General features: G+C 39.4%; 1 gene segment (V, D, J or C); it reads right to left on the reverse strand.

Moving 5' to 3' along the window:
* Positions 1-23,192: 23,192 nt before the first annotated feature.
* Positions 23,193-23,901, reverse strand: LOC117715017 (immunoglobulin kappa variable 5-48-like). The segment is given in 2 exon segments: positions 23,193-23,554; positions 23,762-23,901. Coding segments are annotated over 2 exon segments (396 nt in total).
* Positions 23,902-72,089: the final 48,188 nt, after the last annotated feature.

Consider the following 72,089-nt stretch of genomic DNA (forward strand, 5'->3'; position numbering starts at 1 on the left):
GAACTGGGAATTAGGTTAGAGAGTACAACTTACAGTACAACTTGGAGTAGTTATTAGGCATTAGGTAGAAGACACTTATACTAGAGAACTTGGAAGAACTAGGTTATAAGCATTAGGCACTTAGCACTTGGAACTTGGAGGCACTAGGGACTAGGAACTAGGTACTTAGAGAGAAGAAAAGAGACTGAAGAATAAATGAGATTGAATCACACTCTGTCTGGTCTCCATTCTTTGAGTCATCCTCACTTTCTCTCTTGCTGAACCCCGACCTGCATACTGAAGCTGCTTAGGGTAGTGTGGGCTCTAACAACTTAGCCCCCAAAACTTTGGGCAGTGCAGGTCCAACACTGACAGAACGGTCTGAGCATTTTGGCCCCCAAATGTGGGGTAGTGCAGTTCTCAACATTTCTGGCCCCCAAGTGTGTGGCAGCTAGGGCTTCAACATGGGGAAATCACCATCCCTGATTTCAAGCTATACTACAAAGCAATAGTGTTAAAAACTGCATGGTATTGGAAAAGAGACAGGCAGGAGGATCAATGGAATAGAATTGAAGACCAAGAAATAAACCATCATACCTATGGTCACTTGATTTTTGACAAAGGAACTAAAATCTTCCAGTGGAAAGAAGACAATATTTTCAACAAATGGTGCTAGTCCAACTGGAGGTCAGCATGTAGAAAAATGCAAATTTATCCATACTTATCTCCTGAACAAATGTCAATTCCAAGTGGATCAAGAACCTCCACATATAACCAGCTACACTGAAACTAATAGAAGAGAAAATGGGAAAAAGCCTCGAACACTTGGGCATGGGGAAAATATTCCTGAATAGAACACCAATGGGTTAAGATCTAAGATCCTGAATTGACAAATGGGACCTCATAAAACTGCACAGCTTCTGTAAAGCAAAGGACACCGCCAATAGGACAAAGTGGCAGCCAACAGACTGGGAAAAGATCTTTACCAATCCTACATCTGATAGTGGACTAATATCTAAGTTATAAAAAAGAACTGAAGAAATTAAAGTCTAGGCTATCAAATAACCCTATTAAAATGGGATGCAGAGCTGAACAAAGAATTCTCAACTGAGAAAACTTGAATGAGTGAGAAGCACCTAAAGAAGTGTTCAACATCCCTAGTCATCATGGAAATGCAAATGAAAGCAACACTGAGATTCCATCTCACACCAGTCAGAAGGGCTAAGATTGAAAACTCAGGTGAGAACAGATGCTGGTGAGGATGTGGAGAAAAAGGAAAACTCCTCCATTGTTGGTGAGATTGTAAGCTGGTACAACCAGTCTGGAAATCAGTCTGGCAGTTCCTCAGATAACTGGACACAGCATTACCTGAGGATCCAGCTATATCACTCTTGGGCATATGACCAAAAGATGTTTCAACATACAACAGGGACACATGCTCTACTATGTTCATAGCAGCCTTATTTATAATAGCCAGAAGTTGGAAAGAACCCAGATGTTCTTCAACAGAGAAATAGATACAGAATGTGTGGTATATTTATAAGCTGATGTTCTTACATAGACATCTCACACACACACACACACACACACACACACACACACACACACACAGAGACACACACACACAATTATTTTTAGATTTTACATTAGGGAAGAAAATAAAATATATCTAACACAATTATTTTTAAGGCTCTTTGTCTTGTTTTTGCTATGTACCCTTGGTTGGCATGGGTCTTGCTGTATAAACCAGAATAGATTTAAACTAATGGAGATATGCCTGACTATAAATCCCCAATGCTGTTTTTAGAGACATGAACTATCACACTTCACCAAATTTTAAATTCTTACTCACTTTTACAGAATTACATTTTTACTGCTAAGCCCTACCTTATTACACACAATCCTTGATGAAGGTCCTCTTATTTAAAGCTTGAAGATTCTTTTCTGCAATGGTCTTCTACTTGTTAAATCATTAAAATGTATCAGATTTCTTTTCATATTTAGCAAAAATTATCATCATGCTTACTTTCCTGTTCAAAACCTCTGTCCAGTTGTGTACAAACATTTCACTATTGTTGTTCAGATAAAATGCTAAACTTAAAGCTTCATCTATTTACATACAATCTCTGGAGGCAAAATGTTAAGACATCTTCCTGGATTTTCATTGTTTGTAAAAGTAACTTCATTTTGCCACTTATTTGAATGTACAATATAAGTCTAGAAATTTATGCAAACTTCAGTTGCTAAACATAGTTTTATTGTTTCAAACTATTTACTTTTTTGTCGAAGTAGTGACTATAAAACTCTCATCAAGAAATTTGAAAATGACTTTGGGCTAGGAGAGAGAAGTAGGCTCAGGTATTTTGGTCATCCTGATAAGCCCTTAGAAATAGTGATCATGGGACTCTGTTTATTGTCATGTGTGTTCTTTGACTATCTGGGTTTATCGTTGCACATGTTTCTTGACTATTTGCATCTCTTGTATTGCTAGTTCCTTAACCTAGAACTCACCTTAATACTTGCATGTAATTTAAACAGTATAACAGCAAAAATGAAGGAGGAGGGGATTAATGAATGATAGGTTATTAATGTGGGGATAGGGGATGGCATCAGAAATGTAAATACATAAAATATCAAATAAAAAATTCAATTTTTGCCAAATTTGATTGAACAATTTATATAAATCTATAAACAGAAAAATTACTTTATATTCAAGTGTTGTTCATTTACTATAAAATATGTATAAGGAACTTTGCAACAGAGCCATGAATCTCTGGAGGCTGAGCTCTCTAGTCTTTGTAGAGACAGAAGTAAACTATATGCTATATATATACATATATATGTTCAGACAACACTTCATTTAAATTTTCAACAATTATAAGGATACAGAATAATCAATCATTCATTCTGTTCAGCCAGGATGAAATTTTTTCTTGGTAGCAGTACACTGGAAGAAGATTGATTATACAAGAAAAATAATAGGCTATGCACTCTAGAGCTGAAATAAAGTGAATAGAATTTAGAGGTAATGGGACTTTGAGCCTTCTTCATTTCACATATTTCTATAAGCCTCATACCTGGCTGCATCTGCTAAAATATTTTGAAGAAGGTTGAGGCACCATCACAAAGAGATAGAGCAGCCTAGCCTCACACTTCTGCTTTCCTGGTACTTTTTTATATGGTCTATATTATTGTGGTTGGCAAGCTGTTACTCTGTTGACAGTAATAACTTGAGATAATTTCAGGCTCCACACTGTTGATACTAAGAGTGAATTCTGTAGGAAGCCGTGGTCAGCGGTTATACATTCGCCATTCCAAGATGGCGCGGACATCGTGTCCTCTCCATTAGTAAACAAGTAACTGCGCAGATGCAAAGAGGCAAAAGCGTGCCAAAAGTCACTGCCCATCCCGGGGTGTATTATGGGTAATGAGTGAACAGCCAATCAGAAGTGAAACCATCACTCTAGGGTGTATTTAAGCTGTGCCTCTTCCTGTCTTTGGCCCTTCTGCATCTTTCTGCTTTTGTTGTTACAAGGAGTAAAGCCTTGTTTGTAGTAACTACCCAATCACTGCCTCCGTGTCCTTTTTCGCGGGCGAAGGGGACACGAGAGGCACGCGGAACAGAATTCTGTCCCTGATCCACTGCCACTGAATCTGGAGGGGATCCTAGAGATGGACTGGGAAGAATACTTGAAGATTCATTTGTTTTTTCTGATACCAATGTATGCTTATGCCAACACTCTGGCTGGTTCTGCAGGAAAGACTGACTCTATCTCCTGGAGTCACAAACAGGGTGACGGGAGACTGAGTCAACACTATGTCTCCTCTGGAGACTAGAAATATAGAAAATATATTAGTAGAACACAACATTGACAATGAAAATCACTTTTAAACTTCTTAGAAAAATAAAAGACTTTTATTATATTAATTTCTTTAAACAGAAAGTCAAAATCCATGTGATGTTTTTCAAATAAAGCAAGATACTTTTGTATTTATCTAATACCTTCACTTTTTTGCCATGTTCAAGCAGTCGTAACTGAAATCCAAAAAAGTAAAAGGCCAAGGATTTGAGATGTGGACCCTACCTTTGAATTTTCCCTGAGTTTGTGTGGATCAAGACACAACCTTGAGAAACACCATCTTATAATATTCTAAGGGGCAGGAACACTGCAAGGAAGTGTAGAGTGAAAAATTACAAAGACCATTTTATGAAATATATACTGGCTTTTTCTTTACCCTAGACCTGAGTAAAAGAATGCAAGTTCCAGAAGGCAGAACTGAATGTAAGATTCCAGGCCTTCACTGCCCCGGGATCCATTTTGGGTGGAGGACATTATCCCTGAATCAGAGGACACTTGCTGGATTAACATTCCTCAAGCCTCAGGGTGGCGAAAGCCCAAAGCAAGAAGACACATTCCTGACCACAGAGAAATATGCAAGTCATCTAGGTGGGGCTATGGCTGGAGCAAGTGAGAAATAGTTAACCTGAAATAGTTGGTAATGACAGGGTAGGGCACAGTGACATGGTGAAACTACATTCTTGAGAAGAATGAGTGTGCAGAGTGATTTTCACATGACTCTAAATCATTTGGGGTGGGTTCCTCTGAAATGTTTCACTATTTTTATGTTATGAATCCTTGTCAACCCCTCACCCCCCTTCACACTCCCCTGGTTTGTAGTTTACCCCTTTAAAAATCCTCCTCAGACTGACTGGCTTTGTCAAACTCTACTCCTATGTAAGTGTGCAGTTTGACCACTGGCTACCAGCTCTCTTCCCTAATAAACCTCTGCTGATTGCATCCAGGTACAGTGTCTTGGAGTTTGTGGGTGACTGCGACTTCCTGAGACTTGAGTAAGGGTCTCCCGAGTTTGGGGGTCTTCAGAAGAATTACTAATAAAAATCAAACTGACTTCCTATGTTTTATAATAAGACCTGGTCAGAAGAGCAGGCTCCTAGTCCCTTCTTAGAATATCTATCCTCTTGCTGGTTACCTAAAGAGATGTTGAGATTTAAAGGAGACTTGGCTTCTATTTACATAGTTACATAATTAGCATAGTCTAAGGAAGTCTCTGGGATACATTTAGTAGTTTAAAATGAAGATCATCTCATATCCATAGTCTTATTCCAGGCTTATGTTGTTTCTCTTGATGTTTTTTACAATATGGGATGAAGTTCTCTAAGCATCTGAATATTCCAAGAAGCATAATTGTGTTGGATGGCTTTGTGCTGCCTGCATTTTGATGTTTATTTCTGCTGTCCTGGAAGGGGTTGCACACAAGGAGTGAGTAACATACTCAGGTGATTTCTTGTGAATCAATCCCCTATGAATAAAGAAGCTAATTACTGAGCGAGTAGGAAGAATGTCCAGGCTGGATAGGAAAAGAGAGGAGGAGGAGAAGGGGGAGGAGGAGATGGAGCAGGAGGAGCAGGAGGAGCAGGAGGAGGAGAAAGAGGAGGAGGGAGGGCCCTTTTGGACAGGGGTGAACACATAGATAAGATGTAGTGATACAGTTTCCTGGTATCATGGTAGATCCACAAGGATGCACCACCACAGGATTAGATTTAAGAAGGCTTACAAGATTAGCTTTTAGTTATTGTGCCCAGAGATCAAGTTGACATTGTTCTTAAATCTGTGTGGTGTTTTTCTTCTCACAGCCTGACTTGACTGTGTTCAAGTAAGAAAGGTATTTCTCCAAAGCCTGGGTTTTTGTGATGTGCCCCACAAAGGCCTTTTGAGTTTGAAGCATGGAAATCGCATGGTAGTGACTCTTCAGTGGGAACTTAGAAAACTGGTTGGTGAGATTCTGGAGCTCTGGAGCTCTGGAGCTCTGGAGCTCTAAAGCTCCAGTCAGTGTTTGGCATTGGAGAAGAAACATGTATGGAGGCTAAGCTGGGAGTTAGCTGGTCTTCTCATTTCTAATACCTCCCACAACACAAAGCAACATATAAACCTAAAGTGATATCATGCTAATGGTATTTTATTAACAAGAATAACAAATTCTAGATGTCTTATGAAGACATATTTGAAGACATATTTTTCCAGAGGGGGAAATGAAATCCTTATAAACATTTAGAATCTCCAGAATAGACAAGAATTTCAGAAATTGAGATATCAAAATATTTTAGCACTTTCCAAATAAAAGGCAAAAAATGAAGCTGTATTTTCTTTCCAACAAGAGTGATGAAGAGTGCCACAGATGTATTTCTATAATTTTCAAACAAATTTCTTACATAGTACATGTTTTTTATGCTACTTAAAAGGCCACAATTGTGGGACAGTCTAAATCAGGACAGAAATTTCTATCAGTTCCATTTAAAAAAAAAAACTGTTCTGGTCACTTTGGCCATATAACCAAGCTAAAGTACATGTATTATATAAAAACTATGTCTGAGCTTTTGAAAAGCCTCAATAACTGCAACATAGACTACCAAGACTCTTGAGAAATGAGTATATGAGTAAAAAAGAGCACCAGTTCACTTCATGTGGGAATGCAATAACTATGGAATCACTGTGCAGTTTTCTAAAACAGCTACAGATATCAATATTTCATTACCCAGGTATACCATTCCTGTGGATATACCTAAAGAATTCTACAGCCTACAACAGGCATAAAAGCAAAATCTCATATTTTATAACTCAATTCACAATAGCTAGGAAATGGAATCAATTTTGATGTAGACCACAAGATAAATGCATAATTGAAATGCAGTACATTGGTTCAGTGGAATTTATCTAGGTATGAAGAATCATAAAATTAGGAAAATTTTTGCATTTTCCTGTTTGACATGGATTATACATTGATGTCAGAAGCTAGAATGGGACTCCCACATTAGGAGCTCTTTGGAAGGATTACAGTAGAACACATGTGATAGGGAAGTAAATAGCCAGATACCTTTGGAAGAAAAGTTTGTACATGATCCTGATGAGAAGTTGAAAAGAGGATGGTTAAATATATGAAGATTATTCTAAAATCCTAAAAGGAAAAAAACACCAAACTAGCAAATCATACTTCATGAGCAAATTTAGGAAGAGTCATTGGTGATAATGGAGTATCTGGAGACTGGCTTTATGTAGGCATTTATTACAAGGAGCAAATGTGTGCAATTATAATACATTAATAATTAGTAAAAGAAGACTATAAGGTGAAACACCATGCATAAGGTGTATGCTGCATCAGCAATCATTAAAATACAAACATATATTTAAATTAATGTATCATGAACAATATTTTCCCTGCCTTCCTTAATTTCCTTCATTTCATCTGTCTTTTATTCTTTTTTTTTGTATTTTGTTGTTTATACTTCTTTCCTTTTTTACTTTCTATAGTTTTTTCTTTTATTCTTTTATTGAAAATTGATTTTTTTTCTCACAAAATATATTCTGATTATGGCTTCTCATCTTTCTATTTCTTCCAGGTTTACCTTGTTATTCTTCCATCAGATTCTACCCCTTGTCTCTCTATAATTAGAAAATAAATATGGTTCTATGCAATAATATTTAATAATAACAATGTCAAATCATATAATAATAATTAATAATAATAACAAAGTAAAATAAACGTATATAATAACATAAAACAAAGACCAACAAATTATATTTGGCCAAAACAAACACTTAGAAAAGAACAAAAGAGAAAGCAGAAGAAATAGAAACACTTTCTCATATACTCAACAATGCCGTACAAACACTAATTGAAATCGTGTAGTTTATGTATGTATGCAAATTTACATACAAAGGTTCTGCAGAGTAAAAACAGGAAAGAATTAATATGTGTAAATAAAATTAAATTCAAATTTAGATATAATGGATACAATTATTAAAAAGAGAGAGCCCTGTCATGACATAAGACAAAGACTTTCCAACATGCCTTTGTGTTCATTTTCTATTGCCCATTTGATGCTATGCATCCATCCTACCCAAATTCAGTTTGTTTCCCATAAAACTGAATTTTCATTTTTGACATATTTATCAATGGGAGACAGCCTCTGGTTAGGAATGTGGCATGTGTTCATGTCTTTTAGCTCTAAGAAGCCAAGCGGACAGACTTTTGCATGACGTATCAGTTCTTGGGAGGTCATTTACTATCATGGTAGTTTAATTTTTTTCTTGGTATCCTCCATGATCTCTAGTTCTTAGACTCTTTCTAATTCCTTTTCCACAGGGTACTCTTACTTTACCAGGAAGGATTTGAAAGAGACAGCCCATTTAGACCTGAGTTTTCCAAGGTCTCTTACTATGTAAAATATGTGGCAGTGGGTTTCTTTATTTGATATCATTCACTGCAGAAAAAAAGCTTCCCACATGAGAGCTGGGCAAGATATTAATCAGAGAGTATAGAAAACGTCATTAGTCCTTCCGGTCTGGGGCCAGAGCACTGAGCAGATCTTGGGTGGCAGCTCTGCCCCCAACCTCCAAGAACCCAGAGGAAGTGGGAATCCCAGGCGCTCTAACTCAGGGAGTATCTTAGGTAAGCAGACAGCAGGGCCCACCCTAAACAGAGAGTAATTGAGACCCACAAGGACCCAGGAAGTCACTCCAGGCCTGGAACACTGGTTCCTTCTGGTCTGGGCCAGAGCACTGAGAAGTTCTTGGGTGGCAGCTCTATCCCCAACCTCCAAGAACCCAGAGGAAGCAGGGATCCCAGGCTCTCTAACTTGGACAGTGTCTTAGAAACTAGTTCTGGGATCTGAGGCCTGGACCAGACCTCTGCCAGGTCTGCTGTTGTGTGGACCCCGGATTCCACCTGAGACATACTGGAAGGTCCACTCAACCCAGAGCCACAGAGGAACAACGGAACTCAGAGAGTCAGACTACATATCCTGAGATATTCTAGAGGAGACACTGCACCCAGAACAGCAGACACCTAGCTGGACTGCTACCTTGGAGGCCCCATATCCTGAGGCATCCTAGAGGTACCACTGTAATCAGTGCAACTGGAAAAGATCACAGAGACATCTTGACTCCTAGGAGATCAGACACAAGCTAGATAACTGGAAAGGCAGGCTTCAGTCAGAGACAGCAAGTACAGGCAGCACTAGAGTTAACCAGATGGCAAAAGGCAAGCACAAGAACATAAGCAACAGAAACCAAAGTTACATGGCATCATCAGAACCCAGGACCCGCATCAGAGCAAGCCCTGAACACCCCATCACACCAGAAAAGCAGGATTCAGAATTAAAATCACTTCTGATGATGATGATAGAGGGCTTTAAGAAAGACATAAATAACACTCTCAAAGAACTTAAGGAGAGCACTGGTAGACAGATAGAAACTCTTAAAGAGGAAACAAAAAATCCCTTAAGGAATTGCAAGAAAATGCAACCAAACAGGAGAAGGAATTAAACAGAACCATGCAGGATCTAAAAATGGAAGTAGAAACAATAAAGAAATCACAAAGGGACAATACCCTGGAGATAGAAAACCTTAAAAAAAGATCAGGAGTCATAGACACAAGTATCACCAACAGAATACAAGAGATGGAAGAGAGAATCTCATGTGCAGAAGATACCATGGAAAACATTGACACAACTGTCAAAGAAAATGCAAAATACAAAAAACTACTAATTCAAAATATACAAAAAATCCAAGACACAATGAGAAGGCCAAATCTAAGGACAATAGGTATAGATGAAGGGGAAGACTCCCAATTTAAAGGACCAGTAAATATCCTCAACAAAATTATAGAGGAAAACTTCACTAACCTAAAGAAAAAGATGTCCATAAATATACAAGAAGCCTACAGAACTCCAAATAGACTAGACCAGAAAAGAAATTCCTCTCGTCACATAATAATCAAAACATCAAAGGCACAAAACAAAGAAAAAATACTAAAAGCAGTAAGGGAAAAAGGCAAAGTAACATATAAAGGCAGACCTATAGGAATTACACCAGACTTCTCACCAGAGACCATAAAAGCCAGAAGATCCTGGACCGATATCATACAGACCCTAAGAGAACACAAATGCCAACCCAGACTACTATACCCAGCAAAGCTCTCAATCATTATTGATGGAGAAGCTAAAATATTCCATGACAAATCCAAATTTACACAGTATCGCAACACAAATCCAGCACTTCAAAGAATAATTGGTGGAAAACTCCAACACAAGGAGGGAAACTACAACCTAGAAAAAGCAAGAAAGTAATCTTCCAAAAGCCGTAAAAGAAGGTAGCTAAACAAACATATCTCCACAGATGTTAGCCCAAAAGCTTGGATTATCGAAGACTCAACCCACAGACCACATGAAGCTCATGAAGAAGGAAGACCAAGAGGGGATGCCTCAGTTCTACTTAGATTGAGAAACAAAAATGCTCAAGGGAGCAAATAGGGAAACAAAACATGGAACAGAAGCTGAAAGAGGGGCCATCAGGAGATCATTCCACCTGGGTACTCATCCCATGTACAGCCACCTAAGTGAAACACTGTTGTGGATGGCTGGAAGTGCATAATGTGAGGAACATGATATATCTGTCTCCTTAGAGGTCTGCCAAAGACTAACACACTCAGAGGACGATGCTCACAGTTAACCACTGATATGATCAGGGGTTTCCCAATGGAGAACTTAGCGAGAGGACTGAAGGAGCAGAAAGGGTTAGTGATCCCAAGTGGAAAGCATCAATACCAAACTGCGACACACTACCTCGCCGATAAGGACCACGTCACATTCAAGATTCTTCTGACATCGTCTTTTATTGTTACAGCTCTTTTAGTTAGAAGAATGCAAGATGGAGAACAAAGGAAGGACCCCAAGCCCCAGAATGTACTGACTTATATACTATTAAAGAGACATGATCTGTCCTCATTGGCTTACAGACTGAGGTCTCATTTACATATCCACTGATAGTACTATCAGTGGGAGAATGCGCACAGCTGCAGACACCAAGGCCAAGAAGAACCGGGAACAGGAAGCCAGCGCCATCTTCTAATGGCGAGCATATAGCTACTTCAGCAAACGCAGCATGGCTCCTAACACCAAACAACCAGAGCCCCCCAGGGTCTAAACCACCAGCCTGGGAACACATAGGGAGGGACCCAAGACTCCAGAGGTATATGTAGGGGAAGACGGCCTTGTCGGACATAGGTGGGAGAGGAGTTTCTTGGTCCCATAAAAAAAAAAAAAATGAACACAGGGGGGGGGGGAATGTGAGGGCAGGGAGGGGATAGTGGAGGGGGTAGATGTGGTCACTGTCTCATAGAAGCATGAGGAGGGAGATGGGATAGGAGGTTTCTGGGTGGTGGGAGGAAGTAGGGTAAGGGGATAAAATCTGAAACGTAAATACTTCAACCAATTTTAACAAGCGAAAAAAAAAGTTGTCAGAACCAACATCTTAAAAAAATATATCAGCCCCCTGGGGGGAGAATTTTTTTTCTTGATACTAAAACTTGTTCTGAGAATTGTATATTGCAGAATACACAGCCTTGGTGTATCTACTCATCAAGCATACTGAATAGACCTGCCCAAAGCTCCGATGTCCTGGAATTCCTTCTAGATTCAGTGAAGACACAGCATCAGAGGCTTATCAACTTGCTCTTCCCCCTACCCCTCTTCTAAAATCTCAACACCCTTAATCAGCTTGAAGAAGTTAAAGAAGAGTCAGCGCCCCTATTCCCTGAGCTTGGGAACTAATGTGGTTAATAATGGTCTGTCTTTCTAGTGAAAAGTAGTGGTTTTGTTGGAACAGGGGGGATTAGCTAGGACTTATTGCATAGCCATAACCTATTGGTAGAAATCTGTATAATTATTATCAAGATGAAGTTATAATTTCTTAAATGGTACAAAATTTACTTTGATTTCAAATTTAAGGTTTTCATTGGTACGAGCCTCTTAATATAAAAATGAGATGAATATTGATACTCTCATGGGCATTGTGCCTGTATAACACATTTAGGAATACAATGCCTAGACCCAGCCCTTTTTTAACTTTTTTTAACTGATTTGGGACAGTTAACCTATGAGTTAAGGGACTATAGCAAATTCATGGTTTTGAGTTTACTGTTAGGGTGTTTTCCATATTTTATTTAGAAATAGCTGAGAGGAGTGAACAGACAACAGTCCAGGTTACCTTACATGGATAGTTGGTTTTCAAAACATCAGAAGTCCATAGAACTGACGCTACAAATATTTATATATTAATGATCATTTTGACAGAGACCTGTCTGCTCCTGACAGCTTCCTGTCGTGGATTCTAAGAAGAAATTGAGCATCCTCAGAGTTACTCCAGTTGTGTGGTGACAGCCACTAGGCAAGAATTGCCTCTCTCCATCTAGTGACAAATTACTGTCCAGAAAAGGACACACATGCAGAATAGTCGACTGATTATATCTGCCTAGACAGAGTAATCAGCCCTTAATAATCCTGCATCACTAAGGTCTGTCAGATGATTCTGGGCCAGAAGGCTGAAAATTTGATGCTCCAACGTTTGGTAGTATAGGGGCTTTTCAGGTGTTCAGCTGTCTCTATAAATTGGCTAAGTTTTAGAAGTTATGTTTAGTGCTTCCCATAACTTCAGTTAACTCAGTCATTCAGGATTTCTGATGGGGTTGAAGACCTATAGTCTCATAGCCAATCCTGGCTATTTACTTTGAGAGAAAAAAACTGAGTAGATGGTTTTCAGCTGACATTCATTCTAAGCCAAAAAAGCCAGGATCAAAAGTAAGTGTTTTAGTTAGAAGAGATGACAGAGGTTCTGGTTAGTCAACAAAATGATGGACTGGGTATTAGGACTATCTTGTACCTCACTGGTACAATTAGGAATAAGTATGCTCTAATTGTATTTTGAGAGAAAAGTTTTACTTTAACAGAGTGATATGTATGAGGAGCTAAGTGGGAAGGAGTACTGAGAGGAAGAGATGGAGCATGGAGAGAAGATGAAGAAGAGGAGAAGCTAGGTGATGAGAGAGAGAAAGAGAGAGGGGGCATGGAGGCAGAAGTTCACATGTCTCCACCAGTCAAAGTTAGTTTTTATATCTAGGTTGGGTATTGGGTTACGCTTCTGATTGAGCATTACCAAACTTATAAATCCTTTGATTAACATTTTAAAAAATTGTATAAAAACAAAAAGGAAAGGGGGGTATGGGACAGGGGTTTTCTAGGGAGGGGAAATGTGGAAAGGAGATGACATCCTAAATGTAAATAAAATATAAAAAAATTATAAATAACAGAAATATGTTTCTAACTCATATTTGGAAAATCAAAAGTTCAATGTGATGAAAGTAACTTATGAACTATTATTTATAACAGTGAGAGACAAAGAACTATATGACCATACAGCAAAATAAATATGCTTTCTAAAAAAAAAAAAAAAGAAAACGTCATTAGGATTAATTTTGTTGGTAGTTTGTTTTTTTTATGTTTAGTTGGGTTTTTATTGGTTATTTCATTCATTTACATTTCAAATTGTGGCCCCTTTTCCAGTTTCCTCTCCTCAAAGCCACAGTCCATTCCTCCTCTTTTCATCTATGAGGTTGCTCCCACCTCACTGATCTAGCATCCACTTAAATTGTGGCATCAAGCCTCCACAGGACCAAGGGCCTCGCCTCCCATTGATGGCAAATAAGGCAATCCTCTGCTACATATGTAGCTGAATCCACGGGTTCCTCCATGTATACTATGTGATTGGTGATTTAGTCCCTGGAAACTCTGGTGTTTCCAGTTAATTGATATTGTTGTTCTACTTATGGTGTTGCAATCCTCTTCAGCTTCTTTACTTTTTCCTGCAACTCTTCTATTGGGGTCTCAGGGCTCAGTCAGATGGTTGTCTGTAAGTATATGCATCTGTACTTGACAGGCTCTGGCAGATGTCAGAAGCCAGGACCCTCACTTCTCACCCTCACCCCCTACCTCTCCCCACCTGCACAACGTCCCCTGCAGCTTCATCCTGCCTGGCAACCATAAGATCCAGGTTGGCAGCTGCAGATAGGCTCATAGATTCAAAGCATCGTACCGTGTCTTATGGGAAAAGCAGTGTACCATATCTTCTGAGAGAAGCAGGTAGACCATAAAATGTTTCAGGGCACAGGCCAAGAAGATTCTGTATTTTCCCACCACCTGGACCCCTTTACCCCTCCCTTTAAGAACTGTAGTATAGCCGGGCAGTGGTGGTGCACGCCTTTAATCCCAGCACTTGGGAGGCAGAGGCAGGTGGATTTCTGAGTTCGAGGCCAGCCTGGTCTACAAAGTGAGTTCCAGGAAAGCCAGGGCTACACAGAGAAACCCTGTCTCGAAAAAAAAAAAAAAAAAAAAAACAAAAAAAAACAAACAAAAAAAAAAAAAAAAAAGAATTGTAGTAGAGCTGTAGTTAAATGACAGCTTGTGATGCCAATATTGAAATTGAGATGTGAATCTTAGAGATTTGTTATATAGATTTGTTCCTTTTGCAATTTCTCTTTATTATATATGTGATTATATGTGTATGTAGACAACTATGTGCCACAAAATATGTAAAAGTCAGAGGACAACTTTGAAAGTGTGTTTGAAAGAAATAAAAATGTTTTGAGACCCCCCAGCCAATAAAATAGAGCCCAAGGACCCCTGCTAACAGATACTTAGTGCCTAAGATTGATAAATGGTGAACTTGCAGTTCAAGATTAACACTTTATATATCTACTTCTGTCTTAGATGAGGCCAAAGATTATTATATACTTGTCCAGCTAGTACCCCGGGTTTCCTACCACCCTACAGGTACTCTTGAACTGAGTTTGAGATACACCCTAGACGCTTCCCCAGAGAGCCTATTTTCCTTGATTCTAGCTGTTACATTGAGACTAGGAGTGGCTGCAGATATGGAGACAGGTACTGCTAAGAGGACTAGACTTGCTGTTTCTTAAAGAAGGAAGTCTGTGTGCTGCTAAGGTTAGACCAGAGCCAGAAAGATAGAGAGGCGCAGCAAAGTTGATTCGAGAGTTGGTTCAATAAGTCCCCTTGGATGACGACCCTATTATCCTCCCTTGCTGGACCACTTGTGAACCATAGGTCCTTGCATTTTAAATAGATTAGTAACTTTTGTTAGAGAAAGGATAAGTGCTGTTCAGCTCTTTGTGTTGTGCCATCAATATAGAGCTTTAGGTCAAAAAAATGTTAATTATGATGACACTGGAGTTTAAACTTTTCTAAAGATTCACATCAGAAAAAGTGGGGTGAAAATAGACTTATTAATAATTGAGTTTTTATGATTAAAAACATAACCTAATCAGAAAAAGTAGAGATGTAGAGTGAAAAATTATAATGACCATTTTGTGAAAAATATGCAGGCTTTTTCTTTCCCCTTAGACCTGAGCAGAAAGAGTATAAGTTCCAGAACGTGGAACTGAAAATAAGATTTCAGGCCTTTGCTGTCCAGGGACACATTCCAGGTGGAAGACATTATCCCTGAATTAGAGGACACTTGCTAGATTAACATTCCTCAAGCCTCAGGGAAGAAAAATAGTTAATCTGAAATAGTTGGTAAATGATAGGGTGGGGCACAATGACGTGGTAAATTTACATTCTTGAGAGGAATGAGTGTGCAGAGTGATTTTCACATGACTCTGGATCATTTGGGCTGGATTCCTCTGGAATGTTCCACTGTTCTTGGTTACCCCTCCCTCCCTTGGTCTTCCCAGTGTTATGTTCAAAATTTGTAAAACAACCAATCATGTGTAACCATGTGAAAATGCAGTCATGTGTAACAGCACAAAAATGCCTTCCTTTCCCCACCCCATGCAAACAAACAAACAAACAAACAAAGAAACTCAGCTTTTGGGCCTTTTGTCAAAATTCTGTTCCTGCGTGGATGAGCAGTTTTGACTGTTGACTAGCCAACTCTCAATAATAAACCTCTGCTGATTCCAAAAAAAAGAAGATGCAGACATGATTTACAGCATCTTTTCCTCTCCTTCCAATCTACCTTACAATGTTACCTGTTTGTGACTCTTATTCTCCTAACTAGGGTGACTTGTCTCACATCAGTCCAAGAAGATATGCCTACTCATGGAGTGACTCGCCATCTGATTTTAACAAAGAAATATGGTTTCTTGTGGGACTAGTTCTGCAGTTGATGATTCAGTCCTCAGTATAGAAAACTGTCATAACTTGAAACTTAATCAGAATCAATTATTAATTTAGAATCAATACATGTGCAAAAGCCTATAGAAATACAAGATTTGTTCAACTTTTTTGAATATTTGCACCCTAACATTTTTAGAGTAAATGGTTGTATTTTAAAGATCTATTTTTTCAAAGACAGATCTCTCAGTCTCATGATTATTAGGAGGGAAAGCCCGGAGCTCCTTCTGGCATCTTCCTGAAAAAGGAAAGTTGGGGAATTATTTTGCCTATTCCTATTTTTCCCAGAGGTGAAGAACAGTAGAAAGTACAGAGCTCAGACTGAGACCCCCAGTCATTATGAGAGACCTAAGCCATGCTAATTAATGAATTTCTACTCTGAGAAAGCTGATAATTATCACAGTCTTTAAAAATTAAATTATCTTTTAAAACATTCAAATAAGGTTTCTACAGATAACAAAGCTTGAGTGCTGTAAGAGCCACAGGTGAGGAAGAAACAGAACAAAACAGTGTCTGGACAAGACCACACCCTTGATTTCATGAAGTAACAGCAGCTGTGGTTCTCTGTACAAGACATCCAAGAGATTAAGTCCATCAGTACTGAAGCATGAAGTGGGAGGAACTCATGATTCTGTACCACTAGCTGATGATTTGTTGGTAGTTGATGGCTTCTAAGGGAGGGTTAGACAATATTCTCTAAGAGTGTTGTCTCTGATAAATTTACCATGCTTGAACCAGTGGGTGTTCATATGTATATGTGCATGTGCATATGCATATTTAATCAACCCACTTTGGAATCAGTCTGGAGGGTATATTGGACTCAGTGTTTAGGTGTATTTATATATGGAAAAGAAGGGAAAGAGTGAGGAATGGGTATTCGATCTTTGAGTTTATGAAAAATAGGAGGATGCAAATATAAAATACATAGTATACATATATGAAATTCTCATTTATAAAAAATATTACATTTTGAAAATTTATTCAATTTAATCAGAGTAAACAGAATCAATTTTCCTTATTCATAAAACCTATTAAAAATTTAAATTATTTCACAAAACAGGCATGTCAGAATGATAAAGTTTGTTGTTAAGTAAATAACCCACAAAGTCTTTATTTATTCTCTCACTGCAGAGCTGCAGAAATGTGTCATCAATTAAGATCAGAAACTGTTCTCACAGAGAAAATAAATTACCTTCTAGGCACACATGCTTAGAGGATTACAAATAAACATAGCTCCAGCTCCCTTTGATCCTGCTTAAGGACTTCATTTACAGGCACACATTCTAATCATCCCATATACACTTCCACTTAAAAATAAAATATTGAAAAAGAACTTATACTGTTTTACAGGAATGCAGAATTATATTTCTAGCAGATACGTATACTTAAATAAAATCAATACAAATTAAAATGTAATAATCACTTTAAAAACAAAATATTATGTTGGTACATAAAGGTGAAACAATTTCATTCATAATTATCCACATAATGAAATGAATGGGAGACATAATCAATAAGGGGCCATGTCACTGAAGATCAGGATAGGGCCATGAAAAAAGGAGACCATGGAAAAAGAATGAGAAGGCATCTTAGAGTTGGGAAGACAGAAATCACATTGTCACTGCTAGGTCTCTGAAACAGCATAGAACTTTAGAGACTTGAATTTTTTAAGAATCTATTTATTTTTATTTAATATTGTAAGTATGTATATATGTGTAGTGTGGGCATTCTTGGTACCAGGTAAAGTTAAAAGATTTGGTCAGAGTTTCTGATTCTAGTTTTACAGATGGTTGTGAACTTGTAATATGGGAAATGAACCCAGGGTCTCTGGAAGAATAGCCAGTGATCTTAACTAATTAACCACCTCTCCAACACTCTCGACTCCTTGACTTTAGATCAGTGTATATTCACACCTGCATAATACTGCCATGATCAAGTTGTATTGTTTGAAAATACTGAGACAATGGGGAGAATTTAGTATAGTAAAGTAAGTTCAAAGAAAAAAGTTGGGTCTCCCCTGTTTCCTCAAATGATTGCTCCTCATTAGTATTGTGTGTTTGACAAGCAACACAGAATGACTCTTAAATGAATGAATGAATTAATGAATGAATGAATAATTAAATGAACAAATAAATAAATATTAGGAAGTATGGTCTTTGTGGATGGGCTGTGACCTTGTTAGAGTTAGTATGTCACTGTGGAGGCAGGGCTTTGAGGTCTTAAATATTCAAGCTACTTCCAAGGTGAAATATATCTCTACACTCTTAGGTGCCTTTGGATCAAGATGTAGAACTCACAGCTCCTTGAGCACTATGTCTTCCTGCCTGTTGCCAGGCTTCCCGTCATGATGATAATGGAGTAAACCTCTGAAACTGTAAGCCAAGGTGAATTAATTTTTTACCTTTAGAAGAATTGCCTTGATCATAGTGTCTCTTCATAGCAATGGAAATCCTAAGACAGAAGTTGGAGATATTCAATGGAGATAATATAAGCAGTTGAGACATTTATTTAAACATATCCCAGTATTTTCAGTACTGCGAAGATATGTTGGGTTTTCTTTCATTAATAATGCAATTTATAAGTATGAAGTATCCTTCCTTATCTTTTAAAATAATTTTTGGTTGAAAGTAGATTTCATTCAACATTAAATGGCTACTCCAGTTTGTTTGTTGGAACCATTTGCTTGGAAATTGGACACATTTATTCAGAATATTCACCACTGAAAATTAAAAATGATATTTTATTATATGCTACATACTTATTCATGTTTATGAAAACATTTCCAAGATTTTAAAGTCACTAGATTGTTGGTGGATAGATAATTCAATGGTCATAAAGTACTTGCCACACAAATAGGAAGACGAGAGTTTGTATTTTTAGAAGTCATATCAATGAGTTTTGGCTTGCACAACTGTAGTTCCAACATAAATAATGCTAAGAAATAACATTCAGCCAAAACTGGTTACAAAGCAAGGCATAATGCCTAGTTTTACCTTTGATTGAGATACTGTGCTGCAATAAATAAGGGATAAGAATGACGAGGAACAACACTTAATATCAACTTTGGGCTTTCAAATGCACAAACACACCCATGCAAAACAACCATGCTGATGGACATGAATAATACCAAATACACATGTATTCCTGTAAACAATTAATTTTTCCAGTTTAATATGCAATTTCTTTGGCACAGATCAGAGTTACAATCATTAGTTATACTTTCTTAGGGCCACTCTTCCCTTGCCTCATTCAACTAACTGCATTTTAATGAGAATTTCCTTTTCAAGTTAAGTCTTCCCTTAGTTGCCTTTACTTTTAAATTCTTTACTAAGTCTTTGAAAATCTTATAAACTTATATAATTAATTCTGATTATTCTTTACCAATCTCAATACCCCTGCCCTCTTCCATCCAAATTCCTTCTCTAGAATTGGGATATTGGTTTTGGTTTTATAACCTAATGATTTATCTAATGTCATGTGTTGAAGGAATGATTCTTAACCTCCTTAATGCTGTAACACTTTAATATATATCCTCATGTTCTGGTGACTCCCAAGTACAAAATTATTTAAAATTACTACTTCATAATTGTAATTTTGCTATTCTTATGAATAATTATATACATATCTTATATTTTTGATGATCTTTAATTATCTCTGTGAGTCATTTGACACTCAAAGTGTTCTCAACTCACAGCTTGAGAGTCTCTGTGATGGGCCATTGGATTTTGACTACCATTTGGAACCTCTTAGGGTTACCAGTAGGCACATAGTTGAAAGGATTAGTTCCCTACTCTCCATTTCAATCAGTAGCAAGTATTTCAGCAGGGTGTAGTTATATATAGTTTGGGGAACTGGTTTATAATGTCTATAAATGAAAATTTTTATATGCACATAAATGTAAAACAATTTAAAGGATTATATGAACAATGTTACTTAGACTCATGGTTCCATCTATAGAAATATAATAAAAGAATTCTAAACAAGGGAAAGATGATGGCAAACTCTGATTGTATATTAGAATAAAAGCTCTGACTTAGTGTTGTAAGGCTCACTTTATTCAGCTTATATATGCCATTATTCTTTCTATAGCCAAGAAGACTTCCCTTGAATTGAATTCAGGGACATGGTAAGTTCAGACTATTTTTCATTTAGGCCACCTGCAGATAATTTTCTACAAGTGGCCTGAGGACAAAGATCTGTCTATATTGTATAGTATCTTTCATTTTGTGAGACCAGGAGGAACTCAAGGCAGACCAGTTATCCTAATACTTAACAAAGTCATGGTATCTGCACACTATTGTAAATTCTTCAAATGCAGGCCATAGTTCAACACAGTGTTAACATTGGTCTCTGAACAATATCCTATGTTGGGCCTTGGATGAGGTAACTCCATTTAACTTGTGCCCATCAATCACATAGGACACAGGTAGAGGGCGTGATTAACAAGTCTCCACCTCCAGAGATTTAAATATTAATGAGTTTTCTAAAGGCCAGGGGCGTAGATAATTAAGTTATTCCCTCCCCTTTTCTGCTCCCTATAAAAGTCAGGCTCCCCTGGCTTTTGGGGGTGGGGGGGAAAGCACATACCATCTATACCCACTCAACATGCCATGAACAATAAAGCTTTGGAAAACCGAACTCCACAGGTCGCCTGGTCTTGCCACCAGACTCCCAGCCTTTGGAACCTTGAACGGCAGCCGCCAGCTCATAGCAGCTGTGTGAATGTGGGACCTCTGGCCGGCGGTGTGGGAAGCACACTGCTGGACCTCCGAGACCCCACCGCCTTATTCCCTCCCATCCCCCCACAAGATTTCTTCCCCACAATCCTAAGCCATTTGTGTCAATTATGACTCACAGTCATTTTATAGTCTCATATCTCAGACATTCAGATACTTAGATGGAGCACAAATAGACAGATCAGGAGACTGATAACCTCTGGCCATTAACAATCTTACGGTTCTGAAGCCAGAGTGATGTGTAGCCATCTGAGGTCATATATAATTGTGTTCACCTGAAAGATAGTCTGGGAATGGAAGAAGGGATAGAAGCCAAGACAAGGTTTTCTGATCAAGGCTCAAAGTTTAATGTTTAGGTTTCAAATAAAAAGGGGAAGCCCCACCTCCACCACCAGAACCCCATCTTGCTTAAGCAGGTGTGGGTGAGGGGAATACATCATTAATCACAGCCAGAGGTATCTCAAGGCAAGCTCATCAGGCAGTCTAGTCTTCTCAGCTCCTGTAGCAGACTGTAAGCCAAGAAGGTGGGTAGAGCCCCCTGGGTCCTATTGTTTGGTCTACTGTGGTAAACAACTCCTTCAGGCCTGCTCAAGGCTAGGTGAAGGGTACAGTTCTTCCCCTTTCATTTTTAAGATGGCAGTGCCAACAGCTGAACCGGGCACAAGATTTCATCATGTCTAGGGTATCCAGTTTCAGAGAAAATGTACTATTGAGGCAACTATTCTCTCCAAATGTAGACATATAGAAAAAGTTTGTGAAAGTTATATTAAAAGACTCTATAGTGCCAGGACTAGAAAGTATTCACAATGCCTACAATGTAAGAAATACTTCATTGATTGATGCATGAACAGGAAACTGGACATTTAATAAATAAAATTCATTATTCTTGGTATTACAATTAATGTCATATGACTCATACTGAGGGAGAAGATGGTCTTTTCTATTTTTAATATATTAGTTTCAAGGAGAGAGAGATGTATCTGTAAAGTATTTGCTTGAAAAAATGGAAAACTTAAGTTAATTTTCAACATTCATATAAAATCATGGTTCAGCCACACTTGTCTATAACTCCAGCACTTTTGCATAAAAAAGGCAAATCAAGGTGTATCTCTAATGAGCTATTCTAGACAATGTGAAATTCTGCAGTTAACAGAAGACCCAGTCTAAAAACTAAAAATGAAGAATGATAGAGAAAGAGTTACCATCAATTTCCTGGGGTCTTTAAACCTCTCTCTCTCTCTCTCTCTCTCTCTCTCTCTCTCTCGCTCTCTCTCTCTCTCTCTCTCTGTGACACCCATACCCACCCACCCACATACACACACTAAGTTATTTATAGATTTTTAATTTGGGAAAAATAAAGGTGTTCAAACAAATTTTTTAAAAATTATCTTTGTCTTTGTTTTTGAGACAGGTTCTTATGATATTGCCTTAGCTGGCCTGAATCTTATTATGCAAACAAGAGTGGACTTTAATTTCAAATTCTGAATGACTTTTACAGAGTTGACTTTTTATAATAAGCCCTACCCTATTATACCCAATCTTTGATGAAGGCCCTATTATTCAAGGCTTGAAGATTCTTTTTTTGCAATGTTCTTTCAACTTGTGAAATCATCAAGATATATGCTAGATTTATTTTCATACTTAGTAAAAATTATCAACAAGGTTTTCATTTTTGAAACCTCTGTCCAAGCACCTACAAATATTTCACTGATTTTTTAAAATGAAACGTTAAACTTACAGCTTCATCTATTTCCATAAAATTCTGTGGAGGCAAAAGTGAATTGAAATACTAGGATATCATATGTTATTCTATTGTTTGTAAAAACAACTTTATTTTGTTACTCTTTTGAATTTACAATGATTTAAATAAGTCCAAAGATTTTCAGAAAATTCAGTTTTCAGTTTTTTTTAACCTTGTTTTTTTGTCTATGAAGTAGTAACTCTAAATATTTCATCAAGAAATTTGCAAATTTTAACAAATTTTATTGGAAAATTTATATAAATCCAAAAAGATTATAATACTTTATATTCAAGTGTTGTTCACTTACTATAAAATATGCATAGGTAACTTTGCAACAAATCCACGAATCTCTAAGAGTGAACACTCTAGTCCTGGTGTATATGGGAGTAAAGTGTATGTTATTGTTTCAGACAATGCTTCATCTGAATTTCCAATGATTATAAAGATATGAAATAATCAACCATTCCTTCTGTCCATCTAGAATGAGACTTTCTCTGGTTGCAGTACACTAGAAGAAGATTGTCTGATTATACAAGAACAATTTTAGGTTATGTACCCTAATGCTGAAATAGAGTGAAGAGAAATTTTGGGACAAGGGCGACTTTCAGTCTTCTTCTATACTTCTCTATACTAGCAGCTGGCTATATACAGGAAACACTCTGAAGAATGTTGAGGCACCACCAGAAAAAGCTGAATCATCTCAATCTCACACTTCTTCTTTCATGTTGGTTTTTGCTATGGTCTGTGTCACTGTGGGAGGCCCACTGTAACCTTGTTGACAGTAATACATTCCAAAATCATCTGGGTCCACACTGTTGATATGAAGAGTGAAATCTGTCCCCGATCCACTGCCACTAAACCTGGAGGGGATCCCGGACTCAGTCTGTGAAGCACGCTTGATGAGAAGCCTTGGAGACCCATGTGATTTTTGCTGATACCAGTTTAGGTAGTTGCTAATACTCTGGCTGGCCTTACAGGAGAGACTGACACTATCTCCTGGAGTCACAGATAGGGTGGCTGGAGACTGAGTCATTGCAATGTCACCTCTAGAAGCTGGAAAAATAGAAAAAATATATTAGTAGGATACAACATTGAATATGAAAGTGACTCCTAAACTACTTAGAAAAATAAAAGACTTCTATTGTATCAGTTTTATTTAAACAGAAATCCAAATACCATACGCTGCTGGCTTCTGAATAAAGGAAAAAATTCATACATAAATAATAGTTCTAATTTATTGCCATGTCCACGCAGTCATACCTGAAATCCAGAAAAGCAAAAGTCCAAGAAACTTAGGTGTGGACACCATCTTTGAACTTTCCCAGTGTTTGTGTGGATCACAACACAGTCCTGATAGAGGCCTTCTTATAATACTCTAAGAGGCAGGAGCACTGAAAGAAAGATGTACTTATGCAAATCATATTACTTCATAAGGTTTGTAATAAGACCTGGTCAGAAGAGCAGAATCCTAGTGCCTGCTTTGAATATTTATCCCTTTGCTTATTAGCTGAAGAGATGTTGAGATTTAAAAGAGACTGGGCTTCTACTTATATAGTTACATAATTAGCATAGTCTATATAAGTCTCTGAGGATACATTTAGTAGTTTAAAATGAAGATCATCACATATCCATGGTCTTATTTCAGGCTTATGTTTTTTTTCATTGATGTTTATTATAGTATGGGCTGAAGCATCTAAATGCATCTGAACATTCAAATAAGCATAACAACATGTAAAACTAAAATGATATCACACTATTGAAATTTCATTAAAAGAAGTAAGAAATTCTGGATGTCTTATGAAAACATATTTCTCAAGAGGGTGATATGAAATCCTTATAAACATTTACAATCTGCCATAATAAAAAGTATTTCAGAGGTTATCAAAATTTTTTTATTACTTTTCGGGAAATGCCATACATTTCATCTTGCATGTCTTTCCAACGACACTGATTAAGAGTGTCACAGAATTACTTCTAGAATGTTCAAACAAATTCTCTCCATAGTGCATGGTTTGCATGCTACTTAAAAGACCACAATTTTGAGATAGTCTAGATCAGGAGAGAAATTTCCATCAGTTCAATTTAAAGAATTAACTGTTCCTGTCACTTGAGGTATATAACCAAGCTAAATCATACTATGTCTGGGCTTTTGAAAAGCCACAATAACTGCAACATAGACTACCAAGAATCTTGAGAAATGAGGATAGGAGTAAAGAAAAGCCCCTGTTCCCTACAGGTAGAAATGCAGTATCGATGAAATCCTTTTGCAGTTTTCTAAAAACAGCTACAGATATCATTACATTGCCCAGCTATGCCATTCCTATAGATATACCTAAAGGATTCTATATCCTACAACAGACATAAATTTTGTACTTTGCAGCTTAAGTCACAATAGATAGGAAATGGAATTCATTTCAATGTACACCACAAGATAAATGGATAATTAAAATGCAGTACCCTGGATCAATGAAATTTATCTAGGTATGAAGACTCATGAAATTATGAAAATTTTGGAAAATATATGGTTCTAGAAAAAAATATAATGATTAATCATTGTAATCCCTCATATATATTTTTCACATTATTCCTGCAAGTGTGAATTGTGACTTCAAATTTCCATTTTTCTGATTGAGGTGGATTATACATTGATATAAGAAGCTGAAATGAGACACCCACATTCAGATATTATTGGATTAATCACAGTAGAACACATGTGACAGGGCAGTAAATAGCCAGATACCTTGGAAAGAATGGTTTGTGTTTGACTGGGATGAGAGTTTGAGAAAGTGGATGATTAAATATCTTAATTTCTTCTACTAATCCCAAAAGAAAAAAAATATCAAACTAGTAAATCACACTTGATGAACAAATTTAGGAAGAGTCATTGGAGATAATAAAGTATCTGGAGACTGGCTTCATGCAGGCATTAAACACAAAGAGCAAATGTATGCAATACTATATATTAATTATTGGTAAATGAAGCTATAATATGAAGCAGCTTGCATAGAATATTAAGTTGTGTACAACACATGCAATCATTAAAACACAAACACATTTGTATAGATTAATGTAACATGGGCAATATTTCCTCCTTTCTGTCTTCTTTCCTTCATTCTTTTCTTTCTTTCTTCTTTTTTTGCTTCCTTTTTCTCTTTCATTTTATTGTCTGTCTTTTGGTCTTTGTTTTTTCTTTATTTTGCTCTTGGCTTTATTTCATTCCTTTCTTCATTTTATCTTTTACTGAAAATTCATTTTTTTTCACATATTATATTCTGATTATGGTTTCCCTTCTTTCTGTTTCTCACAGCCCTCCTCATGAACACTTCCATCAGAATTCACCTGCTTTCTCTATATAATTGAAAAAATAAACATGCTCCTATGCAATAATACTTAATAATAATGAAATCAGAAGTACAATTAAAATATTAAAGTAAAATAAAATAAATAAAATGAGATAAAACAAAGACTAACACATAGCTTTTTTACCTAGAGTTATATCAGGACAGTTGGAGATTGGGTCATCACAATGTCACACACTGAAACAAAAGGCACAAAAGAAATATTAGTAAAGAAAAGAAAACATACATTATCTTTTTAAATTTTCCAATCTAAAAACCAAAAATTATTCATTAATCACTATTTCCAAATCTTGAATGAAAAGTGAGTATTTATGTACCATCATCTGCTTTTTTGCTTTGTCCAATTACATTACCTGAAACCCAGATGAATACCCCATTAATAAGGACAGCATATTCCTATTCTATTTCCCTTTGTATATGCTGAGCATGCCACAGTACAGGGAAGGACATTCTAAGAGGCAGGGGCAAATTCTGAGAGGCAGGGACACCAGATAAAAGAAATATCTGTGAAAATGATGCTGGTTTCATATTGTTAAGCACTGAGACTGTCAGAACAGATCACATTGCCCTTCTCTGCCTATATTACGGCTCCCTCTCCTGGCCTCTTGATGCAGTGTTTGTAGTTGAGAGATATCTGTGCATGTTTCTTCACATATAGGATGTAACAGTAAGTACAATTTATTGAGTTCTTTGTATATATTGGATATTAGCCCTCCATCAGATGTGGGATAATATCCAATATATACAAAGAACTCTAGAAATTAGACTCCAGACAACCAAAAAACTCTATTAAAAATGGGGTACAGAGCTAAACAGAATTCTCAACTGAGGAATCTCAAATGGTCAAAAAACACCTAAAGAAATGTTCAACTTCCTTAGTCATCAGGTAAATGCAAATTAAAACAACCCCGAGATTCCACTTCACACCAGTCAGAATGGCCAAGATAAAAGAAACACACAGGTGATAGCAGATGCTGGCAAGGATGTGGAGAAAGAAGAACACTACTCCATTGTTGGTGAGATTGCAAGCTGGTTCAACCACTCTGGAAATCAGTCTTGCAGTTCCTCAGAAAATTGGAAATAGCACTGCCTGAAGAACTAACTATACCACTTCTGGACATATACCAAGAAAATGCTCCAACATACAACAGATACACATGCTCTACTATGTTCATAGCAGCCTTATTTATAATAGCTAGAAGCTGGAAAGAACCCAGATGTCCTTCAACAGAGGAATGGATACAGAAAATGTGGTACATTTACAGAGTGGAGTATTACTCAGCAATTAAAAACAATGAATACAAGAAATTCTTAGGCAAATGAGTGGAACTAGAAAATATCCTGAGTCAGGTAATCCAATCACAAAATAACACACATGCTATTCACTCTCTGATAATTGGATATTAGTTCTGAAGCTCACAATACTCAAGACGCAAGTCAAAGACAACATGAGTCTCATGAAGAAGAAAAACCAAAGTGTGGGTGCTTCAGTCCTTCTTAGAAGGAGTAACAAAATATTCAAGGGAGCAAATATGGAGACAAATTGTGGGGCAGAAACTGAAGGAGGGGCCATCTGTAGACTGTTCTACCTGGGTATACATCCCATGTGCAGTCACCAAAGGTAAACACTGATATGGATGTCAGAAAGTGCATGCTGACAGGAGGCTGATATAGCTATTTCCTTAGAAGTCTGCCAGAGTCTGATATACTCAGAGGTGGATGCTTACAGCTAACCATTGAACTGATCATAGAGTTCTCAATAGAGGAGTTAGAGAGAAGACTGAAGGAGCTGAAAGTGTTTATGGCCCCATAAAGAGAGCAACAATGCCAACCAACTGGAGCTTCCAGGGTCTAAACCACCAGCCTGTGAGGCAATAGTAAGGGACCCATGACTCCAGCTATATATGTATTGGAGGATGTCCTTGGTGGGCATAAGTAGGAGAGGTGATCCTTGGTCCCATAAAGACTGCATGGCCAGTGTGGGGAAATTTGAGGGTAGGGAGGTAGGAGTGGGGGGGAGCATATTCTCATATAAGCAGGAGAAGGGGGGATAGTATAGGGGGTTCCTGGGCAGGGGGAAAATAGAGTAAGAGGATAACATCTCAATGTAAAAAGATATTAAATAAAAAAGAGTTTAAAAAACCCTGAGTATAATATAATTCAAGCTTCTGCATAGCTAAAGTTATAAGAAAAGTACAGCAACTCAGATACCTCATCTTGGTTCATGGTTGTGTTGCTTGCATCAGCATTTCTCTCTCTATGGCCTGAATTGATTGATATTTTATCATCTGAATGTTTTATAAACACTCACACCATATGACATTATAAGTGTCATTAAAATTAATGAATAAGCGATGCTAAGATTTGAGGTCATTGTAAAATATTTTTCTTTCAGAGATTTTGAACACAAACTTTAAGAAGATCATAGGTCTGAATATTTAGAAGTCTAAATATCAAAACGTTGCTTTACACCATTACAAATAAAAAAGCATTGCATACCATGTGTTTTCTTTTGTGATTGATTTACCTCACTTAGGATGATATTTTCTCATTCTGTCCATTTTCCTAAGAGTTTCATGAATTTGTTGTTTTCAATACCTGAGTAGTGCTCCATTATGTAAATGTACCATATTTTCTGTATTCATTCCTCTGTTGAAGGACATCTGTTCTACCTTCTGGGTATTATAAATAAGGCTGTTATGAACATAGTAGAACATTTGTCTTTGTTATATTTTGAACCATCTTTTGAGTATATATCCAGGAGTGGAATAGCTGAGTTCTCAGGTAATATTATGTACAATTTTCTGAGGAACCACCAGACTGACTTATAGATTGGTTGTTTCAGCTTGCAATCTTACCAACAATGGAGGAGTATTCCTCTTTCTCCACATCATCACCAGCTTCTGCTGTCACCTGACTTTTTGATCTTAGCCAATCTGTCTGATGTGAGGTGAAATCTCAAGGTTGTTTTGATTTACATTTCCCTGATGACTGAGTATGTTGAACATTTCTTTAGGTGTTTTACAATCGTTCAAGTTCCTCAGTTGATAATTCTTTGTTTAGCTCTGTATTCCATTTGTTAATAGGGTTATTTGATTGCCTGGACTTTTGGAATAATTTCTTGAGTTCTTTGAATATATTGGACATTATCCTTCAATTAGATGTAGAATTTTTAAAGATTTTTTTCAATCTGTTGGTTGCCCTTTTGTCCCATTGACAGTGTCCGTTGCCTTACAGAAGCTTTGCAATTTTATGAAGTCCCATTTGTCAATTCTTGATCTTAGTACATAAGCCATTGGTGTTCTGTTCAGGAAATTTTCCCTTGTGTTCACGTGTTCCAGGCTCTTTTTCACTCTCTCTTCTAATAGTTTCAGTGTCTCTGGTTTTATATGGAGTTCCTTGATCGACTTGGACTTGAGATTTGTACATGGAGATAAGATTGTGTAAATTGGCATTCTTCTACATTATGACCACCAGTTAAGACAGCACCAATTGTTTAAAATGCTGTCTTTTTTTCCAGTGGATGATTTTAGCTCCTTTGTCAAAGATCAAGAGATCATATGTGTGTGGCTTCATTTCTGGGTCTTCAATTTTATTCCCTTGATTTTCCTGCCTGTCTCTGTATTAATACCATGCAGTTTTTATCACTATTGCTCTGTAGTATTTTAAACATTAATGGGTGATGCATTTTTTCAAGTCTTTTTCAGCACTAATGAGATGATCATGTGTTTTTTTTCACTGAGTTTGTTTATATCTTTGATTAAGTTAATGGATTTTGGAATATTGAACCAACCTTGAATTCCTAGGTTGAAGCCTACTTGATTGTAGTGAATAATGGTTTGATGTTTTTTGGTTTCAGTTTGCAAGAATTTTGTTGAGTATTTTTCCATTGATAGTCATAAGCAAAATTGGTTTGAAGTTCTGGAATTAATTTGTTTGTTTTTGTTTGTTTGTTTTATTCTTGCTCCTTTTATATCTTATGTATCGGAGCAGTTGTGGTGTCCTAGAATGAGTTATTAAGTGTGCCTCCCTTTTCTTTTTATGGAATAGTTGTAATAACTTTTTTTGAAAGACTGATACAAATCTACACTAAACGCACTAAAGCCATTTGGCCCTTGGTGTCCTGTTTGTTTGTTTGTTTGTTTGTTTGGAAGATTTTATTGACTTCTGCTCTTTTCTTATGAGATTTGGGCCTGTTTAGATAGTTTACTTGCTCTTCATTTAACTTTGGTATATGGTATCTGTCTAGAAAATTGTCCCTTTCATCTAGACTTTTCAGTTCTGTTGAGTATAGGCTTTGTAGTAGGATCAGATGATTTTTTCAAAATTTATTCAGTTTCTGTTGTTATGTCTTCCTTTTCATTTCTTAATTTGGATACTGCCTCAGGGACTGTTAGTTAGTTTGGCAAGGGGTTTATATATCTTGTTGATTTTCTCAAAAATATTTTGGTTTTGTTGATTCTTTGTATTGTTCTCTTTGTGTCTATTAGGTTGATTTCTACTCCTCTTGTGTATGATTGCTTATTATTGTTCTCAGTCTTTCAGGTGTGCTGTGAAGTTGCTAGTTAGGATCTCTCCAATTTCTTCACAAGGGCACTTTGTCCTCTGAAATTCCACTTTTCACTGCTTCATTGTGTTCCATAAAATTGGGTATGTTGTGTCATCATAGGTCTTGGATTCCTTTGTTCAATTTCTTCAGCTGTTTGATTGTGTTTTCCTTTATTTCTTTATGGGATTACTTTCTTCTTTAAAACTTCTACTCATTTACCTGTGCTTTTCTGTATTTCTTTCAGTGGCTAAGTTATATCCTACTTAAAAGACTCTATTATCTTGATGAGATGAGATTTTAAGTCAGTATCCTGATTTTCAGTTGCTTTGGAGTACCCAAGTCTTGCTGTGCTGGAAGAACTGTGTTCTGCTGATAATGCCAAAGCATATTGGCTTCTCTTGCTTATGGTTTTGCATTTGCCTCTAGACATCTGGTTATCTCTGTTGTTAGGTGGTCTTTGTATCTCTGTCTAGAGCCTACCTCCTGTGTCTCTGGGTTGCTGCAGGTTTCCTAGGAGGATTCTTGCTCTGGTTGTAGCAGACTGTAGATTCTTTAGAGAGACAAACAAGTGGCTACTGATCTGTTGCCCTACCTGGAACAGATCTTGTGGTAGACCTTCAGACTGTGGGGTCTTCAGAGGAGCAGACAAGTTGATGATATGTTGCCCTGCATCTAGCTGATATCCTGGGAGGCTTTCAGACTGTTGGGTATTCAGAGGAAGAGTCAAGCTGATGCCCTGCATATAACTGGTTTTGGGAAGCCTTCAGACTATGGTTTCTGTTGTGGTGAGTGCAACAAAACTACTAGGAGCCCTTCAGGTATCAAGGTCTACAGAAGATCAGTCAAGATGATAATCTTCCCTGGTGGCAGGCACATGAGAGAAGTGGTGGTAGAGTTCAAGGGCATGAATGGGTCCTGAGTTTCCTGGGCTCCTCAGGTTTTCCAGATGTTTCAGTTGTTTGGGAGGGTCCCTTAACAGTTGCCCAGTATGCAGCAGAGCTCCTTGAAGGCCTTCAGGCTGAGGTGTTTAAAAGATCAAACAAGCTGCTGATCTTCCCCTAAGGCAGACATAGGCTATAGCAGAGTGAATTTCAGATGGTAAAGCTTGTGGGGAGTGATAGGTCGTGAATCCACTGGACTTCTTGGTGTTACCAAATGCTGTGGATGTTTTGTGTGGTCCTTACTGTGTGCAGCTAAATTTGTGGGAGGCCTCCAGACTATGGAATCTTCAGAGGAGCCTAAAAAATATTTTAATAAAATAAAGCAATCACCTGCTCTGGGGCAATTGCAAAATGATTTTGATGAGGAAGTCCTTATAAGTGACCAGATTTTGTGAATTTAAACAATGTCAAAATAACCGAAGATTTTGTTGCAAACACATAGAATTTTAACAAGGTCAACAAGATGCCATGGTTGCTTCTATAAAAATCTCAAAAATGGCTTTCAAAGCTTGGATGTATCTGAAAAATACTATAAACATATGGAGATACACAAAATAATAGCTAGGCATCCTAACCAAATCTTTTACTTTCTTTGAAGGTTTTTGTAATGAGCTGTGACATTATAGGAGAAAACTCTTCAGACTGGTGAGAGCAATAGTTTTCAAAATCTTCAAACACAATAGAGTTGATATTGACTGTGAATTCTCAGTTCCATACACACTGCCAGACAACCTTGATGGGACACCATACTTGTTTGATGCATCATAGAATAGGAGCTTAGTAACTTTCCATGCCTTCTGCTGGTACCAACTTATATCAATAATGTGCTGACTGATAAAACAGGTAAGTACAACACTTTCTTCCAATGATGCAGAAACAGATGATGTGGACATAATTAGTACAATTGCACCTTAAGCACCTGAGTTTGAAAACACAACAGATATGTTCTGTAAATCATGCTACTAGTAAAATTATCTGTAGATCAAACATTACTAGTAACAGTAGGCTATATAATCTCATGTGGTCATCATTCCTTACCTGGGAGTGAAAGCAATATGAGCCTCATAATAAACCTAGAGAGATGAAATGGAGGCATCATGCCTTATGTTGTCCCCTGTGACACTGACACTTGCACTGACTTTGTCCTGCTTATTAAGAGGTCTTCAGATCAATGGGTGGTACTCTGAAATATGAAGTCATCAAGGATTTGGTTAAGTAAACAAAAGTACCAGGATAGTTTATCTCAGCTAAATTAGCCATGTCTGATACTTTAGGTGTCTTTTATAATATGAGGAATCTGCAATTTTTTTTACAACTGAGGTATTGAAACAACTGGGCATTATTAATAATATCCTGTTGTAGGGAAAAAATAAGGCTGGGGATCCCAGATTTCCTCCTGCCATGCTGTGGGCTGGGTATGCTCCTCTGGGTTCCTCCAGCTGGAAGTTGGGCCCAGTTGCTCATTAACTAAAAGCCTCTCCCCTGCTCCTCAGGGTTCTTCATGGTGGCGCGGCTCCAACACACAAGGAAGTCCTTGGGTTTCCAAAACCAGTTTATTCACATGATGGACGGTGGATGGATCTGATGCATACCCCCTAAAACCCAGGATCAACCTGAGTTAAAAAGGGGAGGGGAGAAATGGGGGAGGGGCTGGAGAGGAAGGTTTAATCTGCTCCACCTCTGACCTTCAGGTACCTCATTAGTATGTAAATCTCTCTAGGGCCTGTTCACACCCTCCACTTGTGTAGTGACTGAAGGGTGAAGGTGGAATGGAGATTAGACCTCCTGTTAGGCCTGACAACCTGTGGGAAATTGTTCTTGTAATGTGATTGATTCCAGTGCTAATGCATGCTTTCTCTGCTATTGTTTTATCTAGGATAGTCTATTAACACAATATAATAGTAGAAACTCAAAACATTCTGCTACTGTTTTTGCTAGAACATATTTTTTCCTCTATTTCCATGACATAATGGGTGAGAAATAGAACAATATGAACCAAACACTAGAAAAGAAGCTTGTGATTTATAACACAGAGCATCCTGTGAAATTCCTAACTTGTGTTCTGCAGCTAAACAATCTGCTTTAAGCTATTTAGAAATTTTTCATTGTGAGAAGGCCAACCCTAAGGATAATAGGTATAGATGAGGGGAAGACTCCCATCTTAAAGGACCAGTAAATATTTTCAACAAAATTATAGAGGAAAACTTCCCTAACCTAAAGAAAGAGATGCCCATAAATATACAAGAAACCTACAGAACTCCAAATAGTTTAGACCAGAAAAGAAATACCTCCTGTCACATAATAATCAAAACATCAATTATAAAAAACAAAGAAAAATATTAAAAGCAGTAAGTAATGGTAAAGTAACATATAAAGGCAACTCTATAAAAATTACACCAGACTTCACACCAGAGACTATAAAACCCAGAAGATCCTGGACTGATATTCTACAAACTCTAAGAGAACACAAATACCAGCCAAGACTACTATACCCAGCAAAACTCTCAATCACTGTTGATGGAGAAAACAAGATATTCCATGAGAAAACAAAATTTACAGAATATCTTCCCACAAATCCAGGACTTCAAAGGATAATTCATGGAAAACTCCAACATAAGGAAGAAAACTACAACCTAGAAAAAAACAGGAAAGTAGTCTTCCACCAACCCCAAAAGAAGATAGTTATGCAGACATAATTCCACCTCTAATAAAAAAAATAACAGGAAGCAAGAATCATTTTTCTTTAATATCTCTTAATATCAATGGACTCAGTTCTTTTATAAAAAGACATAGACTATCAGACTGGATACATGAACAGGACCCAGAATTTTGATGCATATAGGAAATGCAACTCTGTGACAAAGACAGACACCACCTCAGAGTAAAAGGATGGAAAACAAACTTTCAAGCAAATGGTCACAAGAAACAACTTGAAGTAGCAAATCTAATAACAAATAAAATTGATTTCCAATCAAAACTAATCAAAACAGATAAAGAAAGACACTTTATACTCATCAAAGGAAAAATGTACAAAGATGAACTTTCAATTCTGAACATCTATGCCCCAAATGCAGGGCACCCACATACATAAAAGAAACTTTACTAAAGCTCAAAGCATACATTGCACCTCACACAATAATGGTGGGGTATTTCAATATACCACTCTTAGCAATAGACAGATTAGGGAAACAGAAAGTAAACAGAGACAAAATGAAACTAACCAAAGTTATGAACCAAATGGATTTAACTGATTTCTATAAAACATTTCATCCTAAAACAAAAGAATATACCCTTTTCTCAGCACCTCATGGTACCTTCTCCAAAATAAATCATATAATTGGTCACAACACAGACCTCAACAGATAAAAAATGATTGAAATAATCTCTTGCACTCTATCAGACCACCATGGACAAAGGCTGGTCTTTAGTAATGACAAAAATCAATGGAATTCCAACATACACGTGGAAACTGAACAGTACTCTACAGAATGATGACTTGGTCAAGGAAGAAATAAAGAAACTAAAGACATTTTAAAATTTAATGAAAATGAGGACACATCATAGCAAAACTTGTGGGACTGCAAGAAAGCAGTACTAAGAAGAAAACTCATAGCTCTAAGTGCCTACATAAAGAAACTAGAGAGAGCACATACTAACAACTTGATAGCACACCTGAAAGTGTTAGAACAAAAAGAAGCAAATATACCCAAGAGGAGTAGATGGCAGGAAATAATCAAACACAGTGCTTAAATCAACCAAGTAAAAAGAGAAAAAACTATAAAAAAATCAACAAAACCAGGAGCTGGTTCTTTGAGAAAATCAACAAGATAGATAAACCCTTAGCCAGACTAACCAAAGGGTACAAAGACAGTGTCCAAATTAATAAAATCAGAACTGAAAAGAGAGACATAACAGAAACTGAGGAAATTAAAAAAATCATCAGATCCTACTACAAAGTCCTATACTCAACAAAATTGGAAAATCTGGATAAATGTACAATATTCTAGACAGATACCAGGTACCAAAATTAAATCAGGGGCAGATAAGCCATTTAACAGTCCCAAAACCCCTAAAGAAATAGAAGCAGTCATTCAAAGATGGTTTTAGTGAAGAATTCAATCAGACCATCCAGGAAGACCTAATACCAAGTCTCTTCATATTATTCCACAGAATAGAAACAGAAGGAACACTACCCAATTCATTCTATGAAGCTACAATTACTCTCATACCTAAACCTCACATAGACCCAAAAAAAGAAAGAGAACTACAAACCAATCTCAATTATGAATATTGATTCAAAAATACTCAAAAAAATTCTCGGAAACTGAATCCAAGAACACATCAAAACAATCATCCATCATGATCAAATAGGCTTTATCCCAGGAATGAAAGGATGGTTCAATATTAAAAATCCATAAATGAAATCCACTACATAAACATACTCAAAGAAAAAATCCACATGATCATGTCACTAGATGCTGAGAAAGCATTTGACAAAATTCAACATCCCTTAATGGTAAAAGTCTTGGAAAAATCAGGAACTCAAGGCCCATACATATACATCGTAAAATAATATACAACAAGCCAGTAGCCAACATCAACTTAAATGGAGAGAAACGTGAAGCAATCCCACTAAGATCAGGGACTAGACAAGGCTGCCCACTCTCACCCTACCTGTTCAATAAAGTACTGGAAGTCCTAGACAGAGCAATTAGACAACAAAAGGAAATCAAGGGGATACAAATAGGAAAGGAAGAAGTCAAAATTTCACTATTTGCAGATGATATGATAGTATACTTAAGTGACCCTGAAACTTCCACCAGAGAATTCCTAAACCTGATAAACAACTTCAGCAGAGTGGCTGAATATAAAATCAACTCAAACAAATCATCAGCCTTCCTCTACTCAAAGGATAAGCAGGCTGAGAAAGAATTTAGTGAAATGATACCTTTCACACCAGTCACAAATAATTTAAAATATCTTGAAGTGAATCTAACCAAGCAAGTGAAATATCTGTATGACAAGAACTTCCAGTCTCTGAAGAAAGAAATCGTAGAAGATCTCAAAAGATGGAAAGATCTCACATGCTCCTGTATTGGCAGGATTAATTTAGTAAAAATGGCCATGTTGACCCCAAAATATCTACAGATTCAATGCAATCCATATCAAAATTCCAAATCAATTCATCATAGAAATAGAAAGAAAAATTTGCAAATTTATTTTGAATAACAAAAAACCCAGGATAGCTAGAAATATTTTCAACAATAAAAGAGCTTTTGAGGGAATCACCATCCCTGACCTCAAACTGTACTACAGAGCAGTAGTAATAAAAACTGCATGGTATTGGTACAGAGACAGGCAGGAAGATCAATGGAATAGAATTGAACATCCAGAAATGAACCCATACACCTATGGTCACTTGATCTTTGACAAAGGAGCTAAAACCATCCAGTGGGAAAAGGACAGCATTTTCAACAAATGGTGCTGGATCAACTGGAGTTCAGCATGTAGAAGAATGCAAATTAATCCTTTCTTCTCCCCTTGTACAAACACAATTCCAAGTGAAAAAGTGACCTTTACATAAAACCAGATTCACTGAAACTATTAGAAGAGAAGGTGGGGAAGATCCTTGAATACCTAGGCACAAGGGAAAAGTTCCTGAACAGACCACCAATAGCTTATGCTCTATGACAACGAATTGACAAATGGGACCTCATAAAATTGCAAAGCTTCTGTAAGGCAAGACACTGTGATTAAGACAAAATGGCAACCAACATATTGGGAACAGATCATTGCCAATCCTACATCTTATAGAGGGCTACTATCCAATATATACAAGGAACTCAAGAATTTATACTCCAGACAACTAAATAGTCCTATTAAAAATGGGGTACAGAACTAAACAAAGAATCCTCAACTGAGAAAACTCAAATGGCTGAGAAGCATCATAAGAAATGCTCTACATCCATAGTCATCAGGGAAATGCAAATCAAAACAACCCTGAGATACAACTTCACACCAGTCAGAATGGCTAAGATCAAAAACTCAGGTCATAGTAGATACTGGCAAGAATGTGGAGATTCAGGAATACCCCTCCATTGTTGGTGACATTGCAAGCTGCTACAACCACTCTGGAAATCAGTCCAGCAGTTTCTCAGAAAATTGGACATTGTAATACCTGAGGACCCTGCTATACCACTCCTGGGCATATACCCAGAATATGCTCCAACATATAACAAGGACATATGCTCTCCTATGTTTATAGCAGCCTTATGTATAATATCCAGAAGTTGAAAAGAACCCAGATGTTCTTCAACAGAGGAATTGATAAAAAAAATATGGGTACATTTACACAATGAAGTATTATTCAACTATTAAAAATAAGGAATTCTAGAAATTTTTAGATAAATGGATTGAACTATAAAATATCATCCCGAGTGAGGTAACACAATCAGAAAAGAACATACATGGTATCTACTCACTAATAAGCAGACATTAGCAAAAAGCTTGAAATAGCTAAGATTCAACTCAAAGACCACATCAAGCTCATGAAAAAGGAAGACCAATAGTGAATGCCTTGGTCCTACTTAGAAGGAGTAACAAAATACTCAAGAAAGCACATATGGTGACAAAGTGTGGAGCACAACCTGAAGGAGGGGCTGTCTGGAGACAAATCCACCTGGATATTCATCCCATGTGCAGTCACCAAAGGTAGATGCTGATGTGGATGTCAGGAAGTGCATGCTGACAAGAGCCTGATATAGTTGTCTCCTTAGAGGTCTGTCAGAATCTGACATATTTAGAGGCAGATGCTCACAGCTAACCACTGATCTGATCAAGGGTCTCTCAATGGAGAATTGGAGAGAAGACTGAAGGAACTGAAAGGGTTGTTGTCCCCATGAGGAGAGCAACAATATCAAACAACAAGACTGACCCCCCCCCAGGGTCTAAACCACCAACCTGGGAGCACATAGGGATGGACCCATGACTCCATCTGTATATGTAGGAGAGGATGGCCTTGTTGGGCATAGGTGGGAGAGGAGATCCTTGATCCCATGAAAGCTGAACACTGAGTGGAGGCTAATTCAAGGGTGGGGAGGTGGGAGTGGGTGATAGTTGGGGGAACATCCTCATAGAAGCAGGAGGAGGGGGATGGAATAGGAGGCTCCTGGGTGGTGGGGGAATGGGATAAAATCTGAAATGTAAATATAATATCCAATAAAACAAACAAACAAAACAAAAAATAACAGAAAAAAACAAACAAACAAAAGCAGAATACCCATGACATAACCTAGAGGCTGTATGAAGTTTAATAAGAGAGAAAGCCAAAATGAGGATGCCTTAATCCAACTTAGAAGGGGGATCAGAATAGTCATTGGAGGCAGGAGGAGAAGGGAACTGGAAGTGACATAGGAAAGAATCAGGTATGGTGGGGAAGACAGGAGTGAAGTTCAGAGGGCCAAGAGAATGAATGGAAATAAGCATAATATGCAGCTTCCAGAGGTAATGATGTAGAACCTCTGGAAACTCCCAGAGACCAGGGATGTGAGAGGTGTCAGCAAGCCAATGTGGTTTACCTTAGCCAAAATGCCCAACAGTGGAGAGATGGAATGTGAAGAGTTTATCTCCAGTAGATAAACAGGGATCCTAGTGGATGGATGCAGACACCAACTCACCTTCAAAATTTTTAACCCAGAATTGTTTCTTTTTAAAAGAATTGCAGGGACAAATTTGGAACAGAGACAGAAGGAATAGCCAACCAGTTTAGACCCTACTTGGAATCCATCCCACAGATTATCACTGAACCATGACACTATTACTGCTGTTATTATGTGTTTGCAGACAGGAACCTAGCTTGGCTGTTCTATAGAGGATCTACAAATCACAAACTGAGACAGATACAGATACTTACAGGCAAATTTTGGAATGAGGTTGTAGGACCAATATGGAAGAATTAGAGGAAAGATTGGAGAAACTGAATTGTGTACAATGATACATCCTTTATTTAATTAATACATTAAATGAGATAAAATTTTAATAAAAAGAAATAATGCCCTGTCCACAGGACATTTGTAAAATGATTTTGATGATATTGGAGGTAGCTCTTATAATTGACCAGTTTTATGAATTAAAACACTGTGGGAAATGACAGAATTGTTTACTGCCAAGGCAAAGAATTAATAAGGTTCTTGAGATGCTATGACTCTTTCTAGTGAAATCTCAAAATGTTTCTCAAAACTTGAGTGAATCTGAAAATGTTATCAATGGATATACACAAAAGAATGGCTGTATATGCAAACCAAAAAGTTTGAATTCTGTTATGATCTGTAACATTGTGGAAAAAAAAAAAAAACTCATCAGACTGGTGACAATAATAGTTTGCACAATCTTTATACTGCACACAAATGATGTTGAATGTGATATCTGTTCCATATACATTGCAAGTGAACCTTGATGGGACCACATCCTTGCTAGATGCATCATAGTACAGGAGCTTAAGAGCTTTCCCTGGTTTCAGCTGGTACCAAAATATATCACTAATATGCTGACTGGTCAAACAGTGGATGAGAACACTTTCATCCAATGATACAGACAGAGATGATGGGGATTGAGTCAGTGCAATTGCTCCTTGGGCACTTGCGGTTGGAAACACAATAAATGTTGTGTAAAATGTTCTGAAAATCATGCTACTGGTAAATTGACCTGTTGTTTCAAACAGAATTGGCAACTGTGGGCTCTATAATGCCATGCTGCTGTTCTTTATTACCTAGAAGTGAAAACAACAGGAGCCCTAGGATAAGCCTGAGGAGATGAGAAGGAGCCATAACTCCTTAGTTTGTCTCATGTGACAAAGATTTTAGCACTGATTTTGAACAGCTTATTAAGAAGTCTTCAGATAAGATGGTAGTTCTCTGACATACAAGTCATCAAGGATTTGATTAACTGATTAAACTACCAGAATGGTTCAACTCAGTATATTAGAAATGGCTGGAACTCCAGGTATCTTATGTAAAATTAGGACTCTGAAAATGTTTCTACAACTGAAGAGTTGGGCCAATTGGGCAATATCAATAATATCCTGTGAAAAAGTGGTATTGTAATATGTTTAATTTCAGTAGTAATGAATAGTTTCTATGCTACTGTTTCATTTAGAACTGAGAATATTTACCATATATAATGCTAGATGCTCAAAAAGTTCGGAGGCTATTTTTGCTGGTGTCTTTTTTTGCTCTATTTCCATGACATACTTAGGGAGAATCAGAAGCACAACATGAACCAAAGCACTAGAAAGGAGACATGTGATTTATAATACTGAGCAGCCTCTGCAATCCCTAACTCATGTTTTGCAGCTAAATAATCTTCGTTACTCAGTTTAGAATTTCTTTCATAGGGGACAGGCAAAGTTAGGGTTTTTCTCTATTCCACATTAGAAAACTGGATCTTGCCATCTCTTCTTAAAATGACATGCAACTCTGCCTAGTATTTCTAGATGATACAAATTACTACTGTTCTTCATTGATGTGTCAAGCAATCAATTTTCTTCAGATGTGGAAGCCCTCTTGGTAACATGTGTTCATTCATGCCATTGAATTTGCTATATTCTCTTAACCTGCATAGTTTTATCATAATTGTATTGTTTATTTATCCTAGAAAACATACTTATCAATGTATATGTTTAGTACAACGGAGCATAATGAGTGTGATAAAGATACATTCAAGAATAATGGTAGAAATTCTGCAAAGAGTTATAGATACAATAAAGGTCAGAGTGAGTCCTTTCAAATTAAGAGTGTTGTTTCTGTGGGCTGAGACTGTCAAAGAAAGAAAATGGAAAGAGGATACATTTAACATAGGCAATCTCCCTCTATGTATAAGAAACTATAAAACTGTGTGAAGCATGGCCCAAAAGAAGAATGAGAGAGAGCTTCTGTATGTGTAGATATGAAGTATAAAATAAAATGATAAATTGTGATATATATATATGTATATATAAACATATATTTGTTCTAATAAATGAATGAGTAAAAATAAGAGCTTTTATATTAATTTTGAGAAAGGCAGTTGAAAGAAAATGTATAAATAATCTAGAAAATTTGAAATAGCATTAGAAGTATTTAACATTTAAACTCATACCCTTCTTACTAGAAATAAGAATGTGTGCCTCTGTGTAGATTTGTATGGCTAGAATCACATAGCTGAACAATGTCTATTAGCATAAATAATGACTTGTCTATTCATTCAAAAATTCTAAATTCCACAAATTGAAGAAAAAATCACTTATCTTTTTGGGAATACCAATTTCTGGACATAATATTTTCAGCTAAGAAATTATTGGTAAAACCTGAAGAGTTTTTAAATAACACAATAATTAGGAAAGCATACTAATTTACTGAACATAGGCATGTTTGAATTAGACTAAAGCTAATTAAGAAGAATCAAAGGTTTCTTGTGCCCTTTCCAGCCTTGAGCAGGTTTTTTTCCAGTTTGAGCAGGCTTGAATAGACCTTGAACACTTGCCACAATAGACCTTAATAACATAGGTGGAGACATCTGCCTTGGTTGCACATGCAACTTCTTAGAGGACCTTAGAAGAACAGAATGCCTAATGAGATTGTTTTTCAACAAAATCCAGCTGAAACAAAAGATGGGTTAAATGGGCTTCCCCTATATAAATGCAGTGCTGAGTATTCAACTTGAAGCCTTGATCAGAACCTGGTCCTGGCTTTATCCTTCTCTCACCCTGCCCTCCCCCCTGAAAGGCTCAACAACCCTCCCAGAAGGGGACCCCACTGAAGTCTCAGGATGGCACACACCCAAGGACACATGAGAGACCAACTTGCTACAAGTACACGAAGTAGTTTAATGGCAGAGCACTCCAGACACATGTCTCAATATAGGAAATGATCCCCGGCTCAGGGATTTAGGCTTTTTATAAGCTTGGGGTGGGGAAAAGGGGAACTTTCTTGCAGATGCACATGATTGATTGTTTTGCATTTTTTGAACATCAGCAGCCTGTACAGGTCAATAGGGGCAGGGTGCAGTTCCTGCAGGTGGATGTTTATCTCTCTTATCTTCATGGCTGGCCAGCTCCTGGGATGACTCAGCAGTCCTTTGCCCTGTAACTCTGCATTCTTTGGTAACTGATTAACTGGGCCTCTGGCTAGCAAACCCTGCAGGTGGTGTTTTCAGTTACTTAGGTTAGGGAGAAGGAAATCTACAGGGTCCCGCTATTTTATTAGTTTTTCAGGGGACCCATTAAATTTTCTTTCATTTCCCCTCTTCCTCTCCTGAATAATTTTAATCTTAAAATATCTAGCTTAGGCTCTGGAGTCATTTCTCATGTTATCAGGTTGGTATTGTAGTCTCAACACCATTAATTGAACAGCATCAACTCTATTTTTGATGATGGCCATAAGTCTATTTATTACACATAGGCTGAAAATCAAAATTAAACAAATTATCATCATCGGTCCAGCCAGGGCAGAAAACAAGGTAGTCATCCAGGGAGATTGTGAGAACCAGGACTTGAACCAGCTCTGTTGGGCATCTTAATCTTTTTGTCTCTTATTTAGTCATCCCCTAAGCCTCTGCATTGAGTCTCTGACTATTCCAATATGATCAGCATAAAACTAACACTCTTTTTTAAGGGCAGCACACAGTCCACAGTCCTTTAAAAACAATAAATTGAGCCCTCACCTGTTTTGGAGCACTACTTCTGATAGAGATGTCAAAGATTTCTCTAAGTTGGAAATAGAGTTTTCTAGTATTTTAGGTCTTCATCAATAGCAGTACTGAGAGCATTAAGACCTTGTTGGCCAGTGGCCAGTGTGGCAGCTCCTGTTCCTATACCAGCAGTAATGCTTGCACCCAGTAAGATGGCTAAAGTGAGGAAAACTGCTCTCTCTTGTATATTTTTGGCCTAATATCGAATTCATCTTCAAAATTACCTGCAGCATGATAGTAGATTCTGGGTATCAGCTGCACAAGCACACAAAAGTCTGTAGTTGGTTAGAATACACTTGTAGACACACAAGGGGTGTGTCCTGTACCTCAGGCCCACCATTGGTTGGGTCCTGGTATCAAATAATAGGTGATAGGTGTTTTAGGATGAGAGACTGTCTGATTACACAGATATCTGTGGGAGGCAGGTGGGGTACCTAGGCAGAGTCCTGAACCTGTCCCTTATACCTCGGTTAGAGTAAGTTTTATCTCACTTGCCCAAGTGCAGGAGTGATAGAAAATGGTGTTATTAAAGTCACCATTCATAGAAATTCCCTCATAGTATGGAGCAAGCAAGATTTAGTAGAGTCTGGACTTGTATTATTTAAATCGTGGAAGGCTCCAATAACCAAATTAAATAGTCTCTGTCCTGTTGAAGGATCGGGTGCTGTGGTCAAGGTCCAGGGGCCTTGTGAGGGGGTGAAATCATTGGGACCAGCAGTCACTGGCACAGGTTGGACCAGTGCTAGAGTAAGGGACCTGGTAGGGGGGCCTTGTTCAGGAAGGACTTTGTTAGGTCCTATAGGTATTGGAGAGGGGTTTTCTAGGGTCAACTTAATTTTAAAAATTAACCCAAGGTCTTTTCCAGCAATATCTATATGTAATCCCCAATTGTTTCCCTTAAGCCAACTCTGATGGTCTCGTTTCCCTGCATTAGTGAATCTTACAACTATGGGGTTGCAGTAGCTGTTTTTACAGGCTCCATTGGGTTTATTTCTGTATCCACACCCATTCTCAGTATATTTAGAACTTTTTCTCCTTGGTTTGACTTATCATAACTGCTCTTCCTCTTTACCGTAGTCAGGTCCCATGTGGAAGTAGGGTTCCAGTAAGCCTCACCAGTTGTTTCACATCTCCATGCAGCACAATAAAAAATCATAGGTCCCCCACCACCTGTGTCAAAGCTTGCTATTGTGGCCCTGACCGGGGCAAACATAAAATTCTGAGGACCAGAGATTAGCTTGGTAGAACTGCCCTGAGCACCCACCCGGAACACACTGTCTTTCAGCAAGTGGTTTAGATAGGTCTGTGTGGTCTAGAAGATCCCACATAAGCATTCCAGCTGCTAACTTACAGATATCAGGCTTGAGATCTGGCCACCAAGTCCATGAAGAATGCATAGCAGTAATTGACCACACAGTGTTTCCTTCTTCATTAATTACCTCCCAGGTTTGTCACATCAGAGCATGGGGGTTGCTGTCCTGATTCAGGATTGCGTTTACGACATAAACACAACTTAAGAGTATTATTAGTCTTTTCCAAAATCCACTCATCTGGACTAATTTCGTGAGGGGTCCTTTTGACATGTGAAGCATGATCCAGGTGGGGATGTCTTCCACCTTAATGGCTGTTGGGGTTGTCAACAGTATTAGGTAGTGTCCTTTCCACCACGGCTCAAGATTTCTTGTACTGTGTCTCCGTACCAGGACAGCATCTCCAATCTCAAACCGATGGGGAACTGCAGAGTCTCTGATGGTGTATCTTTCAGCTGTTCCCAAATCTCTCTCCTGATCATCTCAAGATCCTTTAAGTGGGCTAAAAGGTGGGTGGAAGGTATAAAATTATAGTCATCAGGACGTGCCACACTATCTAGTGTTTTAAACAGAGGTGGCAGTGCACCAAACAGTATCTCAAAGGGTGTTAGTCCCAAAGGTCCAGGTGTGTTCCATACCCAGAACAGGGCTAGGGAGAGAAGGGCTGTCTAATCATCCCCACCAGTCTCTAAGGTCAATTTTGTCAAGGTCTCTTTTATGGTTCTATTCATTCTCTTTACCTGTCCTGAGCTCTGGGGTTGGTAAGTACAATGTAATTTCTAATTTATCCTCATTTGTCTGGCCAGTCCCTGACTTACCTGGGCAATGAAGGCAGGCTTGTTGTCTGACCTAATTACCTTAGGTACTCCACATCAAGGGAGGATGTCTTCCAGTATCTTTTTGGCCACCAGGTTTGCTGTTTCTTTCTTGGTGGGAAATGCCTCAACCCACCCTGAAGAAGTGTCTATGAAAACTAGGAGATATTTATTGCCATATTGGGCTGGTTTGACTTCTGTGAAATCGACCTCCCAATAAGTTCCCGGTCAATCTCCCTATAGGCGCTTTCCCCCACTATGCCTGCTGGATCCAGCATTAGTGAGGGCACACACCCTGCAGTTTCTTACCAGATCTTCGGCTGTCTTTTAGAGCCTAGGAATGTGATAAGGGGTTTGTTGGTTAATTCTATCATTTTTCTGGCCCCTAGATGGGTGAGGTGGTGCATACTAGTCACGTATTCTAGCCCCTCTTCTTTTGTGAGGACTCTCTTTTCGAGGACTCTCTCATCCTGCTGGGGCTCCACCTTAGTTATTAGAGTCATTGGTCCTTGCGCTGCCTCTTTAGGCATCTGATCTGCCATCCTTTTCAATAGGACCAGTCCCCTTCTGGTGCCCTGAGAAGTGGATGATTGTCACCTTTCATGGCAAGTGGACAGCCTCTAGTAAATTAAGAATCTCTTCTTTATTTTTAATATCTCTGCCTGCAGATGTCAGCAACCCACACTGTCTGTAAATTGCCCCATGGACATGGGTTGTTGCGAAAGAATATCGGCTATAATATAATGTATATCAGTATAAATGTTGATAGACTTCCTTTCTGCCAGTTTTAGGGCTTGGATCAAAGCAATAAGTTCTGCTTTTTGTGCTGGAGTTCCCTCTGGCAGGCTGCTAGCCCAAATGACAGTCTATCAATCTACTACCGCCACCCCAGCTTTTCGCTTACCTTCTATCATGAAGCTGCTTCCATTAAACCAAGTCTCCACCCTGGGCCACGGCTGGTCAGTCAAATCTGACTGGGTCCCTGTTTCTTCAGCCAGTATTTCTTTGCACTGGTGTACTGGGGTCTCATCAGCTTCAGGTAGCAAGGTAGCAGGGTTGAGGATGGTGGGTGGATCAAAAGTCACTCACTCTGTTAGTAACAAGCTCTGATAGTGGATCATCCTAGTGTTGGTCATCCAGTTGTCTGGTGGTTATCTGATGATGCTTTTGAGGGTGTGGGGGGCCACTACTGACACTTTCTGGCCCAGAGTTAGCTTATCAGCATCTTTTACCAGTGTGGCTGTTGCAGCTATCACTCACACGCAAAAAGGGCCATCCGCTAGGCACAGGATCTAATTTTTTTGACAGATAAGCCACCCGACGCTTTCAAGGTCCTAGAGCTTTGGTGAGGACCCCTCTGGTGACCCCCTTTTTCTCATCAATATATAGGGTAAGAGACTTGTTTAGATCTGGCAGTGCTAGGGCAGGAGCTTATAGCAGTGTCTTTTTAAGAATTTCGAAATACACTTGGTATTCTCTTGTCCAGATGAATTCCTCTTTTTCTTTTGTCAAGGGATATAATGGGGCTGCCAAGGTGGTGAATCCTGGAATCCAAAGCCTACAAAATCCCATGGTCCCCAGGTATTCTCTTACCTGGTGAGGTGTGGTTGGGGTTGGGATTTGTGTGACTGTCTGTTTTCTGGCTTCTGTGAGCCACCACTGTCCATTCTTTAGGGTATATCCCAAATATGTCACCTCAGTTCGACATAAATGTGCCTTCTTAGCAGAAACCCAGTATCCCAACTCACCTAACTCAGCCAGGATCTTCTGAGTCCCCAGTTCGCAGTCTTCTTGGGTCTCTGTGGCTAGCAAAAAATGTCATCAATATATAGAAGAAGAGTCCCCTGGGGTTTATTAGCATGGAAGGAGGCAAGGTTCCAGTGTAGAGCTTCATCAAATAGGGTGGGCGAATTTTTGAATCCTTGCTGTAACTTCGCCCACATGAGTTTTCCGGTTTTCCCACTCTTAGGGTCCCACCACTCGAAAGCAAACAGAGGCTGGCTGTTTGGATGTAACCTCAGACAGAAGAAGGGATCTTTTAAATCTAAGACAGTATACCAGGTTCACAAGGACTGCAGTGTGCTGAGCAAGTTATAGAAGTTGGGTACTGTAGGATGAATGTCTTGTACCCTCTTGTTGACTTCTCTGAGATCCTGTACTGGACAATAGTTGTTTGTCCCCAGTTTTCTTACTGGCAATAAGTGTTGGGAGCCGCAGTGCCAAGATGGCACAGACATCCTGTCCTCCCACTTGTAAACAACTGACTGTGCAGGTGCAAAAGGCAAAAGGCGCGCCAAAGTCACTGCCCATCCCAGGGCGTAATATGGGGTGATGAGTGAACAGCCAATCAGAAGTGAACACGCCACTCTAGGGTATATATAGCAGTGCCTTTCCCAGTCTTGGGGTCTTTTCCGCTTTTGCTGTTACAAGAAGTAAAGCCTCGTCTGTAGTAATACCCGATTACTGCCTCCGTGTCCTTATTTGCGGGCGAAGGGGACACAAAAGAGGTGCGCGCAACAACTGGTGCCAAAACCCGGGAATTTCAAGGTGCCGCGGAAGACCACCCAAGTTTTGGGGCGGGTTAAAAAACTACAGGATACGAGGTACACCTTTGGAAGATATGCTTGGGGTAGAAACCTTCATTGCAGGTGGATATTCACCCATTGCCACCAAAGCAATAGCTAGCTTCTTGATTGCGTTGCTTTCAGCTATTAGGGCAAGTCAAGAGGTTTCAAGAGAGGTCAGCTCCAGGCTATCAGAACCAGAGTGTGTTAGTGTTAGCTGGCATCAGGCCAAGGAGCCTGGAGAGATAGAGTACTCAAAAGGAACAAGGGCTACTGCAGAGTCCATTAAGCTTGAGGACCCTCCACTGGATGGTGGAGAGAGAACGGAGGTCAAAAGGACCCCCCTGTACTTCATTAAGGAGCCTGACTCCATAGAACTGGGCAGCTCCGAGGAGGAGAGCATAGAGGAGGAAGTAGCCGCTTGTGCAAAGGATAGCCGTTCTGAGATAAGACTGAAAAAGATCTTAAGTCACTCAGCCCAGCCCCACCGACCTCGGCCGGCGCCAGCGGCTCGCTCGGGCTCGAGGGTCCCCTGCCGTGCTTCTCGCCTTGGGCTGTGGGAACAGAGTCCCTGCGATGGGGTCTGGGTCAGACCGGTTGCAGAGGCGTCTGCGCTCTGCTACCTGCGGCGGCTTGCAGCCCGGCAGAGCAAGGGAGTGTGGCAAGAAAGGCAGACAGAGGAGGAAGATAGTCTGCCCTGGAAAGCTCAACAGACACACGGGGAGTGCCCCGCGAGCTTAGAGCAAGCAATGCCAGTGATAGAACAGATGATTTTTGAAAATACCACAGCTAAATGCCGTACAGCCATTGTCCCTCGTAAGAACAAGAGGCTACAAGATTGGCTAAGGGCCTGCTGTGGCCCGGGAAGGGAAGATGTTTGTGCTTATTCCACAGGTGAAAACAATTCAATTTGGGTCCCTACGTGGCTGGTGCAGATTGTGAAGAATGAAGCTAGGTTCCAAGATTATGGTTCTGAGTTGGTGATAAGTATACCACTGTGGGCCATAGTCAGATCTTAAACTGTTCCCTTGCCAGTATATTCAAATGCTGAAGTACTACCTTTTGTTTACAGCTATTTGAGTGTTACTTACAAAAGAGGCTTTAAAACATAGTTAAACTGCCAATATTCCATTGGCTACAGTTGGTAGCTCAACCGAGAGTTTGAAAATTTTTGATTTGCCTATGTTTATAGAGAAAAGATACAACATGTGTCTTTTAAGATTTACAGTTTAAATTTAAGGTTCAAAGCTAAAGCCAAAATGCACAATTCAGGCTTAGCCAAGCCTCAGAGAACAGGCCTGAGGGAGGTTACATTTACATTTGAATTAAGACTGAGCTGCAGAAGCTCAGGTGTTAAAAGCGCCTTTTGTTCTGGGTCTTTAGACCAGGCCCTAGAAATGTGCTTAAGGGAATTTGTCTTTTGTCCTCACTGTTTCTTGTGTGAGGAGGGGTAAACCTAAGACCCAAAGACTTTACAACAGTCTGTGGGCTAAAAGTTATGATTATGCTGGAGAAATTAAGATTATGCCTGCTTCCCTCCATGAGTATAACTGTACCTGCTGATAAAATATGGTTCAAATTGTTTTAATTCCTTTAACAATTATTAGAGAATAAAGTTGGCTTTTATCCAATATTCTCATTGGACAAAAAAAGATTGGTTATTAAATTAATCCAAAATAAAGTTCAAATTTAAGATTTATACAGCCTAACTTGTCTATTCCAGCTGCCATTTTAATAAATGCTTATAGAATTTTATAGATATAAAAATGTTTTTATACCATCTCTTTACATTTCTGGTAAAGGTAAAAGGTTTACAATTAGTAAATTTATTCATAATTTTTAAGAGCCCATGAAGCAATATTTGTTAGATATAATTACTTCAGAAAATGGTTAATCGTTTTACATTTTATATATATAAATATTGTTATTGCTTTAATACAAAAGGGTAAGAGGTTAAATCCTTTGGTGTATATTATTCATATGTGATATTTTATTAGTAGATTTCTCTAAAGAAATTTTTTCTACAAGCCATTGCTTCAATATAACGAGCTTTAAAAATATTTTTAAAATACTTGTTACTTCAAAAAAATTCAAAGACAGTGTCTTTCAATATTTGAGTCAATTTGGCGTTAGAAAAATGGCTCAGCTATTAAAGGCTGGACTTAATTTAAAAAATAAAGGCTGAACTCCCAGCAACCACATGGTAGCTCACAACCATTTGTGGTGGGGATCTAACGCCATCTTCTGGCCTGTGAGTGTACATGCAAAGGAAAATAGTTTACTTTTAATCTTGATTTGCTCTTAGTGATTTTAGAAGTTGTTAAGAGATATTATTTGACTAAAACCTCATCTTAAGCTTAACATAGGAGGATTTAAAACCTCTGTTTAATGTTTTCAAAGGGATAAAGTCCTAAATTAAATCATAGGTGTATTTTCTTAAATTTACCCTGCTTCAACACAATTAAATTATGTGTTGTAGCCACTGTTTTAAATGTTAAAAAGGGGTATATCTGCCTTTGTCTTGTTAAATATGGTTCATGAAGTGCAGAATGTTTCGGCTACAAGATTTAATATCTCTAGCCATTTAAATATCATTAAAAATTAATAAGGTGTTTTGGAAATACATCTGCACAATCGGTGTCGGTGTGTGTAGACCCTTCATTTTTCTTTATGTTATCCAACTTTCAAAATAATTCTGATATCTTGGATTGTAAAAAGGTTACATGCTTTTAGCACAAGGCTGGAATGGATCACTAGACCTAGCCTTGGTTGTGCATGTGCCTACCTTTGTGCCCATCTCAGTACATCGTTATGGAGACTTAAAATAGACTTTCGTCAATCAGAGAGTTGATTGGCTCTAAGCCCATGTGAAGCAGCTCACAGATATGGTTCAAATAAGCTGTGTGTCAGCAGCCCCACATCCAGGTGTTACACCTCTGAGATTTGTGAATGATGCATTTACTCAAAGCCATAATCTTTCTCCTTATTTAAAAGGAAAGTGGAATGGGAAGTTGGACCAGGTACAACACCAATTACAGATCCGGATTTTGAGCCTTGTTGGAACACGAGTGGAACCTGTTTCCCGTGGAGATTTTACTTCTTAAATTTCTTCTGCCTTTTCTTTCTTTCTTTCTAAAGAGCGGGAATAGGCCTGTTTTGATACAGCCCTATGTTGTGGATTAGTGTTCATGATGGTTGGTCTGTAAGCTCAGAGCCCAACAAAAACGTGACAAGGTCGCTATCGCCCAAGCACTAGTAGTCTTGGAGCAAGCATCTCCCCCTGAAATTTGGCTATCTAGGCCAAGAAAGTAGCTGATGACTGAGACCCACAGTCGATGCACCCCAAGGGTTCAGCCCATTGCACTGGGTCGATGAGAGGTCTAAGTCCAGCCAGCCCTTGCCTGAATAACTGGTACCTGAATATTTAGAGGTGTTTGAGAGTGGGTACTCGACAGGGAATGTTCCACGAGTATGGATAGATTTCCCGAAAGTATGCCTGATTGCACAAAGGTTTGATGCCAAGAAACCTCCCCTGGTGGCACCCCAGGGTGGAGGCTCCCTTTCCCCGACAAAAGGCATCGAGATGGGTATGGGAAGTAAACCCATTACAATATCTCATTTTGCACAGGGGATCAGGCCTCTGCTTTCCCTCACTGAGTTGGTGCCACGCTTGATAGGCAATAGGCTGTTCCATCTTAAATATATAGATAGGGGGAGATGTTGGGAGCCGCAGTGCCAAGATGGCACAGACATCCTGTCCTCCCACTTGTAAACAACTGACTGTGCAGGTGCAAAAGGCAAAAGGCGCGCCAAAGTCACTGCCCATCCCGGGGCGTAATATGGGGTGATGAGTGAACAGCCAATCAGAAGTGAACACGCCACTCTAGGGTATATATAGCAGTGCCTTTCCAGGTCTTGGGGTCTTTTCCGCTTTTGCTGTTACAAGAAGTAAAGCCTCGTCTGTAGTGATACCCGATTACTGCCTCCGTGTCCTTATTTGCGGGCGAAGGGGACACAAAAGAGGTGCACGCAACAAATAAGGGGGTGTTCCAAGGGGACCTGCAAGGGACAAAAATCCCCTGTTCTAATAGTCTCTTAATGTGGGGGCATATGCCCTCTTTTGCTTCCTTGCTCATGGGGTACTGTTGTACCCCAATGGGGGTTGCTCCAGACTTGAGCTCAATCACCATAGGGGGGGCTGTCTAGCCATTTTCATCCCCACTGTCTCAGCCCATGCCTGAGGAAATCAAAGTAACCAGTCCTAAAGCTCCTCAGGGGACTTTTCTCTCTCGGTATAGTTGGTATTCTTCTTCTAACTGCAGGGACAATATTAACATTTGGGGTGTCTCAATTTCCCACAACAGTTCCAGTCCAGAGGGGGCAAAATTTATTTGGGCCTTTAGTTTGGTTAACAAGTCTCTGCCCAGTAAGTGTGTAGGGCATTCTGGTATTACTAAAAATGAGTGGGATACTTGTTTTTTTCCAGGATCCACTGTAAGAGAAGTAGTCCATGGATATGGTTTTTGTCCGGTTGCCCCAATCACCAATGTCTTTTTATTTTGTATCTCTCCCAGAGGTTTGTTAAGCACAAAATATTCTGCTCCTGTGTCAACCAAAAATTCTATAGTGTTCCCCTCTACTTTGAGGGCTACCCTAGGCTTGGAGTGGGGCACTGAACCCCAACTTCCATAATCGTCATTATCTTCTAATGACAGTACTTTTTTTTTTTAATCTTCAAAGGACAGTACTTTGGTCTCTTTCTTCTTAGGACACTCTTGGGCCCAAAGGCCCTTCTCTTTGCAGTATGCACACTGGTCTCTCTCTAGTAATAGTCAGTCTCCTTTGGGTCTCCTTGGACCCAGCCTCCTATTGTCACCCAGGTTCCCTGTCTGTCTAGGCCTACCAGTCCCCTGATGCCTTCCTTCTCCTACCATTGTGGCCAGTATCCTTGTTAGATTCTTTATCTGTCTCTTTTCCCTGCTATCTTCATTCTCAGCCCTTTCTTTCTTTTCTCTCTCTTGTTTCTCTTCCTCTGTCTCTCTCGTATGATACACTTTCTCAGTCTCCTTCACCATGTCTTTGATTGTATAATCTTGCAATCCCTCAATATGCTGTAACCTCCTTCTAATGTCTGGGGCAGACTGTCCAATGAAAGCCATGATTATGAAAGCTTGCTGTCCCTCTGACATAGGGTCAAAAGGATTATACCTCTGGCAAGCCTCCATGAGACTTTCTAGGAACACCGAGGGAGGCTCAGTTGCTCCTTGCATGACTTCTCTTACCTTTGCCAAATTGGTGGGCTTCCTTGCAGCACCTCTGATACCAGCCACCATAACCCAGCATTAAATGGACACCTGTTCCCTACCTGCTGCTGTGTTGTAATCTCACAGAGGATGGGTTGTTCCGCACACCTCCCGAGTCCCTTTTCGCCCATGAATAAGGACACGTGAGGCAATAATCGGGTATCACTACAGACGAGGCTTTACATCTTGTAACAGCAAAAGTGGAAAAGATGGAAAGGCAGGAAGAGGCACCACTTAAATACACTCTAGAGTGACGTGTTCACTTCTGATTGACTGTTCACTCATCACCCAATATTACACCTCGGGATTGGCCAGTGACTTTGGCGGGCTTTCTGCCTTTGCAGCTGCGCAGTTAATTGTTTACTAGTGGGAAGACACGATGCCAGCGCCATCTTGGAATGGCGAATGTATAACCACTGACCACGGCTTCCTACATCTCTCCCTGTTTAAATTATTAATATGAAACAGCCTTTTGCCCATTAAGTGCAGCACCAACTCAGTGAGGGAAAGCAGAGGCCTGATCCCCTGTGCAAAATGAGATATTGTAATGGGTTTAATTCCCATACCCATCTCGATGCCTTTTGATGGGGAAAGGGAACCTCCACCCTGGGGCGCCACCAGGGGAGGTTTCTTGGCATCAAACCTTTGTGCAATCAGGCATACTTTCGGGAAATCTATCCATACTCGTGGAACATTCCCTGTCGAGTACCCACTCTCAAACACCTCTAAATGTTCAGGTACAGGTTATTCAGGCAAGGGTTGGCTGGACTTAGACCTCTCATCGACTCAGTGCAATGGGCTGAACCCTTGGGGTGCATCGACTGAGGGTCTCAGTCATCAGCTACTTTCTCAGCCTAGATAGTCAAATTTCAGGGAGAGATGCTTGCTCCAAGGCTGCGGGTGCTTGGGCAATAGCGGCCTTGTCACGTTTTTGTTGGGCTCTGAGCTTACACCAACCATCATGAACACTAATCCACAACATAGGGCTGCATCAAACAGGCCTATCCCCACTCTTAAGAAAGAAAGAAAGAAAGAAAGAAAGAAAGAAAGAAAGAAAGAAAGAAAGAAAGAAAAATGCAGAAGAAATTCAAGAAGTAAAATCTCCAGGGGTAACAGGGTCCATCTGCACTCCATCAAGGTTCGAAATCCAGATCTGCAATGGCTGTTGCACCTGGTCCAGCTCCCCATTCCACTTCCCTTTTAAATAAGCAGAAAGATTATGGCTTTGAATAAATGTATCATTCACAAATCTCAGAGGTGTAATACCTGGATGTGGGGTTACTGACACGCAGCTTATTTGAACCACATCTGTGAGCTGCTCCACATGGGCTTGGAGCAAATCAACTCTCTGATTGACCAACAGGATGCCTGATACGCATCTACTTTCTGTGGAAGAGTCAAAGCGTCAGAGGTCTTTTCTGAAATTTGATTAACAACAGTAGCTGCTGTAACTTGATTAACCATGTCTGTGTCAATTGTCACAGCTGTAGTTGTAGAGATGGTCATAGCAGCGATAAGGGCTGCAGTTATATCAAAATCTCTCTTCTGTCGGAATAAAATCAAGGTCCCAGACGCCTGAACGGGGATAGGGATTAGAGTGGTATACTGGCTATTAGACCTGCTTATAGAAAAAGGCAGACCAGCACTGGGACATAAAGCAAGTTACATTGGTACAAGTTAGCAGAAGGAACGCCTTTTAAGAAGGCAAGGGCATAGGTTTTGGAAAAGCAGATAGGATAGCCATCTAAATTCACTATATATACTAGGAACCCAATTTAGGAGAGTCCAAATGGGAACTGAGAGCGTCTGCAGATGAATCCTTCGGGGGGTCATTTTCAGGAACCGCAAGTCACCGCGTCAGTCGCTCTGGCAGCCAAAATGGATTGTCTTCTTCCTGTGGAAAAACACAAACTGCTCCCTGGGATCTTATTAAAATAGGATTCGGGCCTTTCCATTGACCAGTCAAAACATCTTTCCATTTTATCACTTCTTTTGGCCTAGTTGGTTCCAGGCAATGGCAATCAGTCGCTGCATTGCCCTGACTGTCCAAATTCAAAAAGTTGAGGGTAAAAAGTGCCAGAGAAACAGTAGCTCGTGGCACCGTGGGCAGAGCTTCCTCAACTTCTCCCTTTTGTTTTATCAAATAAGTTTTAAGGGTACGATGAGCACGCTCAATGATACCCTGTCCCTGAGGGTTGTAAGGAAGACCCGTCAAGTGTGTCACCTCTATATGATGACAAAATTGTTGAAATTTTTGAGAAGTGTAGGTTGGTGCATTGTCAGTTTTAAGGATTTTAGGCTTTCCCCAGGCACTCCAAGCCTCGAGGCAATGTTGAATAATATGGGCTGCCTTTTCTCCTGTCAATGGAGAAGCTAACATAACTCCAGAACAGGTATCAATGGAGACATGCAAATATTGTAATTTACCAAAGGATGGGATGTGAGTAACATCCATTTGCCAGATCTGTAATGGCCTGATTCCCCGAGGGTTAATTCCTGTATGGGGAACAGGTAGGAATTGACAGCAGTTTTGGCATTGAGTCACAATATCTCTGGCCTCCCTTCTAGAGATGTTAAATTGACATCGTAATGTCTCAGCTGTCACATGAAACCTTTTGTGAAAGGCTTTAGCCAAATCTAATTTTGGCGAAAGGGCAATTGCAATTAACTTTGTGGCTCGATCTGCCAGGTCATTTCCATGGGACATAGGTCCCAGTAAGCCTGAGTGAGCCCTAATATGAGTTATAAAGACAGGGAATCTTGGCTTAGCCAGGGTAAGCTGAATCTTTTGAAAAACTTCTACAAGTCTGCTAGATGTCTTAATTAACCCGGCAACTTCTAATGCTTTTACTCTATTAACCACATAGAAGGAATCTGAAACAATATTTAAGGGACCTGGAAAAATTTCCAGAACCTCTGACACCACTAAGCATTCCACATTTTGAGGTGAGGTTTCATGATATTGTTTGGATGTAACCTTATCATTAACTACATAGGCACCCACTCCTGTTTTTGACCCATCCTTATAAACTACCATTTCATCTGGGAGTGGCTCCTGAGACACAATATGTGGAAATATGATAGCTTGAGTTAAGGCAAATTGTAAGATGGGATGCTTAGGATAATGATTATCTATTTGACCGTTGAAGGAAGTAACCAGCACTTCCCAAACATCAGAGGTCGCCGTTAATATTTGGACTTGATGGGCAGTATAAGGCACTATCAAAACCTTAGGCTCCCTTCCAAAATGAGTAATGACTGCTTTTAGTCCACAAAGGGCAAGTTGAGCGACTGAATCTGGATACCTTTCAATAATCTTTGCAGGAGAAGCATTGGGATGAATCCATAACAAGGGCCCCTCCTGCCATAATACAGCAGTTGGTAAGTGTCTAGTTTTAAAAACACATAAGTCAAAGGTTTTGGTTTCATCTATGAGTTTCAACTGGGCATCTTTTAAAGCGTTTTCTACTACTTGCAGAGCATAGCTCGCAGCTGGTGTTAAGGCCCTCGGTGAGGAAATATGAGCATCCCCTTCCAAAATATCAAATAAAGGTTTCAGCTCGGCCAAGGGAATTTTTAAAAATGGTCTTAACCAATTTATATCACCTAATAATTTCTGAAAATCATTCAAAGTATGTAAATGGTCTCTATGAATCTCCAATTTCTGAGGAATTATCTTTTCTGGATAGATAACTGTCCCTAAAAAGGAACCAATTTCTGAAAATTGAACTTTCTCAGTAGCAACATGTAGACCCCACTGTTCCAAGGTTTTTAATAATAAGGGGTATGAGGTCTGTAAAGTACTTAAATCCTTATGACACTTAATAATGTCATCTGTGTAATGGGCCAGCAGCAGCGAAGGAAATTGTTTCTTAATTGGCTCGAGGGCCATTTGCACATACAGCTGACATATAGTGGGGCTGTTGGCCATGCCCTGAGGCAGAACTTTCCACTGATATCTCTTATCAGGTTCAAAATGATTAATAGTAGGTAGTGTAAATGCAAATCTTGGTCTATCTTGTGGACACAAAGGAATAGAGAAAAAACAATCCTTAATATCTATAATTATGATTCTCCACTGCTTAGGCAAGGCAGAGAGTAAAGGCAAGCCTCATTGCACAGAGCCAAATAGTCGCATCTGTGCATTAATGGCTCTTAAATCATGTAAAAGCCTCCACTTTCCGGATTTCTTTTTAATAACAAATATGGGGGTATTCCAGGGAGAGGTAGAAGGTTCTAAGTGACTGAGCTGCACTTGTTCTTTAATTAGTTTGGTAGCAGCTTCCAATTTTTCAGAGGATAGGGACCACTGACAAACCCACACAGCCTCCTCTGTGAGCCAGGGTATGGGCATAGAACCCTCAGTGGCGACTAGGGAAAACCCAGGCCTTGTCTTCCTGTGTTTGATTCTTGTGAGACAGGATCTAACCTTCCTTGTTCGTTCCTGCCAAGACCCTTCCCTTCTTTAAATCCCATGCTCTTCATAATGTTTATAGCTTGTGGGGAGTATTCACTAGTCAGAACTAGCCCTAGGACTTGTAAGATGTCCCTTCCCCAGAGATTGACAGGGAGAGGAAGCACATAAGGTATAAAACTTCCTGTTTGACCCTCTGGTGCCTGCCAAGTCAGCGATCAAGAACTGACTGTGGGACTGGCCTCGTATCCCAATCCTTGTAGGGAGTGGGACGATCTCTTTACAGGCCATGCCTTAGGCCACCAATTAGAAGAAATAATACTTTTATCTGCTCCTGAGTTCAGAATTCCAGTAAAGTTCTTCCCCTCTATTGCTAATTGTAAGGTGGGTCTAGTTTTAAAATCAACCACCAGATGAGCGAAGTCAGTTCCTGAGGAACGAAGCCCTTGAGTACCTCTAAGCTTCTCAGTGGATGGAAAACAATCACGTAAGCTTGGAAGAACAACCAATTGAGCAATCCTGTCCCCAGGGGAGATGGAGAATACACCTTGTGGGCTAGAACAGAGAACTTGAAGTTCTCCGGTATAATCCTGATCTATTACACCGGGGTGTACCATGATCCCTTTTAAGGTAAGAGAGGAGTGGCCTAAAATAAGGCTGACACTTCTCTCTGGCAGGGGGCCTCTATAATCAACTGGGATTGGCTGCACCCCCATGTGTGGCATTAGTAGGACTCAGGAGGTGGAGCGGAGGTCCACTCCTGCAGAACCCCTTGTGGCTCTGCATCGAAAAGAGTCTCCTGAGTGTTCAGCAGTGTCCCATATCTTTTGGGGCCCTGGGATCTTGGGCCCGCATATCCGTTTTTTGAAAAATTTTCTTCCTTAATGGCTGAGGGATTTGGAGGGAGGATCTGACCTCTTATATCTCTAACAGAGCGGCAATCCTGAGCCAGATGATAGCCCTTTCCGCACCTAGTGCACAGCTTTGATGGTATTTGATTATTTGGGCACTCTTTCTTCATATGTCCCACCTTCCCACAGGCATAGCATCGGGCCATATGTTTTGAAGGGAATTTTCCATGATTCTGACCCTTAAGCAGGACTGCCGCCATTTCTAGATTAGCCGCTGCAAGTCCGGCATTAGTAAGGGGACCTCCCAAGCCTCTTAACCAATCTTGTAGCCCCTTGGCTCTCCGAGGAGCAATGGCTGCATGGCATTCAGCTGTGGCATTTTCAAAGATCATCTGTTCTATCAATGGCATCTCCTGCTCTGGTTCCCCAAAGATTCTACCAGCTGCCTCGGTCATTCGGGCCACAAAGTCAGAGAAAGACTCATTAGATGTCTGAATTATCTTGGACAAATAAAGGTTACTGCCTTCCTTCCTAGGGAGGGACTTCCATGCCTTTACTGCAGCTGATGCTATCTGTGCGTAGACCTGCCAAGGATGAGCGGTCTGGCCATTCGAGTGTATGCCAACTCCCGCCAGCATGTCAAAAGTCCATAATTGTTGTCCCTCAGTATTTGCATTAATCCTGGCTTGTGCTTGCAATGCCTCATGCCACAAGGCCTTCCACTCTAGGTATTGACCCATATTGTTAAGTACCACCTTCACTGTGTCCTGCCAGTCTCCTGGCATCATAGCAGCTGTACTTAACCTCTCCACTTGGGCTACAGTAAAATTAGCTCCAATTCCATATGCACGTACTGCCTCAGCTAATTTTTTGACCTGTCTATAGTCTACGGGGGCATGAACGCGGCCGCCTTCTGCCGCTTCAAAGACCGGAAATGCAAGCTGTAGCTGTCTCCGATCTCCTGGGCTGAGAAATGAATTAGGGGTGCTGCCCAAGGCATAGGCTGGAGGCAAGGGCGGGGCTGAGGAATTCAAGGTCTTTCTTAGTCTTATCTCAGAACCGCTACCCTTTGTATAGGCAGCTGCTTCCTGCCCCAAGCTCTCTTCCTCTCCTTGCGTTAGGTCTTCCTCGGAGCTGCTAAGGTTTATGGAAGCAGGCTCCTTAATGGGGTACAGGGGGCTCCCCCTGAACTCCCGTCTCTCTTCACCAGCTGGTGAAGGTTCCTTAACTTTAATAGGCCCTGCAGTGGCCCCTATTCCTTTTGAATACTCTTTCCTATAACCAGGATCCTTGGCCTGCCTCTGTTGTCCAGACTTTCTTGCCTGCTTCTCCTTTCCAAGCTCTTTGGCTTGATGCCGGATAACACACTCTGGTTCTGATAGCCTGGAGCGGACCTCTTTTGAAACCTCTTGACTTGCCCTACTAGCTGTGCTTCGGGCTGGATCCTCACAACACAAGTAGGCTAAAAGCAAAAACCACACGAGCAAGAGGCCAACTACTGCAGCAGCGGCAGTGGGTGAATATTCGCTCACAATGAAGGTTTCCACCCCAAGCATACCTTCCAGAGATGTACCTTGACTCCTTCAGTCTTTTAACCCGCCCCAAAACTTGGGTGGTCTTCCTCGGTGCCTTGAAATTCCCAGGTTCTCGGCACCAGATGTTCCGAGCACCTCCCGAGTCCCTTTTCACCAGTGAAAAAGGACATGTGAGGCAATATTCGGGTATCACTACAGACGAGGCTTTACTTCTTGTAACATCAAAAGCAGAAAAGATGGAAAGGCAGGAAGAGGCACCACTTAAATACACCCTAGAGTGACGTGTTCACTTCTGATTGACTGTTCACTCATCACCCAATATTACACCTCGGGATTGGCCAGTGACTTTGGCGGGCTTTCTGCCTTTGCAGCTGCGCAGCTAATTGTTTACTAGTGGGAAGACACGATGCCAGCGCCATCTTGGAATGGCGAATGTATAACCACTGACCACGGCTTCCTACAATGGGTCAAGGGAAATCCTTCATCTATTGCAGCCTGAGTGGTGGGGTATCCATCATTATCTCAGATATTTTTCTGATCCTCAAGGAAAATCTTCTCTCTCTCTTTGGAAGTGAACAGAGTATGCAGGAGCTGCTGACAGTCATCCCATGTGGGTTGGTGGGAGAACATCAGAGACTCTATCAGGCCTGTGAGTCCTGCAGGATTTTCTGAAAAGAAGGATGGTTAACTTTCCAATTATAGAGATCAGAGGAAGAAAAAGGATAATACTGCAAGAGCTGCAGCTCGTTCTCTTCAGTTGGGGGCGGCCTGACAGCCCTAAAGGGCAGCACCACAGTGGAGTCAGCTCTTAGTACCTACTGAGGGCCCTCCTGTAGCCCCAGAGGCTGCAGCCAGTGCTGGGGCTGAGGGCTGGGGTGCAGGTTGGGGAGCTAGGGAATAAGGTGTGGGCAGGAGAGTGGGCCATTTAGGGCATTCTTCTATATCAGGGTATATTTTTGAAATGGGCACTGGCAGGGTGCTGGACTTGCCTTCTTCATTCCATCATGGTTTTGGTCTTCCTTCTATGGAGCCCTCTCACACAGCCAAGACCCTGGAGCTTGGTTGGCGAGGTGGGATGAAAGGCTTGACCCACAGAGGTGGGTAACTAGCCAAGTCTTCCCACACGGTGATGTAAGGTCATTGATCTGGATGCGACCCTGGTCCTTCCTGAAAAACAACTGCCCTAACGGCTCTAATGGTGGGTAAATCAAAAGTCCTTCTAGATGGCCATCCCACATTGAAAGTCGCCACTCAGATGTGCAAAAGGTCCGCCAAGGCCCCTTTTTTTACAACTATTGACAAATTATGTCCTCTGTCTCTAACATCCAACCAATGGTCCATTGACAAAGACAAAGGGGTTGTCATAGCCTGTCCCATCTCAACAAACAGAAAACACAAAAACAGGATAAGAACACAAGTCGCTATCACCTCCAAACACACTCGAACATTTTTAGTCTTATATAGCCAGCCAAATGCAAGTTCCAATGGGGCAGGTCCTTCCCCTGTAGGAGGAACACTCCGTCTCCTTCACTCAGAAAATGGGCAGTCAGGCTATCCTGACCCCCTTCCACTGGGGTGTTTCCCAGATTTTGCAGCCTGTGGGCCTAGCCTGTCTGCCTTCGAGGCTGTTGGACCTCATGGTCTTAAAACAACATCTGCCAGAAACCAGAAACCAGAACCAGAAACCAGAAACCAGAAACCAAAAACCAGGACACCAACCAGCGGCGCCACACCCAAACACACCGCACTCACACAGACATCATGAAGACTTAAACCTACCTCCAAGGAGTCTTTGGAGCTCCTGGAGCGTTGCTCAAATCCTGGATGAGTTTCCCAGCCAATGCACCAAAATGAAAGTCTCAACGACTCCCTCCCTAAAGGGGACCACACTCAAGTCTCAGGATGGAACACACCCAAATGAGAGACCAACTTGCTGCAAGTATACGAGGTAGTTTAATGGTGGAGCACTTCAGGCCGATATATGTCTCAATGTAGGAGACAGAGGCATTGCCCCCCCCCCCCCAACCTCAGGGATTTAGGCTTTTTATAAGCTCAGGGTGGGGAAAGGGGGAACTTTCACATGGATGCATTGATTGTTTTACATTTTTTGAACATCATCAGGCTGTACAGGTTGATGGGGGCAGGGTGCAATTCCTGCTTGCAGATGTTTATCTCTCTTATCTTTATGGCTGTCCAGCTCCTAGGATGAGTCAGCAGTTCTTTGTCCTGTAAGTCTGCATTCTTTGGTAACTGATTAACTGGGCCTCTGGCTAGTAAACCCTGAAGTGTTTCAGCTTCTTAGGTTAGGGATAAGTAATCTACAGGCCCTGCTATTTTATTAGTTTTTTGTGGGACCCACTAAATTTTTGTTCACTCCCAGTCTCTTGTTCATTTCCAGCCCCCTTTCTGGTAAGTACAGTTTGTCCATGGCCACTGGACAGCTACAGTTGCTAAACTGCCTATATCCATATGTGCCCAACTCTGACTCAGTATTTTCCTATCATATTCTATCTCCAAAATCTTATTTGTGGTGGTGGTTTGAATGAGAATATCTTCAATAGGTTCACATATTTGCATGCTTGGTATTCAGTCATTGGAACTATTTGTGAACAATTAGGAGATGTGGCCTTGCTGAAACCTTTCAAAAAGGTTTCAAAAGCTTAAACAACTCCCAGTTATCTCTCTGACTATTTGTGTCACCTATTTGCAGGTGAATATTTAATCTGTTAACTACTACTCCAGGGCCAGCCTGTCTAGCTGCTCCCATACTTCCCACCATGTTAATCCTGGACTCATCCTCTGGAACTGAGAGCTTCCCAATTAAATTCTTTCTTTGATAAATTGCCTTGGCTACTATGAAGGATACTAGGAGAACAAGGCCCTTTAAAGCAACTAAACAAAGTCCATATGAACTCACAGAGTACAAAGCAGCATGCACAGGGCCTGTACAGATCTGTATCTACATTCTCTGCATATCTATGGCTTCCAGTTTAGTACTTTTATGGAACAAAATCTCCTTTGATATTTGATATACATGGCATTTAAAATGATATGCAAAAGGCTCCCAACTCATTTACTTCTTGTTCTAATTTAACTGTAACTTTATCAGTTTGGCAACAGCATTAGCAAAATAAAAATTTTTATCTTGTCTCTTATTACTAAAACTTCATTTTTATTTGAATATTGTACAACATACAATGCACTTAACAATATCAATGGAAATAGGTTTGATGTGGATTTAATAGAACAAAAAGTATAAATAACTTTTTTAAATGGCATATTCATTTTACACCCTGATCACTGCCTCCCTCCCAGTCATCTCTTCCATAATTCTTCTCCTAGTTCCCACTCCTTCAACTCTGAGAGAGTGGCACTCCCATTGGGTATCCCACCACCCTAGTACATATAGTCTCTTCAGGGCTAGGCATGTCCTCTCCCACTGAGTCCAGAGAAGGCAGCCCAGTTAGAACATATCCCACAGACTGGCAACAGCTTTTGGGACAGGCACAACTCCAGTAATTCCAGAAGCACATGAAGACCAAGCTGTACATCTGCTAAATATGTGTGTGGGTAGTGGAGGGGGTTTGGTCCAGCCTTTCTATGTTCTTTGATTGGTGGTTCAGGCTCTTAGAGCCAGAAAAGTCCAGGTTAGTTGACCCTGTTTGTCTTCCTGTGGAGTTTCTATCCCCTTTGAGTTTCTCAAACCTTTCCCCAACTCCTTAATAAAAGGCCCCAAGGTGAAGAACGGATAAAGAAAATGTGGTACATCTACAAAATTGAAGGTCCATGTCTGCTCTGCAGTTGGTCTCTTAGGGAAATTGAACACAGGGTGTTTGACTGTGCTTACTCCATGCTGCTGCTTGGGTGGGTGTTGAGCTGTAGGGAATCACTGAGACACAGATCTGGAGGTAGTATCATGTAGTCTGAGATATGAGAAAGACAGAACTGGTATTGGGGTCCCTAGGCCTGGGATAAGGCTTGTGTCATAAGGGTTCTCACACTCTTGGACATCCAAGCACTGCTGGAAGTCATATTGTGGCATGGCACAGCAGATCCCTGCCCTCTGAACCTAGGCAGACAAAACAAAAACAATAGATAAGATCTTGCTAAAAATTCAAAATCACACCTAAAACACTTAACTCAAAAATGCTCAGGCTTCTTTGTTTAAATGCTTGTTCTCCCTAATAGGAACACATAAAACAATGTTCATGGCTTTTAACCCAAATTCTTCATGCTTCTATATTTAAATGTTTATTTTTCTCCCTAGCATCCATGCTGTCTAACCTAAATTGTCCCACAAGTTTTCAATTTGTTAAAATTTTCTTTTTAGTTTCAAAAACCATATTTAATCTACTCCCACAAGTCAAACCAGCTATGCTGATAATTATTATTTAATCCTTAATTAACAACCAATTTCCTTTACAAACTGTTACTGCCTTTCCCACATAATTAACATGAAATTTTCTTCCTCAGCCATCTAAAATAAACTTAAAAGATGCCTTTCAAGATGTGCTCCCAAGCAAACTATTACATGCTTAATACACACTACCAACTCTGTACAGACATCCTCCTGCTGGAGTTCTACTCCTATGTTGTGATAACCTTACTGCTTTATCTCCACAAAGAAAGAAGACAGTGCTGCTGCTACAGATCCAGGTGAAACTAGTTGCCATCTCCTTGGACCTATCAGGGACAATGAAGCTGCCTTTGTCTAGACACCTTATCTGACTAAAGACTTCCAAAGCAAGCATGCTGAGATTCACAGATGACAACTAAGACCCACACAAAACAGACTTGGGAACTTTCAGCTACAGACAAACTTTCTTGCCAAAGCCAAATGGCTACAAAACTTGGAAAAATTTATATGATAATAAAAAAATGATGTGTATACAGAATAATCAAATGTTATTTAAAACCAATGGTAATACCCTCCCACAATATACAACCCACAGAACAATTGATTGGTTCAATAATACCTTGTCTCCCTAGCCCCCACCCACTGTTGCCTCTGTGGTTTATATTGTGCTATCCCTCTGGCCTGTCTTGAGTTTCATTTTAATACTTCTACCCCACCCAAAATTTTTACTATAAATAACAGTCATTCTATTGACACTTCTCCCTTATAAAAAGGAGGAATTGAGGGACATAAAAATATTTCAGGAAGTTTGGTAGGGTAGAACAGGTTGAGATCCAGATTCAGTGGGCACACACTTGCAACTTAGGTGACTAAAATTTCCTTGCCAGACTTCTGACTTGGAACATGTGACCTGCTTTTCACATAATAGAAATGTGTTCTATGGTCACATAGGCCCAAAAAAGAATTCTCCATGCTAATGAGGTACCTAGAGACCTGGAGGGCTTAACCAATAAACTTTCTTTCTCAGACATTTCTCCCTAGAAATTTTATTTAAACTCAGGCCCATCAGAAGAATTTGAGTATGGTACGTTATGCATCCATTTTCTGCCATGAACAACCATGAATGGCATTTGCCTACAGAGCCACAACTTCATTATCCCATAGAAGGCCTCTCTGAACTTCCAGCCACAAAAGCCACCAAGCCTGCCTCCACCATGCTAAGCACAATCACCCCAATTGATCAGACAAGCTGGAGCTCTCCCTTTCCCCTGGCCTCAGGCTAGAAGCTGTTCCAAGCCTGCAGGTCCCCAATTTTTTCTAGGTTCTTCTGCAACTCCCAGTGGTGACTGAATGACCAAGAGTCTGAGAACCACATGACCCCTAACTTGTTTCAGGCCCAGAAACCTCCCCAAACAGCTTTCTCATACCATAGACTGAGTCTTCTCACACTCAGATTAGTGTCTCAGTACTTCCCTACAACCCAACACCCACCCAGGTGATGGAGTGGGGTAAGCACGGTCAAATGCTACAATTTCTGCCTTCCTAAAAAACTGTTCCCAACGACAGAGTGGACATGAATCAACACACAATAAAATACTATTTATCTATTAAAAACAAGACATTTTGAATTTTCCAGGCAAATGGATGGAACATGAGGATATCATCCTTAGCAAGGTAACCTAGAGCCAAAGGTCATGCATGGTCTGGACTCTTTCATAAGTGGATATTAGCCATAAAATACAGGATATTCATGCTATGCTATACAGATAAGAAGCAGCTAAATAAGAAGATAGGTCCAAGCAAGAATGATTGCATCTCACTTAGAAGGGGGAATAAAATAGTCATAGGAGGAAGATAAAGGAAGGGAACTGAGTGTGAGGATGGATGAGGAAGGGGATTGTGTATACAGAATCAGGTGTGAGGAGGGACAGAAGAGATGGCCAGATGTAAATCTTCAACTTGCAGGGGTAAGATGCACCATATACCTGGGATAGGAAAGGTGTCCAAGAATCAATGGAGGTGATCATAGCTGGGACTCATAGAATTAGTGATATGGTACCTGAAGAGGCCACCTCCTGTAGCAAAGTAGGAACCATGAAGCAATAGGAACACCAACCCACTCACAAATTTTTCAACACCAAATTTACCCTGCCTTTCCAACAGATTTTCTTACAAAATCAAAGTAAAAAGTATTCTGTAATGTTGACACCTTTGTTTCATTTACTTTATCAGCTTCAATACATTTATATTTTCATGCTTATATTATATTCCATCATGTATTATAATATGTCATGTTTATTTTTCATGAAAAACTGTTTTATAACTCAGAATTTTCTATGATTATTTCTAATTTGCTTCTAAATATACTTTTAATTAGTTTAAAAAGCATTTTAAAATTTACAATTAAAATTCCCCTTAATTTTAAAAATTACAAATCTTTACTTTTTAAAGTCATCACATCTTTAAACATAATCAGTCTTTTAAAAATTTAAGAAATAAGCCAGCCAGTGGTGACATAACACATTATTTCCAGCACTTGGAAGCAGAAACACACAGATCTCTGACTTTGAGGGCAGTTTGATGACAGCTATGGTCTTATAGTAAAACCCTGTATCAAAAAATGAAAGAAATTCTCATAGTATACCCCACTAGATTGTTTAAATGTCTACATACATTTTGATTTTAATAGATTAACATATTGCCTTGTGGTGTAGTTTTCTTTACTTAATCACACTTATGGGAGCTCAGAGGGTAGAGCACTTATCTAGCATGCATGAAGCCTTGGTGGTGCAAAAAGCTAAATGTGATACTGGAATTCCAGTGCTTGAGAAGTTAACACAGGAGGATCAAATCACAAGGTCATATTTAGCTACATAGAGTTAGAGGCCATCCTGAGATAACTAAGACCTTGCCTCAAAGAAAAAAATTAGAAAGCCTTCTCTCTGTTCTGATACCACTCCTGAAAATATGGTGAATGTTTCTAAGAGGTGCCAAACTTTCTGCAAAAATGTGGTAAGCACTATCCCACAGTGACATAGTACATGAATTGCAAGGACATTCTGTCTGCCCATGGTCAGTGACCTTCTGACAGCCTAAGACTATTTTTGTGAAAATGCTAAAACTGCAGAGAAGATTGTGTTGAAGCATGAGTGTGTCAAGTACAACAGAGCACAAAGAATGCTGGGAAGCAATAATCAGAGATAGACACAAGTGATCAGTTCTAAGCTAATTGTGTTATAAAGACAATAAAATGATGAGCACTAACTCACAAGAAGAAAAGGAAAAACAGGTGAATGTGGTAGTCAAGAAGGAAATAATAAGAAAAGAAAAAGAACATGGTAAAAGGAAGCTGGAGACATGGCTCAGTAGTTTAGAACATTTGTTACTCTTGTAGAAGACCCAGGTTTGGTTTGCAGTACCCACACTGTGGCCCACAACAGTTTGTATCTCTAGTTCCAGAGGAAGATCTCAAATCTTAACTTGAGTTTAAATCTTAAAAAATTAATGACAACTCTTTAATATGGTTTTTGTTTGGTTAGTTTGGTTTGTTGGTTTGTTATGCTTATCCTTGGTCTGATAAAGGACCAGAAATATCTAATAATTTAAATGACTCTTACATTATCTCAATAGCCAGAGGTTCCCCCAATTTCATAACCAAGTGACTAATAGCACAAATAACATCCATATTAAATATGACTAAGAGCATTCCAGACACTTCCTTCAGCTCATAAAATAATACAGGTGGTCCATCTCTAAAACTCAGGTTCTTAGAAGAAATGGCATGTACCCTAGGCTAAGTTTCTATGTAATTACACTTCTTTGTGTACCAGGAAAATTTTTCCAAACTGTGTCATGTTTAAATTGGTAGGGAATACACTACTTGACACCAGAGTCCCCAAGTCTGATCCAGATTAATGAAGTTAATTTAAACTGAGTTTTATTTCTCACCTCTTCACATTTTGCTTAACTGCCTGTGCATTGGCAGGATTCCCTTACTCAGAGGACATTAAGAGTAGTTAAAATATCCTTGAACTGGAGTTACCAAAAGCTAGGAATCATGTAGGTGTTGGAACTCAAAACCAGATCCTCTGTAAGAACAACCAGTGTACTTAATCATCTCCCCAGTATTTTTTCCTCAGGTATAAGTCCTATAAATATATAAAAACTTTCTTACCTAAATAGCTTCAGCTTGGACTTTGTGTGTGTTGACAACCATGCAGAATAAATCTTAGATGTTCCCAGAACTCTGCTAGTCCAGAATAGTTTTTTGTTTGTTTGTTTGTTGTTTTTGCTTTGTTTAGTTTTCTGAGATATGAGAAGTATTTCCTTTGTTAGAGGACAGTAGGCCTGGGAAAAAGGACACAGTTTTGGGACATAGAAAAGTTTTTTTTTTTTTTGGTCTCTGTATAAAAAGTCACAATGACATTTAAGGCCAGGCAAAGAGAAAAACTCTCAGCAGCTAAGCAGCAGGAGACATCATAAGGAGCATTTGGGGCAGCCTGTGCTCTCACTTCTGCTTCCCAGGGTGGTTTATGTTAAAGCTTGAATCACTGTGGGAGGAGTACTAGAACCTTGTTGACAATAAGTTGCAACATCTTCAGGCTGCAGTTTGCTGATCTTGAAAGAATACTGTGTGTCAGATCCACTGCCACTGAATCTCGATGGGACACCATCTTCCAAACTGGTTGCAGCATAGATCAGGAGCTGAGGAGATTTTCCCTGTTTCTGCTGATACCAGTTTAGAGCATTGTAAATATTCTCACTTGCTTAACATGTGATGGTGACACTTTCTCCCACAGATGCAGCCAGGGAGGCTGGAGACTGAGTCATCTGGATGTCACATCTGGCATCTAAGTTTGAAAAATTGAAAACAAACCCCCACATGATAAATTCTGTTGCAAGGGGATTTTCTCTGAGATCAACCAGCACTGACTACAGGAAGATGAATAAATTCCCAGTGCTGTCTTCCTTACCTGTAAGCCACAGCAGCAGCAATGCCAGGAGCTGAGTGGGCACACTCATGTCTGTGTGTGATCTGTGTGAAGCTGACTCCAGCATAGGCTGTATCCTGACTATGAAGAAGTCTCCATGTCTGTGGGCTGTGATTTGGGTACATGCAAATCAGCAAAAGTTAGACACAGCTGCAGGACTCACCAGGTTATTAACTTATTACAGCCCTATGATTCTCTTATGTGTCCAATCAGAGACTCAGTCAGTACAGGTTTATTTGTAGGGAATGTGCTTCTCTTTGAACAATAAACAACAGCAACCATCTATGAGTTGTACATTATTTTGATATCACGTTCCATGTAGAATTTACTTGTTACGTTTTCGTCCATGGAAAGGTGTTTCAGATATGGTACAATTATACACACTACATAAAGGGTTCCATTTTCCTTTCAAAGGTAGGTGTAAATGCAGCTTCTGCTGTTTATTCCTCTTTGTTTGTGAGACTAAACTATAATTACAAAGTTTTCACCTCTCCTCTCCTTCCAATTTCCTCCAAATACATATCTCTGTTCTCCTTCAAATTTGTGACCTCTTTTTCCATTAATTGTTTTGTATGCACTCATGTATTTGTACACACAAACACACACAAACACACACACACATACACACACAAATACACACACACATACACACACAAATACACACACACAAACACACACACAGAGTTTTCTAAATCTAACTTGTTGAGTCTATGTAATATTATTGTATGTATGTTTTCATGACTGACTTTTTTGTTGCAGACGTTCAATTGGTGTGGTATTAAACAAAAAGGAGCACCTCTTCTGTATAGTATGTTTTATAGATGTAAAGCCTCATGGGCTTTTGCCCATCCTCTTTGTTATGCTCATTGGTGTCTTTTTTATTCAACTACTATTTGAACAATAATGTTATTGAGACTTTATAAGTATAGCTTCTGTTGGTACTAGGAGACAAGAGCTCACAGCAAACTCCCTGCTCCTCTGGCTCTAACAATCTTTCCACTTCCTTTTTTAAAATGTTCCCTGAACCTTGGCTATGGGAGTCTTTTTTGGATGTACCCATTTTTACTGAGCTCCAAAACTAGCCTAGCACCTTCTTGCTTACAGTAATACACAGAAGAATAATACAATAATACTTGAAGGTGTGCCTTGTAAATACATGATCTCACAAAAATAACCCATCTTTTTAAGTAAACAGTCCCATTTTATTTATTTATGACAGCTTAGCTAATCAAGGACTACTTCCATCAGAGTCAGACAAGGTCATGGGTTTTCTTCTCTTCTTTCTATGCATATGAGCTCTCTTTAAATTTCATCAGGGATTATATTTATATCCAATGTTCCTGTGCACTTCAGATTACTGCACCTGACTTCTTCCTGCTCTTAACATAAGATATGAGTTTTCTCTCCAGAAATAATTATTCCTGTCCTTAAATGTACAATATATCCCAAACTTGCATATGCTGTGGGTACCATATCTTTTCTATATATTAAGAGGATATGTGTCTTAGTCTAAGATGGGACAAAGGTCCACAAGCTGTTTGGTGAGAAAAGCATGTAAGCAAGTGAAGGTAGAAGTTATACATGGGGAATTATAGCCATAGAAATGTCCAGACATAGGGTGAGTTTCCATGAATGGTTGAATGGAAAAAGTTTTACACGTGAAAACAAGCATTTTATAGGAGATAGGTATTTTTCATGGTGAGACTGACACCCATTATGGCCTAAAGATGATAATAAACACAGGAGAGGTGTCAGAAAGAAGGAGCAGGTGTGTAAGTTAAAAAACTGATTGATATGAAAAATTAATGACTAGGGTGGCTCTGAAATATGTAGTCACAGTGTTTCCATTCAGGAATATATCAAAGATTTCTTTATGTGCAATAGTGATTAAAAGATTTAATCTATTGATAATTATATCCATTAATATGAATCTATTTTATGTACTGACACCACATACATATGTTTTGATTAAGCAGTAAAATCATGCCAATGAATATAGTCAATTAAAATGATAATTTATTTCACAATTTCATCAAAGTGGCACAGAATACTCACACACATGGTAATTATATGGGCTGTATTTGTTCCCTATATAATGGCATAAATGAATTCATTGTTACCCAGGCCCCAGATCAGGAATGCTGCTGAGGGACAAACAGTCATTATGTGTGCTACACCTGGCCCATACCTGAAGGACTCAACAGAGATGACAATCTCCTGTCTTATTACCTGGAAAGTTTGACTTTACTTGCAAAACAATTGCTTTATGAATTGAATGGATTGACACAGTTCCTAAGTTCTTTCAGGTGGCTACCTCTACCTTAGCTGCTTTAATGAAGTTAAATTCTCAGAACATTCTACAGTTATTATTAGATAACAGGCAAGGTAAAATCAATAAAACTTGATTTTATCAAGTTATTTCACAACTCTAAATCAGTCACTTTCACATTCCCCTGGAAGCCCATTTTGTATCACACTTCATTTTCTTAGAACAAGTAACACTATAGTCCATTTATGAACTATCATTTGGACTTTTGGTTAAACTTTCATGGCATCCAAAAATTTCTATCCATAAAATATGTGAAATGATGAGACTACTCAGAAGAAAAATGGAACATTTATAAGAATGTTTGCCTAATTATAATGTCATGGGCCAGTCCCTGGATTGTGGTCTATGTCTTGATGATTAAAAAAATCACTGAAAAAAACCAAAGAATGACTTAATACTTATTTAGTGTTGAGAAAGACAAGATCTCAGATCCTTCCCACAACAGTGGGAAGAGACTTTGGAGATCTGAAGTTTACATTCACATTGGTTCACAGTCAACTTCAGCATGGCCCCAAATATAGAAGTGTAATATACCATCTCATTTAT

Source organism: Arvicanthis niloticus, chromosome 9, assembly GCF_011762505.2.
Source record: "Arvicanthis niloticus isolate mArvNil1 chromosome 9, mArvNil1.pat.X, whole genome shotgun sequence".
NCBI classification, from domain to species: domain Eukaryota; kingdom Metazoa; phylum Chordata; class Mammalia; order Rodentia; family Muridae; genus Arvicanthis; species Arvicanthis niloticus.